Here is a 72,089-nt window from a genome sequence, read left to right as displayed (position 1 = left end):
GCAAGTGGATTCCTATGACTATTTGGGAGTGAGATTTGCAGAGAATGGTCTTTGGACAACCCAACTACGTAGAGCCTGTGCAGCTCTTGATATAATAGGGCGGTCAAAAGTGTTTATATGGGCTATGGCAAGGGAACAATATCACCAGCCCTTGAAATCTATCCATCACAGGCAAACTCTTCAGCTAGTTATGGAGTGGATATATGGGCGCATATTAGTATCGCCCCGTGAGTATGATTGAGAACAAAGTCCTAAAAAATCTGCAGATACTCCAAAATAGTTGTCTTAATGCGTTCATCCACCTAGAGATTGATGTTCTTCTAGTAGGTGATGCAGTTGCACTCAGGCCTGTTTTATTATGGATTGGGCTGTGGGTATCACCTGGTCTTGATGAATTCAGAGATGCAGAATTACATGTCATTAGTCTGGAAGGAGGAAATTCACTAACATGGGTTGTACATGTAAACAATCTTCTTGAGGAATTGGAATTTAGTATTTATTGGTGTACACCGATATGTATTAATCAGACAAATATTGCCATAGTTCCATAGTTAAATGTGCTGCCTTGACACACTCAAGAAGATGGTTGATAGAAGCATGTCATAGATTAAGATCGGGTCCCGAGTAATACCTTTTTTGCCTTTGAAAAGTACCTGGATGTTATTCAACCATCGCCTTATGCGTGAAATTGAGGACTAATGTTCTTAATACGGCAAGTTGCACCAAAAATTTGTGTGACACAAAATCAAGTAAGTATCCAGCTTGTGGTCATGCAATTGAAATGCCTGAGCATTTTATTTTGCTCCTATGTGAAGGACATAGGGACCTGCAGAGCAAGTACCTAAAACCATAATCTAGCTGGCAGTGGCGTTGCCAGGAATCAAATTTAGGAGGGGCACTGAGGGAGCCAAAGACAAAAGTAGGGGGGGCACAGACAAAGTAGGGGGGGCACAGACAACGTAAGGGGAGAACATGGTCACTGCTCGTCTTAGGCAGGGGGGCATAAGGGGGTGCACATGGTTTCACAGAGGGGCGCCGCCCCCCCCAGGCCCACCCTAGCGACGCCATTGCTAGCTGGCATACGTAATGTTGCACATGCATTTTTCTATTGCAGTACCTCAAGCGACTTGAATGCGGTTTATTTTGTTGCTAAATTTGCACATCAGGCCTGGCTCCGCAGAGCACGTTTTATTAACCAAATTAACTTTTAGAGAATTGTGTACACCACAGATTTAATTTGTGGCTTTTTTTAATCAAGATTTTATTATCTAGCAGTTTTTATGTAAAAATAGCTGGCCGGCTATTCTGCACGCTGCAAGGCTGGTTGAAAAGTATGAGTGGAGTTGATGCCAACCCAATCATAGTGGACCAAGTAATCTAGGGTCCTTTAGTTAGAAGAACCAATGAGACGTTGTACTTTTAGTGACGTCTACAGCAGCCATTTTGAAGGAAGGCTTAGATGCCCCACCTGACACTGTTTATCCAATCCCCTCACTTTGTTACCATATACAGATTTAGTACCTATATTAAAGTTACCTTCCTATAACCAACAGAATTGCATGCAACATTTTAAACGTTACACGTCAGTAATGACGAGTTTTTAGTATAAAAGATGTGTATTTTATAAAGTTCGTTGGAGTTGTTGAAGCGAGAAGGAAGATCGAGCGATTGCTGATATTCATTAACTCCCCGTTTTTGTACTTGTCATTAAACGGACTTCCTTTGCCAAACTATTGAGTTGTCATTATTGATCTGATGCTAGAGTATTAATATGCATTCCCATCCATCTCACGGGTGCTGCTACTCATCTTAAAGTGCTATAGTTGGGGTCCTAGTGCACACTTGATAGCAGAGGATGGTTTATCGACTATCGATTAGATAAGACACCCATTGACCATCGACATAAGTAACTCCAGGTCCTCTGCAATAGCTCAAGTCCTTTGCCATCCAGCTGAGTAAAACCAAGAGGCTCCCCGTAGATAGTGGTTAGATTAAAAAGTGTAAAACCTGCAGGCTGAGGTCTGAAGGAACCTGTGCTTTCCCCCACTAACCCCTTCCCACTTCTACGAGCAGCCGACCGGAAGAAAAGCAGGAGAGGCGGTGACGAAGGCGGTGATCCGAGGATCCAGAGAGGAAAACATGCGAACAGTGAGTGAAAAAGACAAAATGTTTTGGCAACAAATTTGTAAGGGAAGGTAACGGAGGGAGGTGGGACAAAAATAACGTTAGAGTAAGAGTAGAATGTATATATATAAGGGGAAGGTAATATTGACTCGAGAGTGACCGAGCAATGCATAGAGGATACCGAGAGGATACCCAAGCATAGAGGATACCAGGAGGATACCTGAGCAGAGAGAGGATACGCCCAAATACCTATGCTTTAATATAGCGGTTAGAAGAAGCTTGCATTCAAAGTCCTGAATAAAATAGGGCGAAATAGGAGACCAAAACGGTTAAAGACGTTTTTGAAAGGAATGGGCTTACACTCCATCACGGGGTAAATCATAGGGGCAGGAGATCTGTGTAGCTGCTGGAGTTTGTCTAGTCTGTCACATCTGTCTTATGTTTTTTTTCTTTTTTTTCTCTCTGATGTCATAAAAAATAAGAACGTTTTGGAGGAATTACCACAAAAATTACGTGATTGTTTAACTAAGATATTGTATAATATGAATTGATGGTTGTTGTGTGTAAAAGTAAAATTCTTTTTTTGTGAACAAAATGGTATTGGAGCTTGCGAGGATTGGTGCTCGCTCATAATGTTGATTTTGTTTAAGTAACGTAAAACGTAACAAAGTGTTGTTTGAGGAGATGAATAATTTTAAGTATGGAAGATATTACACCGTTAATACACTTGTGCAAACAGTTGCCGAAACATGCACCTAAGCTGAAAAAGTACAGTGCAGAATGGGTCAAAGGACCGCCCACAAAGTGTTTATGCCATGGCCCCAGGGTGGATCGCTATCTAAAGCAGTCCTGCAACACATGACGACATATTTGCATGCCACATATCCTGGGAAAAAGTTAGATAAACGCCTAGCTAGTTTAGAGCTTTGGAAGATGTACCAAGAGGAAAAGGAGGAAGAGCCGCCGTTAGATTGGATACTTAACATATGCACAGAGAGGAGTGAAACGCCTTACGCGCCACCCGCCTCGACTGAAACAAAAAGCGAAGCCAGTAAAGACGAAGGATTATACCCGTTGAGGGAACTTAAAACTGCCAAGGGATATAGCAACCCGGCATATGAGTCACCTACGCAAAGTAGTGACGAAAACCCAGACAAAGACAGAGATAGAGATATCACCTCCAAAGTCCCGAGGGACAGGGAGAGGCGTGAGAAAGTAAAAGGAGATCAAGTGCAAGCAAGTACATCTCCAGATATGAATAGAGAGGGAAAAAGATGGAAAGGAGATGAGGACAGAACTGATGAGATGGCATTCACACAGAACGAATGGATGAGAGGTCAGATTTTATTGAAACTCGATGTTAAAGGCATTGAGGATGTGAGACAAAAGGGAGAGCCAGACTATTCACAAAGAAAAGAAAAAGATCAGAAAAAAAGATAGACAGAGACGAGAACAGCTCTATCGCAAAGAGCAAGAAAGGAAACGCAATCATAAGCCAAGAACAGCTAATGATCAGGACGGGCAGGAACAACAGAGAATAGAAGAAGAACAACAACAAAAGATACGGTAAAAGTGAATAAAAAGACAAAGGGATGAGGAAATACGAAGGGCAAATGAACATAGAGATGCAAAGAAACAGGAAGAAGATAGGGTCAGAGAGGAAACGAGGAAATGCAGAGAATTCGATGACGACATAGAACGAAAGCGAAGACAGAGAGCATGCGATCTTGAATATCTGGAAAGAGAGATTAAAAAACCTGATCCAGTAGTAGATTGGGAAGACATAGAAAAATTATTTCCTGAGTATGATTCAGTACCAGGCCCGTCTAGGGCAAATATCGAAGATGATTTTGACACCATACACATCGGAGAGACGATCGATAGAATATATGATGAAATGGGGCTAGAACAAGTACCCCAAGGGAGACGAGAGGACGAGCGTCTTGAGATCATTCAGTTGTATGACACTGAGGACTCCTCCCGAAGTAGTAGAAATAGAGAGCTGTCCCTAGATAGGTTGACACTAAATAGGAACGAGGAAGATGAGAAGAGTTACACGAGTTGGGCACAGACAATATCAGACGCAGAGAGAGAGGAATATGAAGAAAAGGAAGAAGAGAGGAGACGCAAAAAATGCTTCTCCAGAGGAAAAGGGATAAGATGGTCAGACTCTAGGGAGTCTGCACCTAAGGCATCAGAGTCAGCCACACAGTCAGACAGACACGAAGGAGTATCTTATGGCCAGAGGGAGGTGTCTCCACCACCCTATGTGAGCCGACTAAGGATATTGCCAGATAGACAGAGATGCGGGACTATCACCCCTGCAGTGGATAGAAAAATGATGAGAGAGGAAAAGGAGTGCCATGTATTACAATTCCTGTTGCTCGAAAAAGGACGAACGGGGCAAGAGTATGTAACATGGCCACACATGGATCGAGAAAATCTGAAAAATAAGCTTCCAATGTTAACATCGGGAGCTGGACAATGGATATATGAGCTAGAAGAAATGTCGGAGGGAACACATTGGCTACTGGGGATATTAAGGTTCTTTTAATGGCCATAATTGGTGATTGAGCTGACGATGTGTGGACACGTGCACGTTACCCTGGCGTGACTACAGTTAGCACTGCACACGATGGAGCTCCGTTTAACAATTGCAGAGCCGCTGTATGGAAAGCATTATGATTGCTATACTCGGATACATCTGACATGGGAGCTATAATGACCCGCAAACTGCAAGAGTCAAAAGATCCTTTGCTTTACATTCAGAATTTCCAAGATGCATGGGTGATGGAAACGAGGGAATCTTGTGGGAAATCTATACCCGTGTTTTACCACATCTTATGCCAAGGGCTGCCAGATCAGGTACAGAAGCAGCTCAGAAAATTGGTAGGAATCGAGGCCAAACCATGGTCCGAGATACAATTGACCATAGCTCACTATTGCAGACTTCTGCAAGCAAAGAATCGCAAGAAAGAGACTGCACGAAAAGCTGAAGAGGCAAAACTAGTGCAGAAGAAATTGTCAAAATATGCCATTGAAGGGGCAACGATAACTAGCACAGACAGATTGAACATACAGCAGGTCAATAATCAACAGCAAGTTAATCAGGGCCGTAATGGGTTTTACCCCAGAGGGAGAGGCTTTCGAGGAATAGGATGGCAGAGTAATCAGGGAGGTTCCCAAGGTAATCAGGGAGGTTTTCAAAACATACAAAATGGCAATCAGGATATGTCACATGGGCAAATAATCAGACCACCGCCTATATGTTGGACGCGTGGGATGACAGGACATCTAGCGCACACATGCAGAAGTCAAGGCATGGTGCAAACAGACCAATGAATGTGTTTTACAGCAGGGAGGAAATGGAGTTGCACAGAATCACACGGTGCAGCAGCAAGCACCAGGAGCACAGAAAAGCTTGCAACCTCAGAACTTGATAAGTTTTCCTCTAGGACAGTCTCAACAATCGCTGATGCACAGGACAGGCATTGAACTCTGGAATGAGAGCCAACACTGGTGATGGAGGAAGTCCATTCACACAGCATGGGACAAGGTTATATATGGACTAGGACAGCTCACTGGGAAACCTGATGTGTTCTATCCTATTGGTGGCACCAGACCCTCATGAGGAACCAAGGGTAGATGTCTGTATATGGGATAAAGAAGAATTCCTTCTTTGTTGACACAGGTGCGACACGCTAGTGTATACGTGAAGGCAAGTATTCCTTGTCCGGCGATGCCATAAATACTCAGGGCTTCACAGGAGCAACAAGTCGTGTTCCTTTTACAAATGAACTTCCAGTCTCTTTAGGAGAATGTGACATGAATGTGCCACTGCTATATTCTGGACAGACCCCAGTAAATATATTGGGACGAGACCTAATGACAAAGTTAAACATTAAAATCTCAGGGCATAGTATGTTCAACTTCAGGAATGCATTATTTGAATGTATGTATGAATGTATGAATGTATGAATGTATGAATGTATGAGAAATTATTAGAGCATACGCGAGATAAAGAGCTATGAGGGCTGTGCCATTGGAACCAGAAATATTCGCGTATGGCATACACATACTAATGGCAGGGCTACCAGGCCTCGCAGATAAAAACATGAGAACCCCAGATGAATTTTTATTTAGGACAATAATACCTATGCATGAGGAAAAAGGACAAGTATTTCCCTTGGCAATACACACAGCCATAGTGCGAGGGAAAATGGCACTGATCAATGGTTGCGATGATGAAGGCAGACAATGGTGCACAGTAATCGCCATTGAGGAAGGGTACAGATTGACTGACGTCACTGATGACGATCTGTTTGACGAACAAACAGATGTTGAGGAAACAACGGTTGCGGTAAATCTAATTTTTTGGGTGTGGATGATCAAAAGAGAAGTGCCTCAGAGAATGATGCTGGCACAGAACCGTCCTGAATATTTTGATGACGATATGGCCCAGGTGCCTGTCTCAGTGTGGACCAAAGGCCCCTATGACATAGGCTTATTGAAAGGAGTCGGAGAAGTGAGAATTAAATTGAAACCAGGAGCAATTTTGGCAAAAGCATGACAATATCCCATGTCTAGGGAAGCAGAGGAAGGGATTTTCAAAACAATTTCTGCTATGATGGAGCAGGGCATCTTAGTGACATCAGAGTCGTCATGCAACACCGCGGTTTATCCAATTAAAAAATCAAAGGGACTGTCTTGGCGTTTAATCCAGGATTTGAGGCCAATAAATGATATTGTTGAGGCCAAGTTCCCTCTAGTCCCTAACCCATCCACAATCCTATGTAATATACCTGTTGAGGCACAATATTTGACGGGGAATGACTTGGAAAATGCATTTTTCTCAATCCCATTGCACAAAGACTCACAAGATTTGATGTAATTTACATTCAGACAGATGCATCTGAAAGGCCTGAGGTTACCCCAGGGGTTCTGTGAGTCTCCTTCGATTTTTAACAGAGTCCTGCAGATGGACTTAAGCAATATTGCATTAGAGATGCATTAGAGATGTCTTGCAATATGTGGATGACATCTTAATTTGCAGCACGACAGAGGAGAGGTGCAGACACGATTCTGTTCAGCTATTGACTATATTGGCTGAAAAGGAATATAAAGTTGACAAAGAAAAGTTACAATATTGTCAGCAAGAAGTGCTGTACATAGGCCAGCTGATCTTACATGGGGGGAAAAGGGTTACGCATGAAAGGGATGAGGCCATATTGAACACAGCCAAGCCACACACGATAAAAACAGATGCAGAGTTTTCTAGGACTTTGCAATTATGTCAGGGCATGGGTCTTTGACAACAGCTCATACACTAAGCCTTTGTTACAGGCCCTGAAGAAGGCACAGGTGGCAAAAGAAAAAATTTAATGGTCTAAGGCCATGGAAGAAGGCTTTACTGAACTCAAAAGAGCCATTTGTACAGCACCAGTTTTAACAATTCCAATTATGCAGAGGAATTCTACCTTTGGTTTCTCTAGAATGGCAAATAGTGCGTGATCGATGAACAACGTCATGGAGCATCCCATCACAATGAGTGTAGCTTTCTCTATGGCAAACGCTGCGGCAGCTAAACATTGTTCGCAAGGGAAATGGCCTCTCATCACTGGGTCCAAATTCACACAGAGAACCACATTAGGGTACAAGCCGCTGGCATACTACAGTGGGAATTTGGACCCAGTGATGAGAGGCCATTTCCCTTGCGGACAAAGTTTAGCTGCCACAGTGTTCACAATAGAGAAAGCTACAGCCATTGTGATGGGATACTCCATGACGTTGTTCATCGAGCACGCACTATTTGCCATTCTAGAGAAACCAAATGGCACACTGTCATCTCAGAGAGCTTCTGCTTATGAAGTGATCATATCTAATCCATTGATTAAGATAGTTTGATGCAAAATAGTGAACCCAGCTATGTTCATAGCAGAGCCGTCACTGAAGGAGAGCTGATCCATGACTGTGCAAATTATGAGGAATTCTATGATGGGATTACCAGAGTGAAAGAGAATACATTGGCAGAAGGAGAAATTGTCTTTGTTGACAGTTCTTCGAGAAACGATCAAAATGATGGGCAAAGATATATGGGCGCCGCTGTGATGAAGCACACACAAATGGAGAATTTCGAGTACTCATTAGTGCATGATTACCATCTCATTATTCAGCACAGGCTGCAGAATTATTGGCATTGATACTCACACTCAAGAATCACACAGACCAGGAAGTGATGGTGTACAGTAACTCCTCCTATGTGACGTCAACAGTGCACGCAGGCTTAGTGCGCTGGAAAAGGAGTGGCTACCTCCAAGCGGATGGCACGCCAGTGCAGCACGCAGCCCTATTGGATAGGCTCATTAAGGCACTACAGCTCCCAGTGCGCATAGCAGTCATGAATTGCGCCGCCCACACAAAGGGGACAGATTTTATCTCACGAGGAAATCAAGCTGCAGGCACGGAGGCCAAGCGTATGGCGTCCAAGGGCGAAACCATAATGAATGTGGAAACAACTGATGTACATGAAAAAATGATTGTTGCACGAAGTGAACCTGAGGGGTATAGTAACATGGGGCAAACCCAGTTAATGGAACTCCAAGGAGAAGCACCACAGGAGGAAAAGAACCCTTAGAAGTGGTGAGGGTTTTCTTTAAGCCCCTCTGAAAGCTTGTAGTGATATGACAGCACTGGTAAACCGGTGATGCCTATAGCCCTATTGAAGATTGCAATGGAACAGTTGCATTATTCAGCACACATGACAAAACAGAATCTAGCAGCAACGATCGGTGAAGACTGGTTCATACCGAATTTAGCGGAACATGTCGCATTTTTTATGGTGAACTGTATAATTTTCCAACAGTTCACGGCTGGGTATACACTTAGAGTAATTTTTTTTTAACATTTTTTTTATTTCATTTAGTTTTTACAAACTTTTTGAAAACTTTTTTAAAAAAACGAAAGAAGACAGAAAAAGACTTCACAAAAACTCATCACTTTTCATCTGCACCTTACTGCAAATAGTCCAGTTCCTTTTTGTTTTGACACTATTTAAACTTCGAGCATTTCTATTCTATATGGAAACTTGATATATGCACTTGATGCTTGATATGTGTCTTTGAGGTCTTTCTGGCGTCATCAGCTCTCAATTCCATCTTGCAGGGGGACCTCATCCTCCAAGTGTGCTGATGCCGCCCCCAGACGAATTTGGAACTGCTCAAGGAATCTCATCATTGCAATCATCATTGACATGCTTTCACCAATGTGAAGATGCCTCCACCATTCCTCTGAATTATACTTCTGGACTCGATTCCTATCCTTCCCTAAACATTTCTCGCGTTGGTCTTTTAGTTCTGCGCAAAACAAGAGCAGATGCTTTAAATTTTCTTCTTCTTTTGTGCACATCCTACATTTAGAAGAGTAATTAGAGGAGTCATCCCAAGGCCTAATGGGCCTTTTCAGCACTTAAATGTCGATTATGTTGATATGATCCTTGTATGTAATGGGTCCAGATACCTAATTGTGGTGGTGTGTCCATTCTCTAGATGGTTACAAGCAGGTCCATGTATGCACCCAGACTCTACCTGTGCAGCCATATTTTTGGTGAGAGATGTATTTCCCAGGTGGGGCGTATATTATGTCATGAGGTCAGACAATGGACCTCAATTTGTTAATGCAGCATTTGAGCAGATCAGCGTGCTGCTTGGTATAAAGCACAAGTTCTTGTCAGCATATCATCCTCAAGGTAATGGAATGTGTGAGAAGCTCCACGGCTTGTTAAAGGAAAGGATAGCAAAGTTGAAACTTACTCTAAAGAAGGGATGGCTGCACTGCCTTCCACTGGCACTGTATGCACTCAGAAAACAGCCTGGTTCTGACCACCATCTTATACTGCATGAAATAGCAACAGGCAAAAGGATGCACACGCCATTGACACCCCGAGCTAGAGCTAGATGTGATGCCCAGCCAACAGGAGAAATCTTAGGGTCTGAAATGCAAAATTACTTGAACTGCATGACATCTTGTCTTAGTGTAATTTCAGGACAGCTGCAGCGACGACAAAAAGGGTGTGGGGCAGCACAGAACACAGAAGGAGATACTACAACAGACCCAATTCAAAGTCTATGTCTACCACCAGTTTTTCCTGGGGACACGGTCCTGGTGAGAAACCATACAAGAAAGAAGTGGGACGAGCCAAGGTTCAACGGTCCATTCAGAGTGGAGAACGTTACTCCCTCTGCAGTCAAGCTAGAAGGAAGAAGAGCTTGGCTCTTTCTGGGTGACATCAAGCCATACATTGGAGAAGACCCCCTGACTACACCCCAATGTGTAGAGACTACAGACGACAGGGAAGAACCACAGCACGTGCAGACGAGATCCATGACGAGGAAGAAGGACGCATGACCAGCAAAACAAAGATAGGGAACTCTTGTGCAAGTTGTGGCTTAAAATTGGACATTTTCTCTGAGCAAAAAAGGGGATAAGGACATAAAAATACAGACACTCTGTGCATCCTAGTTGCAAGGTGAAGAAGAGAATGGCACTTATAAGCCACAACATACTCTGTTGACTTTGGACTGAGGCATGCTGAAGCCTTTATAAGAAAGGATATGCCAAATTTTAATCGAGGACACACAAACTGGAAGGGAATACAGCATCCAGACTCATTTCAAACAGAAGCATTATTTGGACTCACTTATGGTGTCCCACAACAGCGACAACATCTAAAGACGTTCTGAACTATTTTGACCTAGTCTTGAGATCATATCTGTCACTAGTGGGAAGGCTCACTAGCATCACTGAATTTCTTCAAGACCCTAAAAACAAAAAAGTAATAAGGAGGCTACTCATCGTGATAGCCAAACAGTTCCTCCTGCTTCCGGAGTACAGGGAGGACAAGACAAATGTCCCAAGCAGAGGAAGCAGCAAATAGGCTTGTCAGTGTGCTATTATTTCGCTTAATTGAAGACTGTCCAGATCTTGTTGGGAAACGCACCGACGTCTTGACATTTCTTAGAGATCCTGCAAACACAGAACGTTTGAGCATAATTATGAATGGAATCATAATCCAGGTTGCTCTTGAAGCTCACCGAAATCACAGAATCTGCCCACAGTGCAGCAAGGACAAGACCAATGTCCCTGTCCCCATAAGATAGCAGATTGGCGAGCAATGTCTTCTTTCGCCTAATTGAGGACTTTCCAGAACTTGTGGAGAGGCCTGCTGGTGTTGACGTCCTCACTTTCATCAGAGACCCAGCAAACTCTACACAGATGAGCATGCTCCTGCATGGTGTTGTGATGCAGGTTGAACTTTCTAGTCATCATCAGAATTTCCGGAGGAGACTGTAAGACTTCCCGCCAAGGGACAGATCGAGAAAGTGTTGCCAGAGACTTCATCCTTATTTATACTATCAACGACACAACATGTCTTCAGGAGTAATACAGATAAGAGGAACGGATTGGGAGCTTGTGTATTTTGAACACGTACAGTAAAAAAGAACTTGCTGAACGTATTGCCTTAATTGACATTTTTCGAATACAGAAAAGAGACTATATCCAGAGACAATAGACAATCCATTGTCCAGACAAAGGAGGACAATTGTTCCAGTACCTGCAACCAGCAAACAGAAAGCAGAATCCAGAGATATTGTTGCATAGAATGTATTAAACATTAGTCTTCTTTCCTTAAATGATAGAGATGGGTAACTTAAACAGTAACGTTGTCTTCCCTCAAGAGGAGAGGCGATCATACTGCTCAAGAACCAAGTGCTGCCGCCTAACCTATAGAGGCATAATGTATCTGTGCATTGTATTCATCATTGTTCTATTGTCACTGATAATTTGAACTGCATTTTTTATTGGTGCACAAAGTGTTCCGATTATAGTGCACCCACCTAATGATGTACGTACGACACCCACAAAAGCACCTAGATCCTTTATAGTGATTCCAGCTCCTAGAAGGTCTGACAAAGGAGTGAGTGAACTTGAAATGGATGTAATTAGCAATAATACACAGGCAGTAAAAAGCAAATTGAAAAGCCGGAGACAGGGTCGGCAGAGCAAGCATGAGAAAAGGTTAGTGAAAAATACACACGTACAAACAGTGAGTACACTTGTACCAGGTCTAGTGTCAATAAATGCAGAACCACAGGACAAATAAGGGGAAACGTTTGAGCTGCTTACTATGAGAAGTTCTACTACAAGTGAAGTGAAAGACAAATGGAAAAAGATGAACTTTTAAAGAGACAAAAGGAGTTAGAGAATAAACCAACAGAGAAAGCATTGACAAGAACATATGCTCAGTGAAAGGGACAAGTACAAGTTTTACACTACAGCCATATACTGGACCAATGGCAGAGTGGATATGGACATGTACAACCAAAGGAAAAAGGATGCAAGAGGAGAAGGAAAGTATTGCTAGACTTTTGCCTACTCCATTAGTACAGATGAAGAGGCCTGAAATCCTCCAATGAGAAGAAGCTACATGGATGCTATTAAGGATGTGATGATAGCAAACTACATGAAAACCTTGAGAATAAAGAGAAGCATAAAGGAGATGACAGTGAACTAAACGACTACCTAGACAGCACAACACACTTGGGAAATAACATATGGTACCAACACATGAAAGAAGTTGGACGATGAAATTCAGAGGGGGAATGCTTTGTTTGTGCACTCCTACCTTATGGCTTGGGGAAGTCAAAGATCTTCGTAGCTGTGGAAATTGATGTGCAGACAGCACACTGTCTATCATACGTAGCAATATGCACCACCAGAGGCCAGTTCATGGGAAGTGATGCCTCACTGAAATGGGCAACTGAAGCAACTGATCCAAATGAAGACGATTATGTCCAAGACATAAAGACAAGAAACAATGGAAAAACAAAAGACATTGTGATCAGGTGTGAAAAGCCTAGAGTTAAAGGAGCAGAGATCAGACGTGAATCAAATCACAAACTAAATGTTCAAGGGAAGACACCAGAAGAAGCTCGAAAGTGGAAGAACAGAGGCCAAATGCAAATTTGAGGAACAGTGCTTTCAGTGACGGATGGGAAAAAGGAGTAGTGATCGGCAGAGCATGGATGGTCTTTGGTCACTACGAGCCCACTATCAACATAGTGCGAAATGGATGCAAGCCATTATGGCCAAAACTTGCAAAACTATTGACATGGGTCGAAGACAGGGGAGGACCCTTATAGATAGTGCCATTGGAGAATCTGAAATTCTGCTTCCGGAATAATGGTACAAGAACGATGGGAGAGAATCAGAATTGTGGCCGAGTCTTTGACGCTCCAGGAATGGTACACAGTACTGAAATGATCATGGATGATTTTTGGGAGTGTGGATTCAAAGCGTATATCAGGCTGCCGAGAAAATAGGGAGGTATACGCACAATAGTGAATGTCCATGTTCCAGCACTGGTGATCCCAAAAAGTGATCTGAATATTGACAGTTTCCCGAAAGCAGATGCTCACCTGAGGACAAGGAGATCTGTGGAACTGATGAGCCGAATGAAGCGAGAGAATTACTTTTCTGCCAAATCCATAGAAGCTTTTGATGCTATCCCATATGAACATAGTCTTTTCAGTCAGACTTCTTCCATGTACACAACAATTTTCATGCCAAGAATTCAGGTTGGAGCAAATACTAAATGGTTACAGTTAACCAGATGGGAGTTACTGCAGACCATCAACACGACCATAAAAGGATTTAATGTGATCAGAGAAGAACTGAGGGCAATTCGACTAATGGCTCTACAGAACAGGTATGTCCTTGACATGATCATAGCTATGGATGTAGGAGTTTGTGCAAAAATTGGAGAATCATGTTGCACATTTATACCATCCCACAATGAAGAAAATGGAACGTTGACAGAGGCCATAGGTATGCTGACGAAATTACAGAATCAGATGATTGATGAAGCTGATGAAGTGGACGACGACAGCTGTTTTGGATCACTATTTTCATGGGTTCCACAATGGATGGCAGATGCATTGAAGTTCCTAGCAGCCCTACTAGTGATGATATTGCTTGGATTCTGTGTTATCAAGATAATAATCTCTCAGTGCCAATAAACTGTGAAAAAGGCCATAGGGATGAAGATCATGATTGATATTAAACCAGGATGGAAGCCCAAAGACCTGATTGATGAAGAAATAAGAAACTTTGTGAAAGCTAACATTCATGCACCAGAGGGAACCAAGTTTCGGCATCCAAGGAAACACAATAACTATGTGGGAAGATGGATCTATTGCAGTCCAAATGGACAATGTAAACTTATGACATGGAATAAGGATGAACAGATGAGAACAGCAGCAAGCTTGAAGGGAGTAATAAAAATATGGACACTGTAGGGGAGGACTGGTCCAAAAGACCCCCCTCGCGTACATCCCCTCCCCCGGTGAGGGCCATGGCTCATCAGGCGTCCCCTCCTTACCACCAGGGCCCAGGTGGTGGATGGCTCACCTGCTGGAGATATTGCCCACACATATTGAATTTAGCTAGGCCTCAGAAACCATTTTGTCTAATAAAGATGGTGTGAGCTCGGCGCACTGCAGCGCGACCCCCACCTTTGGAGAGTTTCAATTATCCCTGTGGCCGCAGCTCCCTGGCAGATCCGCTGTGAGCCCGTTCGCACGAACAAGACGGACATGAGCTAGTGTAAGATACCAACACTGTAACATTTCACCTTCCGCAGTGTATCGCTGCTCCCAGCATGACCCGGCCAGCAGAGCCTGGGTAGGAAGAGAACTGTAAAATGGCCCTCAGATAAAAGCAAAAGTTCCCAGATACTAATGACAAAACTACCTGCAATGGAAGCATTTTCTTCACAAACCTCTTTGACTAAAAAACCTGTAAAATGTATAGATATGGCAGAATGCATGTTCATATGGCATTAGCAATGAAGCACCCACACCACGGCAGTTATGTACAAATAGTGAAAGCGTCCCGGGGGATTATTTGTTATGCGTATCATTGAAAAGTTTACACCCCACGGTCCCGCGCCATAACCGAACTAATGCTGCTAGAGAGTGCAGTGAAAGACAAATGCAACCATATTGAGGGCACATGTAAAGGGCGCGCGAGAATGCACCCTTCATGTGTGTATTTCCAAGCCCCTTATGTGCCACTACCGTCACGTACGGTGGCAAGTCGTTTTCTATGCGCTCCACCAACCTCACTGCTACCTCACTTACTGCAAATGTATATGCATATAACAAAATGTTGTAGTTGTTAAAACATAGTGTACAAATAATGTGCTTGGACTGGCTATATTTGAGAGGCATTAGCAAGGTTAAAATGTAAGCTTTGGAATGATTCAATGAGTATTGTATAGTATTCGAATGTTTATGATGCTTTCACCTAAAATCGGCAACACACAAGGAAGATACCTTTGTGAATATATGCAAGGCCATTCCCCCTCCCTCCCTGCAAAGCCTGCCAGACGAGAGAGCAGAGGCCCGCGCCGCGCTGCTCCACCTCCCCCAACTAGGCTGGAGCCGCTTCAAAGATTTGTAGTTCCCTCTGCAGCACCCAAGGCCACGGCCCGCCACCTGCATTATTTACAGCCCAGCAGTAAACCTCCGCCTGAATACACAAATCCAGAGGCGCCCTCTCTTAAACCCCACAACCCACCGGATCACCTTAGGTTAATGGCCCCTGTAAAATTAGGACACCCAATATTATGGCAACATTACAGCAACACATTCATAACGACTTCTAACAAGACAGGAGGACATGTACCGTCTGTCCCATGCCCTGAGACCCAGCCCCACGACCTATGGTACCCGGTCAACAGGACACTGGTAACCATGTACTGATGAATCGCCATCAAACCCCTCTCAAGGTGCATTCCTCCTGTGTTGCATTAACCTGTAGAATAACCTATTGGAAGATTTACTAAAGAAGATAATATTGCAAAAGACTGAATGACTGCGGTGTGCATGTCATAGGGCAGAGAAGTCAGGAAAAGACATTCATCTCTGACACTGGCCAGCCAGGATGAACCCAGCTGACCCGCCAGGCCCAGCCCATCCCACGAGGCTGACCAGTGACGTCCTCCAGCCAAGACCAACCACATCACAGCAGCACCTATAGCTAGTCGTCGCCACCCAATCCCATTGAACTTGTGCCCCCTATAGTGTGTAGGTTTTTATGACGTTTTTTGTAAATATATATGCCTGTCTTTGCTATTGTCAGACAGAGCGCTCTCGGAGTTTGCAGAGTTCTTTGCATGCCCTATTCTGATTGATAAACTCCCATTTACGCTCCCCCGCACTTTGTCCTGGCCTTATTCCCATTCTGGGAGAGTGCATCATTGTCTCTCATTGCGGGGAGGATCGTGCTGGTTGGGGACGCTTGCCTTCAACACCAAAGAGACATTTCTTCAGACCTTCATGTGTGGACCCAGAAGATTAAGTAAAATTGGACCCAGAAGATGAAGTGAAAGTGAATACTGAGGATGCAGAAAAGATGGATACAAAAGAAGAAGTGAAAGTGGTCGATGAATCGCCCAGAGGGGGCAGTGTAGAGGAGGTCCCAAGCACGATTTGCACTCCTACCGCTCATTTTGAAGTACCAGGAACATTCACGACAAAATATGTGATGTATGACGAGCAAATAAACCAGCAGAGAGCCGCAGTGGGGCTCTGCCCAGTACCTATCAGACTGACAGCACCTATTGAAGTACCTGCACATAAGAAACCTTGGACAGTGAGGTACCCATTGAGAAAACCATATCGACAAGTGAGATAGAATGATGGTTGTCAAAATACAATACCTAAAGAATCCAAGAAAGTCCTAAAGGAAGACAAATGGTGACGTCACAAGAACCCGGACTGACTCACATATAGAAGATATGATGACCTGTGAATGATGAAAAGTGACAAAACACCATGGATAAGTGACATCTTGAGTTTAAAGTGAAACAATTGATGTCAAATGTAAGAAACCTATGCCATGAGCGTGTTAAAGATAGTCAGCCAGTTTACATGTGTACATATGCAAGGAACCGCAAGAAGCTAAGAATTCATGAGGCTTGATAAGCTTAGTACTAAGATAGATTGCGGCAAGCACCACCTATACATATCTACCTCGAGAAAAAGAACTTTATATAAGTATACTTCTACTATGCACAAGAGCAAAACCGACCAAAGGTTACTTAAGGCCTCACGAAGAGCGCTCCGCAACAGGAAAATTGAGAATTAAGGACAGAGAGAAACTCAGATGAAGGCAAGTCATGCCAAGAAACCAAGGTCGTACCAGCTGAAATAGGCCAACAGTGGATACAATTAATGAAGAGAAGAACAGAGTATCCTATTCTGAAAGGTCAAGATAAGCCACAGGAGGCAGATGGCTGGCAGATGGCTGGCAAAATTAAATCAAATACACAAATTGCATGGAGAATAAGATGATTTCACAGTGTCAGAATCACGTGACCGAGCAAGCAGAAGGGATGAAACTTTCACACCTACGCATGGAGTTGTGCCACGCCCAGACGTCTTCACTTTTCCAGACCAAGAAGCAATCTTGAGGCCAAAATACAAAGAATTAATTGACACATGACCACTGAAGTGATGAGTAATTGTTGCAATAATTGGAGGGAAACTGGGGGAGCAGATGAGCTTTCTGCACCTCGCCGGCTATTCTGCACGCTGCTAGGCTGGTGGAAAAGTATGAGTGGGGTTGATGCCAACCCAGTCATAGTGGACCAGGTAATCTAGGGTCCTATGGTTAGAAGAACCAATGACACGTTGTACTTTTAGTGATGTCCACAGTAGCCATTTTGAAGGAAGGGCTTAGATGCCCCACCTGACACTGTTTATCCAATCCCCTCACTTCATTACCATTTACAGATATAGTACCTATATTAAAGTTACCTTCATATAACCAATAGAATTGCATGCAACATTTTAAGCGTTACACGTCAGTAATGACGAGTTTTTAGTATAAAAGATGTGTTTTTTATAAAGTTTGTTGGAGTTGTTGAAGCGAGAAGGAAGATCGAGCGATTACTTATATTCATGAACTCCCATTTTTTTATACTTGTCATTAAAGGGACTCCCTTTGCCAAACTATTGAGTTGTCATTATTGATCTGATGCTAGAGTATTGATGTGCATCCCCATCTATCTCACGAGTGCTGCTACTCATCTTAAAGTGCTATTATGCAACCCCCAGCTCTATGGGCTGGTTGGGTTCCTAGTGCACACAATTGTAACAGAAAACTGGTGGAAAATGCAAGAGAGGAAGCCAGAAGGGAACATGATTGCTCAGAGTGAGTGTATCGAACCTCCTAAAACCTCAGCACAATTTCTTCACAGGACCACATAGTGTTCCAAAAGACATCAATGCAAAAGACTATTTTGCCAGACACTGTTTAATTTTATGTAATTATTTATTTATATATTTATTTATTTATTTGATTATTTATTAATACACAGAGGAACAATGCTCTTTTGATCACTTTAGCTCTGGCCGGCCTCCCTTGGCCCTTCGCTCGCACCCACCTGCGAAGCAAGAAACCTTGGTGTCATCTTTGACTCCATTCTCTCCTCTCACATTTCAGACATCTCTAAAAAGTCTATCAGCTTCACCTCCTCAGAGGTACTCTACCTTTTCTTACTTTCCCCCAGAGGCTCACTGTCTGCAGAGCCCTGGTTCTCTCCAGGCTGGACTATTGGAACAGACTCTTCCTCAACCTCCCTTCTTCTACACTGCGCCCTCTGCAACTCACCCAAAACAGAACCGCAAGACTTATCCTTAGCCTCAAGACCAGGGACTGCATCTCTCTGGTGCTAAAATCCCTTCACTGGCTCCCCATGGCTGCAAGGATCAAATTCAAGACCCTTTGCATCATTCACAAGGCTTTCCGGCATCTGGGACCTACCTACATGCAATGCTGCCTATCTAAATACTGTCCCTCACGGGCCCTCCGCTCATCTACCTCCAACCTTCTGCAAGTGAGCCGGTTCTCCAAGCAGAGATTTGGAGGGGGATCCCTATCCTCAGTAGGTGCCTCCCTCTGGAATAGCCTCACTGCCACCCTCTGTCTTGAGCCGGATCCCCTTAAATTCCAGAAACTCCTCAAGACTTTCCTCTTCTCCTCTTCCTTCTCTCTCCCTCTAACCTGCTAACCAATTTCTCTGTTTTTTCCTCTCTCCTTCCTCTTCCTTACAGCATGTTGACTGGCTGCCGGGTGTACCTCAGAGTCTCACTGGCCCCCGGAACACCTCGCTAGTCTTCTCTCACACTTGCCCCAGTGCTCTACACCCCGCCCACACTCAATGCACTTGAGAAATTAACTCAAAAGTGTCTCTCTCTGCACTTACCCCAGTCTCAACCAACCGGGTGCACTCCCTGTTACCGTCTATGCACTTGCACGATCTGTATGCACCGCACCTGAGGATCGTCTCTCTGTTCTCCCTTGTCCTTACCCCGAAATTGCACTGTTAAAACTGCAGAATAGCTGTCAGGCCTATTTGCTGTCTCCCAAACCATTGAATGTATTTTTCAGGCACTTACTCTGCCTGTGCAGACTATTATCGTCTCAGAATTTCACGGGCTCTGAGCGACTGTTTGTGTTTTCCCCATGTTCCCACCAATAGATTTGACGGCAAGTAGTGAACTTCTTACAACGGAATGAGTTCAAGTGACACTCTGACTAGATTGTGGAGGGAGTAAATGGAACAGTTACCGGGGACAATACATGGGTGGACATACATAGATAGGGACAGCCAACATTAGACATTTTTAAGTGCGCTAGGCGGTACAGCCAGCTGTGTTAGGGATGTGGCCATGAAGGATAAAGTGCTAGAGTGGAGGCAGAGGAAGTGAAGGACAGAGGTAGGCTAGAGGCGAGGGAAAAGTGTTAGCAAGAAGGCAGATGAGAGGCAGATTAAGAGAGTAGGTTAATATAAGAATTATTTAAATGACATCACTGCACATACAAAGATATCGAAAAAACTCACCAAAGAGGTGTTATTTTAACCCACCCAAACTACTCCATGTGCCTCATTACGAGTGAGGCGGAATGGGTTAACGGGGTCCGCTAATGGGTGCGGACCCGTTATTCCCATTCCACCTGATTACGAGGTCCCCTCGTGGGACCCGGTAAGGATGCCTGGTAAAACCAGGTGTCGTTACCGGGTCCCGCGAGGGGACCAGGGAGCTAACAACGGGCCGTTCGTAATCGGCCCCTTGTTAGCTACCGCTCCCATTCCCATTGAGCCCTGTGGGGGCTCGAATGGGAATGGGGAAGGTTTGGGCCCGGGTTCCCTGAGGGAGGAATTACTGGGCCCTCCAAACTCGGAATGGCCCGGTAATTCCCCATTCAGGGAACCGGACCCGGTTTGGGAGGCAGCCATGCCGCCAATAGCAGCATGGCTACCGCCAACCCCGTAATGAGGCCCGATTAGTTGTAGTTTAATCCCAAGTAAGTCCATTCAGAGCTAATCAAGAAGATTCATGTTCTTCTTTGATCCTAAAATCAGTCTATAATGTTAATAAGACATGTACTGTAAATCTCCAACCACAAAGAGACATTATTATGGCTAAGAGACTATCTTGGGTTGATCCTGGACCGAAGACCCTTGATGGAGATTGTATAGTGATGATGTGGGGGAGGGTGACATTTTATCCACTTTGCTTTTTCTACAATGCATCGACACCCAATATTTCCTGTATAATCAACCAATAAAATCACGGTTTAGACATGGCTGTTAATCAAAGGAAATCCTCATCATACACACATATGTGCAGAGTATTTGGATTTACAATATGGAACTGGGGGGTGTTTTTTCATCCTTTCAGTACCATACACAATCCATTCCCACTAACAATCGCATGTCAGTTATTTGGTCTTTTACAGTCCCAATGACTAACTGATGAAGGTTCTTTAACCATGAAGGAAAAGAAAAATTAAGTTTCACCTCCAATTATAAGGAAATGTTAACAAAGAGGGTCAAAACCAGTGCTGTGTTGGTAATGCAAAGTCTGATGCAGGAAGCTGCTAATCCAGGTTGTGTTGCATTATTTAGTAGTAGCAGTGCAGGACCAAAAATATTAAGTTGGAATTCATCAGGGTTAAGAAATAAGTTGGAAAAGGTTGATTGGGTCCATTATTTGTCTGAGTTTGATATTATTTTATTTCAAGAAAATTGAGCCACTTATTTAGAGGGCTTTCAGACTTTTCAGGTAAAACAGTAGAAGAGTATCAGAGGTCAAAACTCGAGGAGATATGGCCATGGCTTTAAAGCTTGCTGATGCATTAGACAAAGTAAACTATACCAAGGGCAGTCCAAATATACATGATATTGGCTTTGTGGACGACGATCATACAAATATGAAAATTATGGTCTATAACGTTAACTTTGGAAAAGATTCTAACTATCATTTAAAATGGTTACAAGATTATGTACTGGCCCTGGAATATATTGGAAGAGAAAAAACTATATTTGTGTGTGATTTGAATTTAAGACTGTTTAATTGGTTGGATACTGTGGGGGTTGTTTCTGAAGAGTATCTGTTAATGTTCCCCCAGCTGTGCTTTTGGACTATACAATGAAAAAGGTAGATCATTGGGGCCCTTTCTATTAGACATTGGTCCTAGACCCGTCAACGGCCATTGTCCAGGAGGTTCTCCTGGCCAGTTTACATCTAATAACGGTTATACAAAAAGCATAATAGACTATTTCATATTTACATTGGCACACTGGGATCAAATGAAGAACTTCAAGATAGACAAGAAACGTGATAGCGATCATATTCTATGTGTACTTATGTTAGCTGATAAGAATGAAACACCTAGAAGGGCTTTGAAACTGGTAGCCTCCTTAGAGGTCTCAAGTAATGGTAGACACACTAAATGGTCATCTACGAATTAAGATAACTTCCATTACAGAATTTCTACTAAACAGTGGTCCATTATTTAAGAATGTTTCAATTTATATAATCGGCGGACGGTTAGGTTTACCCTGCACAGAACGCTGATGCAGAAATTTGAAATGGAGCCAAGTAGAGCCATGCCTAATTCAGGACAGGACTGCATCCGCGTAAACCATGGGTTGATGAGAAATAAATAAAAAGAAGTACTTCAAAGGGGCTCATTTTGAAACATATGCTAATTGCATGGCAGGGACCGCCAACATCAGCGCACAGATTCTATTGCGTTCCCTGCATGCAATTTTCAACAGTTGCAAGACAGAGTGCAGAACTAAAGAATAAAACAAGACAAAATTGCCTTCCCTCTTTACTTTTACTCACTGTTTTGCAACAACAAAAAAACACTGCCTGCAAATGATGCTTTGCAGAAGGCATTAACTAATGGATTCCTATGGATGCTGCCTGCTCTAGAGGAGATGCAAAACCGAGGCGGATTCCATACGAGTCCATCAGCCTCGTTTTATTAAATGTGTACATTGTTTTCAGGGGACAACCAAGGTTAGACCTTACAAGCTATGGGGACCCCTGAAGGCAGTTTTACAAATCCACAAGGCGGAGTGCACAAGGAAAGAGCATAAGCAAGGCAAACCCGATTTTACTCTTTCCATCTTCCACTCTGTATTGAGGAAATGTAAGCGCTGCCTGCAAATACCCATAGCATCGTTTATTAAGGGATTCCCATGGAATTCACCTGGTGCAAAACCAAGGCAGATTCCATAAGAATACACTTGTTTTGCACCTGCATGAAAATGTCAAACAGGCGTAAAACTAAACGCAGTGAAGACCGAGAAGGAGTGCAGAACAAAGACCTTTGTGCCCTTTCTCTGTCTTGTCAAATGCTTAGAAGCCAAGGTATAAAAGCATATTACATTGCTTTTACGTACTGATTTATCACTCCAGCGAATTTAAAACGATTCTGTTACATTTACTGCTGGGTATTTGACTGGTTATTGTTGTATTTTATTTGTTTATATTGCAAAATAAAAACGTCATATTTTCGAAAACGAGGGAGCATTCGTTTTGCACCTGCATCAGATGGGCGTAGGAGGTGCAGCGGAAAATCTCATGCAGGTGTAAAATGGGGAGCTCTTCCAAGGTGGACGAAGAAAGTATGGTGCGGATGAAAACTCTGCTGCGTGCCTCTCTTATGCCTTGGAATGCACAAACATGGGCTGGAATGCAAAATGAAGGCATAAAAGCATTCTGCCTGGATTTCACGCTTTCTTTTTACACACTGCCCGTTTTAAAATGGCCTGCGCAATGTCTCACAGGCTCATTTCCTTGATGTGTTTTTTTTTAACTAAACTTTCTGCTCTTAGACAATGGGCCTCACTATAGGGTGGGGCGGCGCTGTAAAAATGCGGTGGTGATAGCGTTACCTTCGCATTACCGCACCGCCCACAACTCTGGAAATACTGTCAAACTAAATGACTGGTTCCAAATGCGTTCACAGTAATTTTATGGGTGATTTAGAGCCCTCAAAAACTCCTATTTTTTATATTAATGTTTTATTGGTTAAAAAGTCAAACATGTATAAGAACAATCAACTTAAAAAAACCTTTAACTTAAAAAAAAACCTTTAAGATTCTTTGTTCCCCAGAGAAAGAAAAAAAATAAAAGGCCATCCATAGCCTGCAACAACAACAGCCATTCCACTAGGAATAAAACCTTTTTCCCTTTACAGCTCCATTCTAAATTCCATCCATAGATACAACAGCATCCCCTCCACCAACTCATAAGATGATACTGTATCAGATTGACATTGAGACAATAGGGATGTGCATCAATCCCAAAACTCTCTTAATCCGCCTCCTCCCTCCCTGTTTCCTGGTTGGAGGTTAACGCAACCTCCAACCTTTTCATTACAGCAATAACCATCCTAAGCTTGTCACCAATTAGCATCCATTTCCACCATTGCCCTTTTGAGAGAGTTGTTTCCATCCATGAGGACTCCTCGAGATATAGCACTCGAATCTTAGTCAGGGCTTCACAGTTCATTATATAAAAAAATCCTCCACACCAAAACAGGCTGATTTTTCGGATATGGTCTTTCAAACCAATAATATTGCTGACTTATAAAACATGTATTTTTCCGCATTCCAGCATGTTTTACAGTAATGCACACTAGTCGTAATGAGGCCCAACGATATATACAATAATGCAGAATTATCTGATATTGCCATTTTGTGAGACCTTTTAAGAGTGCCCTTTTCAGCCTTTTCATTAAAACTAGAAAGTATTGTTATCATTTCCATTCTTAGTTGTTCACACTGCATGTTGGTCCAATGCATATATCATTTCTAATGATGTCTCTGCATTGGGGACTGGGCATAGGCACAGAAATACTTAAACTGAAACCGGGCTTCCCCATCACTTCAAAAATGCAGGCTGAATTGGGCATCATGTCCCAGCGTCTTAGTTTTTGAAACGAGAAACAAGACCACAACTGAGTGACACATGTCACATCCAAATCCTGGGAATGTCTATGGTTTATGGTGTAAACACGTTAATGTTAGTGTGAGGTGTGAGTGTTGTGAACATTGAAATAAGCACCAAGCACATCGTCGATTATGCACTAAGCGATCTAAGCAAACATCCTTTACATTAAAGACATATTTCTTCAAATAAACAAGGTCTGTGGTCGTACTTATGTTCTCAAAGTGCTCTTTTGTTTTATACAAATGAGTTAAGAAGCCTCATTGGGGCTATTTTCCCCTTCCCCCTTCTCATGAGGGTATTTCAAAAGAATATAACAGGATTGTTGACTGTCCATCTTGGAATGATAACCTTCTATCAGAAAATAATGTACATGGTTATTCTAGGCTGTGACAATATACTTTGCTCAGTAAGACAATTGTAACATTCTTGTTATGACTACAATATATGCATGTCGTTTTCATCAGAAATTAACATTGTAATATTTTTAAAAAGAGCCAGTTTACAATGCTATTTAAATAATTTCCTTTTTTAAATAGTGTCTTTTATAAAGAAAAAAACACAATTTTCTCTCCAAAAATGTCCCTCATTCTTGAAATGGCTCTGGCTCCAATGAAAAACAATGATTGATGTGTTTCTTCTGTGATCACCAAGCCAGTATTCTATTGTGTGTGCGGTGTGTGCTGGCTACTGATTGGTTGGTTGTGCTGCTATAACTGTACGTATGTTATATTATGCACAAACACTAAAAATAAACAAGACATTGAAAATAAAGAGAGTGGCAGATGCAGAGGTCTGGCTCTCTGGTCCCTTACAGTGCTGGTCAGAACCACGTTACCCCTTCACGGAGCACAGCTGCATCACCCTCACTTACGCAAGTACAGTTAAAAAACAATGAGGGTCTCTACCTTTTTCAGAACAAAAGTAGAAGAGTGCCGAATCCTTAGTCCCATCAACTCCACAAAAGCCGCCAGATACCTGGGGAATAACATTTGACTACCTCCTTCAATAAATGTGCTTATTTCAATATGGACGATACTCGCACGACGATGATCGCCACCTCACAGCACACCTTAACGTCCTTCGCAGCCTGTTACTGTCCCCAGGGCTGCTCACACCCAATCGCTCAAATCTGCCATAATCACACTGCTCCACAAGAAATCAGACATTGACCCGCCCATCCTCACTAAATAATCACACCGCTCCACAAGAAATCAGACATTGACCCGCCCATCCTCACTAAATAATCACACTGCACTACAAGAAATCAGGCATTGCCTCACTAATTACCAACCTTTTTCTTTCCTCCCATTTGAAGCTAAAATCATTGAAAATCTCGCATACCAAATAAGTACAAAATTATAGGGAGGCCAATAGGCTTTTCCATGATTATCAATCTGGTTTTGGCTGTTGAAGTAGCACTGAATCCACTTTGTTGGACACCAGAGAAGACATCCTCTTACTGCGACTGGCAGTATAGCATGCCAAGGCTCGGACTGGCCTATAGGACAATAAACACAAAATGCTAGTGTGGGCCAGTTTTTTGGGTCAAAGTGGGCCACTTTTTGGCCAATGTGGGCCAGTTTGATTAGCTACTTCACCATGCGGTTAGTAGTTTTGACCACTGTTGCTGAATATATATTCTTTAAAATGCACAATTTACATCACATTTTATATAGAAACTCCCCCTTGGGTACTATTCAAACAGTGTCACAAAAGGAATGGATAGCCATATGCAACTTTGGGCCACTTTTACATTGGTGCCCGAGACCATTTTATGGCTCAGTCCGAACCTGAGCACGCCAACAGTTAAACTGACCTAAACAGGCCTAAAGAGGAATGGCGGCAATTGAGTGTTTGCCCAGACAATGAATTGAGAGAATGAGAATGTTGGCCTCAATTCCCTGTACCTTGGCTAGAGATTGTTTATGGGTGTGGGCTGAAAGGTTTGAGGCCTTCTAAGAAGACAACATCCAAATAGGTAAACTATGGCACCTGCTCTGATTAACTCCTCTGAGACTAAAGCTCTTCTCCTATGGATGAACATTCAGATTGATCTATATCAATGGACAGACCTCTGCTCTTATATCCATCATGCTGTGAAGCACCTTGGATGATTTGTCTAAAAGAACAATGTCATCAGAGTGACAGATAAAGCAGATCAGCAGCTACTTCTCCTGCAGATGGTACATTAAGGTGCCACCAATGCATTTTGACAGGAATTGTTATATAAGTGAAATAAATGTGTGCCTAAGAAACCCCTGTTGCCTGCACTGCACATAACAACTAAAATGTACTCCATACACACTTCACACCCATGTCCAACACTGACACAGGCCACAGTATCTTGACAAAGTAACCAGAATTTTCAGTAAATGTCCTGTGATCTTCATGGCCCTCAGGGTCTCCTATAATCTCAGCCGATGGACCGCATCAAAGGCAGAGGAGAAATCCATGAAAGTCATGTATATGTGTATATAGGAGATTTATAGAAGAAATAATGTGTTGCTGCTTGCAGATAAATATTTGCTACCTGCTCCATTGTGCCAACACCTTCCCTCAGTCCCCCTGGTTGTTAGCTAAAACAGCATTGTCATTCACTCAAGTAGCCAGCCTTAAATGGAGCAGGCTCTCTTAAACCTTTGCTATTGTGTCTAGGTGTGATATTGGGCAATAGGCTTTGCGTAAAGTCCTAGCCCCCTTGTTATAAATTGAGATAATTCGTTCCATGCACCAGCTCGGGTGATTACATCCCGGTTCCCAGATGATGTTAAACAAATGCATACTCATTGATGCCCAGAACTTTGTTGTACTCTGCCAAATCTGCCACATATCCCAAACCTTTCCTACTATTATAAAATAATTGATTATGGAAGTGATCCTGCTCTTTGTAAAAGAGGCTTTGCTGGTGCTGTCAGAATGAGTCCTCCCAGTGACAACACAGATGCCCCCCTTTCATGTCGCAATAGTAGTAGTGAAATCCCGGAGACCCCAAGCAAGATTTAGGTCAGCATCAAACAAGTATGCTTGTGGATCGACGACCAATTTAACTTTGACATCTTCTCCTGTTAGCATGCAGTCAAACCAGGCCTGGTTTGAAAGATGACTGGATAAAAGCAGTGTTAATGTTATAAATCTGGATGTCAGTTCATTTTTGCACAGTCAAAGGGCCTCATTACAACTCAGGCGGTAAGGGTTTTACGGCGGCGTAAACAGCGCCGACCCTTACCGCCTGAGTACGAGGTCCCTTAGCGCCATGGATGTTTTAACACCTGCTTTTAGCAGGTGTTAAAATCCATGGCGCTAAGGGACCATGGAGTTAATTACGCCACCGTAATTTACGGTGGCGTAATTAACGCCTTCCCCACTCCCATTATGCCCTATGGGGCAAAATGGGAATGGGGAAGGGTAAATGGGAAAATGGGGATTTACCGCCCCGCCAAGGTTGGAATGGGGCGGTAAATCCGCCAACCACCATGGCGTAAACGTAGTTTACGCCATGGTGTTAAAGTCACGGCCCAGGCGGTAACTTACCACCTGGGTCGTAATGAGGCCCAAAATGTTGGATTAACGCCTCATTATCCCTACCCTGACGAGGATTTCCCTCCCTATAAAAATAAACTAAAGGAAACACTCTAACAAAAGGTTTCTGTCCCTCACACTTATACATATAACAAACTTAACAAGGCAACATAAGCAGTTCCAATATAACAGAAATAACAGTTATGTTCACAACCTGGAAACTGTTTCTCCTTATGACTTGAGTGCGTCCTACCCCAGATTCTAGCAGGATCTTATTCAACAGTGCCAAAAGGATAAGGAAATCCTGTCTCACAACAAAGTTCCAATAAAGTTCTTTTTGTTCCAACTTGAAGTCCACCAATAGTTCACAATCTTCAACCAGTTTTTCCTCTTTCCACTTGTGGTAAGGAGTTCAATACAACTTCTTCTCATGAAACAAGAATACTTCCATAGTTCATTAGGATTTGCAAAAATATGTTTGTCAGGATCATTCTACAATAGTTCACAAAATAGTGGTTCCGTCACTTCTTTTTCAACACTTTGCACCACACCACAATATACTTCAATGACTTCCACCTGGTTCACTCACCTGCCAGATCTACCACTACAAGATCCTTTGCCCTTCTACTCTCCTGCCAGGACACATGAAACTATTAACTTCTACAAGTACTTCTGTGGTAAAGGGTTGATTCCAACAATTTAGCAAGGTCTTTTGTTTCACAACATCCAGTGTAACTACTTCTTTTGAGAAGGCAAGAAAAACAATGGTGCTGTTTGTTACATACTTGTGATTGCTGCATGTAATGTGGGTTATGCTCCACTCCTCCTGAATATCTTCTGTCAGAAGGACAGCCTTCCTGCCAGTCTTGTTTCCCCACTTCTGCATTAACCAAATGCTGACAATGGTTTTCTCTCACTCTTTCACTTCTGTGGCTTTGGCAATGTGGGTGTAAGGCAGTTCCTCTTATAGCCTCTTTTACACACTGGCAATAGGATTTACAAACACTTGGATTTTTAATTGCCGTCTCTTGGCTTTGGCAATGTTGGTTCTTTTTAACTTGCCTTGATATTATTCTCTTTTAGCGTTGGCAATAGTCGTTTGTATTGGTTTCCCGTAATATTGCCCTCTCTTGTTGCCGACAAATATTCTGACCCACATAAATACAATCATACTTTTCTGGTCTGCTTGTCAAATTCTTATTCTGTTACCTTCTCCTCTTTGAGTCAGTTTGGTTTTCAAAAGGATTATTATTCTGCTTTACATCAGTTCAGTATTCAAACTAACGTTGGTTTTATCACTTCACTCTCTTTATATTAGTTCTGTACTTAATGCACCCAGACTTGGCCAGTGGGCGATCACGGTGCACTCTGGTGTTACAATACACTAGTCATCTCACTGGTTCCGGCGTGCGCGCCCGTTCGTCCCACTGCCTCTTGGTCTTCTGTGTCAGTCGGAAAAGGAGCTCTCCTCACTCAAAAGGCTCTCCTCTGCTTGCCTGCCACCAGAGCCCGACTTACCATGGGGGAAGCTTTTAAACGTCACTCTTCCTGCTGGGCGACCTCTGCAATTAACACCTTAGAAAGAAGAGGCCCTCTCAGGACTGGCATCCGTTCGACACACAACAGCGGTGCCAGTGTCGCTGCTCTCCTGCAGCTTCTATTTCCACTGCAACGTGGAGGTACCACCACTACTCCACCTACTGCTACTGCTCTTTATGGCCTTCCCCTAAGGGAACTTTTATGCCTCCCAGTCTCCCTCAGGTGTGGGTTATTAACATTATTAGGCTACAACTTGCAGACTTGCGGCTCTGCAGCCCTCTTCTTCATCCCAGTACTCGGGGCATTTTGGGACTTGAAGTTCCCAATGTTCAAATCATCTTTCCTAATGGAAATATCATTGCCAAATTCATTTCTCTCCTTAATTATATTCCCTAAAGAAGTATTATAAGGATTCAATGAAGAGTTTGGTTTTACAGAGGAATTAGGGCTTCAGAATCTAAATAGTTAATATGTAAAGACTCATCTTTAATATTCCCCTAGAGGGTCATAGGAGCTTTCACCTCTATGGATGTCAGTGACTTTAAAAGGAAGTTTCTTACTCCCAATGCATACCTGGTTATGATTGTTTTCACACACATTAAGATAGTTAGCTTTAGGAAATAAAAGCTCTCCCTGACAGCTGTGAGAAACCAAATGGTGTCTCACTTACTAGTCCCTGAGGATCTCTCTCCCAGGTGGCCAGGGCACGGCCATCGCCTTTGGATCCAGACTCTGGGGCTGGATCAGTGCAGGAGGATCACCTGGGTGAGGGGTTCTCGCAAGTGTGGGTGAGGCAGCCGATGGTGAGAGGCGGTATTACCCCCTTTCCCACACACATGACCCTTCCTATTTTATAGGATTCTCCAATGTCCCAACTCCGCCCTCCCTTTTCACACAAACACTGGGCAGAGGAAGAGGGCGACTGAGAGTAAAGAGGCTAACCCCTACATATCTCACTGGACATGTCCCGCTAATCAGGGCAGGCAAAGTGAGGCCCCTGACTTTAAGTGCATACATCTGATACCAATTAGCTCTCCCCACACGGATAAAAGGCGTAACACAGAGACACAATCTGAGCAAGGTGGAACATACGAGTAAGAGCAAAACTTCTGGGGCTAAGGCAAACCTACTGGAGCAGAGCAACGGGCAGAGGGATGAGAAAAAAGGGTCGAGGACCGCAGGAGTTCTCTGCAGGAGGTTGTTGCCTGAAAAAGGACACAAAAGACACGTGGAGAAGGTCAAATCCCAGACAAGAAGACAACATTGTGTTTCAAGGACACTAGCGGTCCTCCCGGGTGAACAGCAGAGTTGGGGATGCGAGGCCAAGCTTGTGGTAGTGACCTTGACTCACAAATTCAAACTCCACAGCCGGGAAAGGAATGCACACAGCTGTTGACAAGAAAGGCTGGTAGAGGCAGGAAGGAAGGCAGGCCTGTGGTGAACTTTAGCTGTGAAACCAGCGATACTGAGTAGGAGAGTGGTTCAGCGAAAGGAACTATGAGTAGCGAAGTGAGCAAAATTAACCCCGGGAGAAGGGGGAAAGTGAAAGGTGAATGTTGAACTGTTTGTGCTTTTGACATTGAACGAATTAAAGGGAAAGTCGAAGTGGTCCTGTGGAGGTTTATAGTAAAAGCCACGCACATTTGAAAGTCTTCAACATTTAAGAAAAGGTCTGAGCCCGGCTGAGCGAGACCGAAAATATGACATAAGGAAAAGGTCAGAGCCTGACTGAGGGAGACTGAGAGTGTGACAAGTTGGGGGAAGGGAACCCCTAAATGATGTGAATTAAGCTTGGGGAAGGGAACCCTGCAAGTGCTGTGTTTAAAGGGTCCGAGCCCGACTGAAAGAGACCTACGTGAACCTTTTCGTTGAACTTTTACTTTATAAGGTCCGAGCACGACTGAGGGAGACCAGCGTGAAGCTTTTGGTGAACTGTGCTTTGAACACTAGAAAGAGAGACTTAAACGTGGAAGGCCAGGCACGCCTCGATCCATGTTTCAAACTGCCTTTGTTTTGAGAACCTGTGCCAGAGTGTGTCATCCTGTCTAGAGAGACCGCCTTATTCTGTGTTGTCTAATGTGGGGAGGAGAGCCACATTTATTCCTTATTTTCAAACACTGATTTTCCTTTGCATACATATCTTGCGTCAGACACTTTTTGTACAAGAGATAGGGCAGCCATTCAGTGTTGTTAGTGTAGGCCCTTTTGATTTGATGGACGCAACTAGGACTGATTTATTTATTATTTGATGGGTGACACTACTCCCATCCTAGCTATAGGGCAACCTAGGAGTTCTTCCAAACCCGAAACTTCAATAAAGGTTATAAAAATTGTACCTTTTGTGTCAGTGTCATACTTGTGATACCATGCCTCCCCTACACAGCAAGCCATTACATATTCCATTATCACCAATATTTCTTTCTTTGAAGAAGACAAATACTGCATCTCACCCAACAGAGTCCTCCTGTTCCCCTGAGGCCCTTCTCCTCCCAGGTGATTCTCTGGCTAATACCACCCCCAGGGTCAGGATCAGGAAGCGGCTGCCTTCCCCTGGCCCCCTGGGAGAAGACGTTAGTTAAGGTCTTTGTGAGGACTCAGTAGGATTCATCACAACAGCAAATTAATATTATTATTTTGTAACACGCTTAATACCATAGACTAGTCTCTAAGCATTGACCGTTATTCAAATCTGTGTTGCTCTGTGTTGTCTCATTTCCATGACAAATGCATTTCACTTGAGCTATCCACCTGGTCCTTATCCAAGAACTGGTTAAGTCCTGCAGTTTTCAGGGCTAATGTGTGTAGGCCATCAATGATTAGTTCTTTAATTGCAAATTTTGAGGGAACAGAAACCCACACACATAATCCACATGAGTTAAGCTCACTGTACTCTTCACAGCTGGTTTAAAATAAGAAGCAAACCCATCAAGAACGTGACAAAAAAGTTACCAAGTCTCCTGTAAACAACATTGTAGTTTGGAATAAATGCCATTGCTATGTCTTGAGCATCAAGTTTCAAGTCCAATCCCCTTATATTCCAGCTCAGCGAATGGCAGTGGGCGTGTGGATTGGACAATTGGGAGAACCCAGATTCTGAATTCATATCACAAGGTCTACCGTTGGTGGAGAGGGAGGCGGGTTAGCTTCCACCATCTGAAACACGCTCCTCCTCAAATCATTACACATCCTAAGTTGAGGCCAGAAATATTGGCAATCAGAGCAGCTAGCAGCAAACTCTTCACCTCCACTAGCCGTCCCAGCCTTGCAGTATCCAGGACTCTTTCTGTATCCATAATGTTTGACAATTGAAGCCTGTTATCTGGAGTGGGCATAGCACACCTGGGGATCAAATTGCCTTCATATTTGAAAGAGCTCTACTCACAATTTGTATTTATATATTTGTATTTATTTATTTGTATAGCGCACCTAGCACTCAGGCGTCTGGGCGCATTACTTCGGTTACATTAGTGCAAAGTAGCAATGGCAGGGTACATTAAACACAGGAATGATACAAAAGCATTATATACAGTCAGGAGTAGGGAACATATAGTCAAGTTACATTGGCGAAATACGGTAATTGCTGAGGTGCTACAGTGGCATTATATACAGTTAGGAGGAAGATGCACGTATACGACATATGTTAAATGCCAGGTTAGCTAGTTTCCTGGGAAGAAAGCCAGTTTTTAGCTTTAGTTTTGAATAGGGCGAATGATTGTTCTGCTCTTAGGTTTGTGGGTATGGAGTTCCATAGTTTGGAGACAGGCAAAATACTGCCTCCCAATTTCTGGAGGTTGTACCTGGGTTCTGAGAGACAGTGAAGTTGCGCTGATCTCGTAGGTCGGTTGGAATGTCTTTTGGTGAATTTGCAGATCAAGTAATTGGGTGCTGAGTTGGATAAGCACTTATGAGTGAGGGTCAGGATTTTGAGCGAGATTCTGTTTGTGATTGACAGCCAGCAGGAGTTACGTCTGGTTTCAGAAATATGATGAGATCTCGGTATGTTGAAGGCCACTCTGAGGGCACTGTTTTGAAGGACCTGTAGCTTGTTTAAGTTACACTTGCTAGTGCCTAGGTAGAGCACATTACAATAATCCAATTTGGATAATATGAGCACCCTAGCTAGTGTGGAGCAGCTTGCTGGTGAGAGGAAGGGTCTGCAAGAGTCTATTACTTTACAAGTGTACGCTGTAGCTGAGGGTGTGGCGTTCACTTGTTTCGTCAAGGTTAAGGTTGAGTCAAGATAGACGCCAAGTGTCTTGACGTTTTTGGAGACTGGGATGTTAATGATGTCTATGGTGAATGAGTTAAAGGTTATGTCTAGTTTGTTTAGATTGGCTTGGGAGCCGGTCAGTAGCAATTCAGTCTTCTCATCATTGCGGCAGAGGCCATGTGCAGCCATCCATGTAGCCATCCATGCCTGAATGATGAGGTACATTTTGTTCAGTAGTTTCGAGTCATTATCATGGTTGCCAGAGATCGGGATAAGGACTTGGGTGTCATCTGCATAGTTAGTGTAGGTGACACCCAGGCGATCCAGATCATCAAACAGTGGCTTGGTAAATATATTATAGAGTGTCAGTGACACACAAGACCCTTACTTTGCACATTACTGGTGCTGGGTCGGCCGATGCTGTAGGAGAAAAGACTCTCATCGTTCTTTTGTCTAGAAATGATTGTATTCAGGCTGTGGCTTTCTCAGAGAAGTGGGCTGAGGAGGTGAGGTGGTTACATAAGACTTTGTGGCTGACGAGGTCGAATGCGGCCGATAATCTAGCAGTATGAGGAGTGTTATGTTGCCTTTGTCCTTTTGGTCATCGATCTGCGTTTTAAGGTCTATTAATGTGGTTTCCGTATCATGTGAAAGCAAGCGTCCCCAAACAGCACGATCCTCCCCGCAATGAGAGACAATGAGGGACTCTCCCAAAATGGGAATAAGGCCAAGACAGAGTGCGGGTGAGCGTAAATGGGAGTTTATCAATCAGAATTGGGCATGCAAAGAACTCTGCAAAACTCCGAGAGCGCTCTGCCTGACAATAGCAAAGACAGGCGTATATATTTACAAAAAACGTCATCAAAACCTACATACTATAGGGGGCACAAGTTCATTGGGATTGGGTGGCGACGACTAACTATAGGTGCTGCTGCGACGTGGTTGGTCTTGGCTGGAGGACGTCACTGGTCACCCTCGTGGGTTGGGCTGGGCCTGGCAGGTCGGCTTGAGTTCATCCGGGCGGTGTTGGTGTGCCGAGGCGGCCTGTGGCAGAGATGAATGCCTTTTCTAACTTACTTGCCCTCTGCCATGCACACCGCAGTCATTCAGTCATTTACAGTGCTATTCTCTTTAGTAAATCTTTCAATAGGTTATTTTTATAGGTTAATGCAACACAGGAGGAATGCACCTTGTGAGGGGTCTGGAGATAATATATCGAGGCCTGGTTATTCGTGATCTGTTGACCGGGACCATAGGTCGAGGGGCTAAGCTTCGGGGACTGAGGCGGGTGGTACAGGTCTTTCTGTCTTGTTAGAAGTGGTTATGGATGTTTCGCTGTGTGTTGTCAAAGTGTTGGGTGTCCTGATTGTACAGGGCCATAAGTCTGAGACAGTCCGGTGGGTTGTGGGGTTTACGAGGGGGCGCTTGAGTTTAAACTAAGGTTTACTGCTGTGCTGTAAATAATGCAGGTGGCTGGCCGCGGCCTTGGGTGCTGCAGTGGGGCTACAAGTCTTTGAAGCGGCTCCAGTCGGGTCGGGGGAGGCGTGATAACGCAGAGCGGGGCTCTGTTCTCATGTCTTGGCAGCTTTCTGAGGGAGGGAGGGGGATACATCGAGACCTTGTACGCTTTCACAAAGGTATCTCCCTCGTGTGTTGCCGAATATAGGTAAAGACATCGCAAACATTTGAATACTTTCTATAATACTTATTTAAAATCACTTCAAAACATGCATTTAACCTTTGCTGGATGCGTCTCGATTATACCCAGTCTGTGCACCATATTGGTACATTATATTCTAGCAGCTACAGTGTTTTAGTTACATGCATATACATTCGCAGTAAATGAGGTAGTGGTTAGATCAGTGGAGTACATAGAAAACGACCCGCCACTGTACGTGACGGTGGTGGCATATGAGGGGCTCAGACATTCACACATGATAAGTGCACTCTCGCGCATTCTTTACATGAGTTCATAGTATAGTTGCATCCGCTTTCTCGTGTACTCTAGCAGCATTAGCTTTAGTTATGGCGCGAAACCATGTGAGGTAGGCTGCCCAGTGATACACGCAACAAACAGATCCCTGGAGCGTTCCTTTATCATTAGCATCCACCTGCAATGGTGCGAGCTCGCCATTGCTTATATCATGGGAGCATACTCTCTCATTTTAATACATTCTACAGGCGTTTATATTTTGTGGAAGAAAGCATACTTCGCAAGAGGTCTTGACATTAATATATACATATATATAAAAACTCTCTGCCCTCAGATGACCATTTTACCGTTCTTCTCATTGTTCAGGCCTGCTGGCCGGGTCATGCTGATAGTGATGGTACACTGCGGGAGGTGAACTGTTACAATGTTAGCGTATTGCGCTAGCTCATGTCCGTCTTGTTCGTGGGAACGTGCTCGCAGCGGATCTGCCAGGGTGCTGCGGCAACAGGGATGTTCTCCGAGGGTGGGGGCCGCGCTACAGTGCGCTGAGCTCACACCATCTTTACCGGGCAAAGAATGGTTTCTGGGCCTAGCTAAATTTGTGTTGTAATCAATACATGTGGGCATTCGATACGTGTGGGCAATGTCTCCAGTGGGTGAGCCCTCCACCACCTGGGCCCGGGTGGCATGAGGGAACGCCCAATGGGCCATAGCCCTCACCTGGGGAAGAAACGCAGGCGAGAGGGGTCTCCTGGACCAGTCCTCCCCTACATTTCCCCCCTTTCGTTACTTAAGTAACGAATTCTTTAACTCCTCTATCCTCCTACACTCTGCTTCGTCCATCACCGCCTCATCCCATGCAGGAGTTCCTTTGATAGGCATCCATGCTCTGCACACCCCCCTTAAACTCTCACCTCTCCTGGCGTATTCATCTGGAGTACACGTAAGATATATGCACCCACCATCTCCTTCCAAATCTACCCATACTTCCTCGTACCATTCTAGTATGCGGGGCTCTTTGATGGTGGTGTGCCAAAGCTTATCTACAATATCCTTGTTGTGGTACATGGGCACCAGTTGGTACCTGGGTGTGTTGTCTACCCCTGTTTGTACTTGTGCTTCTTGCATCGTTTTTATTGTACCGTGTGAGTTGCCCATTGTCACCATCATCATTGCACCATTTGGTACTGCGTTAGCACAGACTCGAAGACCCACCTGGCATAGGCAGAAAATCAAAAGGAGGAACACCACAGCTGGCATCAAAAATTTCATCGTTGTTCCAAGCCATGAGGGGACCCAGGAGAAGAGGTTATCGAACCATGTACTATCTTCTGCTCCGCCTTCCATCTTCATTTTTTCTCCTAGGTTGTGGACTGCTTCGATCACATGGGACAGGGAGCCGTTCTCTGCATCTTCAGAAGGTACGGAAGTGCAGCAGGCACTTCCTATTTTTCGGCAAACACCGCCGTCCATCGCCGTCAACAGGTCCAGGACATACCTGTTTTGCATGGTCATCAGTCGCAAGGCTCTTAGTTCGACCTTTATTATGTTAAAAACCTTCTTCAGTGTCGTTCGCCAGCTGAATTAATTCCCAGCCGGTTATCTGGAGCCATTTTGCATTAGCCCTTGCTTGGACACTTGATACGAGCGAGGCAAAAAATGTTTCTGCTGAGCTGAATAATCGATATTTGTCTGGGATCTGGGCCAATAGTTCTGATGATGCCTTTGATATATAGTTCGATGCTCGTCTGTTGCGGGTCAGCACCTCTCCCTTGCTTCCAGAAGACAGGACATACATTTGTGGTTCTGCAGTTGGTTGGGCCATACTCTGTTGTGTGCGTTCCTGTGTCCTTTTGCTTCCATCGATGTGGCTTTCTGGTATAGGTATGCCTGGTTGCCACATACCCAATACGTGTCCATAAGGGCCGCAGTCCCTTTTCTTAGGTCTGGGATAGTGAGGGTTTTGTTGCACTTCTTGTTCGTCCCCATGGACGTTCTCCCCTCTCCTTTGAAACATAGTTCATAGTCTATTTCATTCTGCAACTTGAAAGGCTTTTCGATGGGCGTAACCCAGGTTAGTTTTGAAATGTGTTCTCTCCATACGGGTGTGCATGTTTCTTTTATCCATTGCAATTTCTCCGGTGCCACACCCCTCAGTGCTTCAGCTTTACACATTACTTCTTCGTTCTTCCACTTGTTATCAGAAAAAAGTGTCCCTTCGATTGCAAAAAATGGTTCTTTCAGACATACAACCCCTGACGGTTTTGGGTAGCACGTTTTCTCGTTCTGCAGCATTTGAAAAGTCACTTCATGTGCCTGGAAGGTGTTCTTAATTCTGCACAACGTGAGATGAAGGAGACATTGGGCATCTATAATCGGCAACTCTTTGGGTAACAGTACTTTGGGTGTACCTGATGCGTGAGGGATGAGGGAGCAAACATAACAACTCTCGTTTGTTGTTTGTTTAGCTGTGGCACTCATGTCTGCATACCACTTATTTGTTTGATGGGGGTGTCGTGGGTCTTCCATCTTATCTAGACCTAGCCCATAGTACTCATCATACTTCCTCCTCCCTGCTTCCCTCTTCCGTCTATTGTTCTTATTTCTCATATTCTTCCCGATTCCCTGGGCAAGGGGCAACCTAGACCCCCCTTTCTCATTCCCGCCCCCCTTCACCCAGTCATCATATAATATTTCATGTGCTTCTCTCATTCTTTGATTCTCTATGGCCGTGGGGGCAGGTTGGCTGGTGGGGGTATTATACAACCAGGATATGGCAGAGGGATTTCGGTCGTTTAAACTGTGAGCATTGTAATTAGACATCTCAGGTGGGGACAGTGTGTTGTTTTGTCTTTTACCCTTTGGCCCTCCATCGTGTGAGATGACAACATTGGATGACGTAGTATAGTAGCCCCACACAAGTTTAGTTCAGTCCCATATCAAAAAATCACCTTCCCTTGCAGTTGCATTGACACTTGCAGTTGTATTGGTCCCAGTAGTTGTGTTGCTCCCTCCCCCCTCGTTCATCTCGATAGAGATTAACGCTATGAACCAATATGTAACCAGACCAAATAATAATGTAAAAAACAATATAATGCACGCAGATAGTCCACATTCATACGAATATATACATTTCACAGTTAACCATTCTCTAATTCTAGTAAATCTATCCGTTGCAGGCCGCCCGTTAGATGCCATGGAAGCTCCTGTTTTAAGATATAAAAGTGCATTGAGTGCATACATGTAAACATTTTGTTGGCACCATCAGTGCCAATATACATGTGACGGGGAATGGAAGCGGGTGGGGATACGGGGAGGGGTATTCACAGACAAGGGTGTATACAAGCTTATAGTTTGGCATTCCATTATATATATATATATATATATATATATTCACACTCAACAAGATGAAAGTTAAAACAAAATTTTCCTCTCTCTCTCTTTTTTTTTTTTTTTTTTTTGCATCTTTATCAGTTGTGCATTTCTTCAAATTCAGTACCAGCACATACACGCAAGTTCATATTCAGTCATTCTGCTCAGTTGCAGCGTTTGCTGTTGTCTGTGCCTCCCCGTCTACCTCCTCTTGTACGTTGTTATATGCTTTCCGTACATCGGTCAAGTGCACCCAGTACCTCAACCCTTTGACCTTTACCGCCGTAGGCGTGCAAAATATTACTTCATATGGGCCATGGAATCGTGGTGCATTCCACCGACGCACAAAACTTCTGACATATATCCAGTCGCCTGGCATTAGCTGTAGTTGTTGCCCTGGCTCCGTGACAGCGCCTGTTACATTTCCCTCTTCTCTAGTGAAGGGTGGGGACAATTGCTTTGCTATCACGCGCGCTGCCCTTGTCAGTTTCTTTAAATAGTCTGTGAACTCATCTCCCAATATCGCGGTGCTTCTGTGAGCGTCTGAGTGTTCGCGCAGTGGTGAATGTGCTGTGTTCATCCATCTCCCAGTCACGATCTCGTGCGGGGACAAATGGTGGTCTTTGCTTGGCTGGTTTCGTAACTCAAATAGCGCAAGCGGTAGGCAGTAAATCCAATTCTTTTTTAATGAGAAGCATAGTTTTGATAACCTGCCCTTCAACAGTCCGTTCATCTTTTCCACTACGCCATTACTTTGAGGATGATAAATTGAGCATAATTTATGTTTTATTCCCAACAATGTAGTCACTTCCTTAAAAAGCTCATTCACAAAATGAGTGCCATTGTCTGAGCGGACCACGTCACAAATTCCCCAGCGCGGGAATACTTCCCTTACTAGGAACTTGGCGGCGCTCTTGGCATCAGGTCGCGCGCAGGGTCCTGCTTCCACCCACCTTGAAAATGGGCACACGACCACAATCATGTACCGTGCACCATTACACCTTTCCCCCATGTCTGCGTAATCTATATGTAGTTCCTTGAATGGGCCAATGGGTTTAGGGATTGTTCCCCGGAGAGTGCGTAATGTCATCCCTGAATTGTATATTTGGCATGTTGTACATTCCATTGCCAATCGAGACACATGCTCCTGGAGACAGGGCACGAACCATTCTTCCTGTATTTCTGCTGCGATGTGTTGTTTGGTGTTATGTGCGGGGAAGTGTAGCTGTTGAAATGCAATCTCTAGTAGCTGAATTGGCATTACCACCTTCCCCGAATTATTTTGCCTCCACAGCAGGTCTGTTCCTGACTTGCTGCACCCTCGCTTTGTCCACAATATTTTTTCCTCTGCACTGGCTCCTTCCTGCAATTCTATTATTTGTGGTATGGGCATGATATTATATCCCTCTGGGGGCTCTTCGTTTGTTTTGTCCTTAAGCATGTATTCACCTGTGTCATTTTTCTGAAAATAGGAAGCCTCCTTGGCGGCAGTGTCAGCTGCCGCGTTCCCTAAAGACACAACATCTGTGTTGGACGTATGTGCTTGGCACTTTACTATTGCTACTGCAGTGGGGTTTTGCAGGGCCTCAATTAACTCTTTTAACAATTCTGCATGCTGTACGGGTGTTCCATCTGCCCTCCTAAAGCCCCTCCGACCCCATCTTGCTAGGCCTCCATGTACTGTCGTTGTCATGTAAGCTGAGTCTGTGTATATCGTCACTGCACAACCCTTTGCTGCATGTAGTGCTTCTATGAGCGCAATCAGTTCTGCTGCCTGCGCGGAGTAATGTGATGGGAGACGGTATTGTACCAGTGTTTCATACTCACCGTCTTCTAACCTCACCACTGCCATGCCAACGTGTTTTTCTCCCGTGTCCGCGTCAATTGATGCGGACCCATCCACAAAGTACACTTCCCCTTCGCTTAGAGCGTTCTCACACACCACTGTCTCCTCCCCGCTTCCTCCTGTGTAGGTTGCGCAATCGTGGTTCTGCATGTCTTCGAGCGTGCACGCTTCTGTAATGAATGTGGCGGGGTTCACTGTCTTGCATCTCACTATATGGATGTTGGCACTGGACAGTATAATCTCGTAGGCGGTCGCCCGCTGTGTGGTCAGTGTGCTTTTTGATCTCTCGAGTATTGCAAATAATGAATGTTCCACAAACAATGTCACTGGGCAGCCCATTACTATTGTGGCACTTTTCTCAATCGCGAACGCGGCTGCAGCGAGTGATTGCTCGCACGCGAAATGGCCCTGCATCACGGCATCTAAAGTGCCACTATAGTAAGCCAATGGCTTGTGTCCTAAGGATGTTTTTTGTGTCAGGACTGCTGTCATCAGTGTTTCCTTGCAGTGTGAGAATAGGTAAAACTCGCGTCCATAATCAGGGTTTGCTAGTACTGGGGCGCTTGAAATCAACTCTTTTAGTGTTTGGAAGGAGGAACTCATCTCTTCCGTCCATTCCATCTTCCTGTTCTCCTGTTGGGCCACCTTTAATGCTTGTAATAAGGGCCTGGTGTATGCCGCATAATCTAATATCCATGCTCGGCAGTAATTTCACATTCCCAAAAATTTCTGCATGTCTTTTACTGTTGTGGGTTCTTGTACTGATCTTATGGCTTCTACCCTGTCTGGTATTATTCTTTTCCCATCTCTTGAAATCAGCTGTCCTAGGTACAGGACCTCTGTCAGACAGTATTGTAGCTTTCCCTTGTCCACTTTGTACCCCTTGTTGGCCAGCAAAGTCAATAATGTTATGGAATCTGTTCTGCATGTCTCTTCGTTTCGTGCGCAGACTAGTAAATCGTCTACGTACTGAATAATGGTGCTCTCAACTGATAGGTTTCCTAGGTCTTCATGTAATACGCGATTGAAGATGCTTGGGCTCTCGCAGTAACCCTGTGGTAATCTGCAATGCTCATACCTTTTACCCCCCAGTGTGAAGGCGGTAAGGTATCTACTCTCTTCAGCCAGGGGTATAGAGAAAAATGCGTTTTTCAAATCCACTACTGTGAAATGTGATGCCTCTTTCGGGATGCTGCATAGTATTGATGCGGGGTTCGGGACTAGAGGGAACTCCTTCTGAATTACATCATTGAGGGGGCGTAAGTCCTGTATCATCCTCCAAGACCCCCCTTTTGCTTTTTTGATCGGATAAATACAAGTGTTACATGGGGAGTTAGAAGGCACTATTATCCCCTGTGCTAGTAGGGCATTTATTGTCTCTTGTATCCCTTCTTCAGCTTCACGAGACAGAGGATACTGTTTAACTCGTGGTAAAATTGCTCCTTGCTTTAGCTTTATTACCACAGGCTGTACTCCATGCAACAGTCCCACATCATGGGGGCCTGTTGTCCATAAGTTGTTTGGTACGAGCCTCATGTCGTCATCAAAAAACGACGGTGGTGCTCCTACCACTGTCATCAATTGGATGGGAGTCTCCCTTGCTTGTATTAAAATATCACAGGGCATCGCTATTTCCATCACTATTTCACCATCCCCTTCTGAGTCTGAAAAGAGATCCTCATCTGTTACCTCTCGCAGGGCGATGTTGGCGTTTGTGCATAGCACTGTGCGCCACTCACACCCTTCCTCGTCCACTCCGATCACAGCTATTCTTTTTGCTGACACTTGCACAGCGTGCAAATCTAACGATACCACTGATCCTGGTGCTGTGTTGGGGCATACTATGGGGCGGAAGAGGAACTCCGCCGGGATCCTCCAGTCCATCCTTCTCAGCTCGGGAATTATGAGGGCCAGACTCTTCAGCCCTTTGATAAACATTTCCTCATTTTGTGGCAGTCCTCGTATTTCCTGCGTGGTTGTGTAGGCTTGCACTACTAACATTGCACGCAAGGGGCATATCCCGGGTGTGGAACACACTATCCCTCTCTCGGTAAATGATATGGTCATATTGAGTTTACTCAGGAGATCCCTCCCTAGCAAGTTAATTGGGGAATGTTCGTAATACAATAAGGGTGCCTTCACAGTCTTACCCCCCACTGTTACATCCAAAGCTTCTGTGTAAGGAACTTCAACTACAGCCCCAGAGAACCCCTGCGTCTCTAACTTCCTGTTAGATAACGGGAATCGGCCCTCCCTGATACATGATTTCTCCGCTCCCGAATCAACCATGAATATAAACTGCTTGTCTCCTATCTGCGCCCCTACCAATGGTTCCTCTGCTGCATTGTAGGTGGTGGATAGAACTGGACACGCAAGTGTTCTCTGTGGGCTGTCCTATGCGGGGTATCTCGTCGCCCCTCCCTCATTAAAGACATTCCCGGAAACTACCGACATGCCGCTGTAAGGTGCTGGCGCGGGGGCCCCGTTTGCTGTTGTCGCGAAAGGGTTACCTGGCGTGTATTGCATACTGTCATTGTTTTGGGGGTGGTTCTGTGTCCTATACTGGTGTCCTTGTTGCTGGCCCGTGGTAACCAGGCCGGGGTTTCTTAGTTGCTGCTGTCCCATTGGGAGACCATATGGGCTTCCCGGGTGTGGATGACCATAACTCTCCTCCTCCTGGAACCCATTGTTTTGTCTACTTCTGCACTCCCTGGAGTAATGTCCCCATCGTCCACAGTTCCAGCAACTCCCTTGGGGGCCCCTGGGACCCTGCCATCCATTTCCTCCCATTCCCCCATACCCCTGTCCGCCTCCTCTCCGGCCCCTGTACCCACCTCGTCCCCCTCGAGGGGTCCACTCTTGCCACTGCGGACTTCCACCTTGCTCCTGCTCAGTCCACTGCCGCTGTGCTGGTCCTGCCCAATTAGTTGCCACCCTTCCTTGGAGTGCTATCAGCCCCTCCTCCTCCTCATCTCCCTCTCTACTGTGTGGGAGCGCGGCTACTGCTGCTGCAACCTTCACTAACTTTGACTGTACTAACTTCGCCTCGTCTGCCAATCTTTTCTGCGCCACCTCCTTCTCCCTCTCCTTGATTCTTTTACAATGGTGTACTATTATGCTCTGAATTTCTGGCCATCCCTTTGCTTCAATACCTGCTATCTTGTCAAGCGCCTTCTGCACTTCCTTTGGGAGCCCTCTCTTTATAATAAAATAAAATAAAGATGTCGATTGATACCAGGGCGTGCCCGTTTCTGCTCTCCACATCTCTTGGACCCGAAAAATATAATCCATAGCCTCTTCCCCGTCATTCATTGTACACTGCATCACTGACTGCAAGTCCGGTGTGTCTGGGAATGTTTCGCGTAAGGCATCCCACACCCTGGCACGCACCGTGTTAAAGGATGCCCCATCATGGCGGTCACAGTCTAACGTTACTCCCGGGAAACCGGCCTTAACCCATACCCTTTCAGCCTGATCACCTACTGCTGATACGAGTAGACTTTTTACATCTCCTATGGCTAAGGGTACCCCGGCAGTATGTTTCTCAAAGGCATATATCCACTTACTTGCCCCTCCTGACAACGGGGGCAATAGCTTTAATAAATTGGCTTTATCCATCTGTGCCCATGGGATATAGTTAGGCCTCCCTCCTCCCCTGTGTATCAACGGGAGCTGTAGCCTTCCTTTTGTCGTTCCGTCCGGACCCGTTTGAGCTGTTGATGTCCCCAGTGATGCCATTTTTCCCACTCTGTTCCTTAGTCGCCCCGTCCACTCATCATCCAGGGTTCTCAGTGAACACGTACCTTCCTCCCCCTCGCTTCCCCCTCCTATCGCCATACTCAACCTGTCGCTTTCTTCTACCTCGTTCCTTATATCACACAACAACTCCTCTCTAATTCCCCCCCGCCTTTCTTCGCCTGCAACATCTCCCTCTCCGGGCCCTACTTCTATTATTCGCGTTGGTTCTTCCTCAATTCTGAACAAAATCTCGCCCTTTTTCCACCCCTCTTCGGGCTTTCTATTTTCACCTAGCGCTCTGGACATACGCCCTGATCTGGTTGCATCTAGTGCCGTTCGTTCGCATATGTCTTTTATCCTCGAGAGTTCATCCTTTGCTATTGTCAGTCTTGATTCTAAATCATCTGTGAGCTTCTCTATATCTACCCTTTGTGCGCCTGCCTGGGCTCGCTCCCTCGTGCTTTCGTATGGCGGAGGTGCCGTGGGCCGGAGGGGTGTAGTATCTTTCGGGGGAGGTGCGTAAGTGGGATCACTCTACCCCTCTGCGGGCACAGGCTTCTTTATTATCGGGTACAAACTTATTACCTCTACTGGTGGCGCTACACTTGAGCCTTCTTTGACATCTCTTTGTATTAGCAGTGGATTGTCTGTGGTGGACGGGAGATCAGGATTTAGTGCTGGTGTCTTAGGCGGTGGTATCTCTTCAAATAACCTCCAAAGATCTAATATTTCCCTCCTATTTTGCAGCTGCTTTCCTTTGTATTTTAGATAAATGCATGTGGCCACTGTATCCAGGACACTTTTATCAAACGACCCTCCCTCGGGCCAAATCTGAGGTAACCCCTCCCCCTTTAGCTCGGTCACCCATTGGTCGTGATATTTTTTAATCCGCTCCACGTATCCCGGGAGATTCTTACAAATATGTGATAAGGGTGTTTCAGCCCCCATCTCTGTGCCCTCCTAGTGCTGATGTGCCTAGTGTGTGTGCAACTACAATGTAAATGTAGTATCAATATTATTCTTTATATTTTACTTCACATTCAATGTTGGGTCCCTTTGGGCTCTCCCCCTCCCTGACTGCACAATACAAAACTGGCCGTGCACAATGTCTATTATGTTCTTTTTGAGGGGCACATACAAGAGCAACCCATCCTTTGGTTTGACAATGTCAGACTGGAAATCAAAAAGGTACTCACTCACTCCACTATATTGACGTTATCTGAAGAGAGGGAAAAAATTTTTTATCCGACCACACTTATCATGACCATTTAACTATTATGCACTTATAATCGCTCACACATTCACAACGTCAAAATCTCTTCTAGCACATACGAGGTGCACACACCTCTTGGCACCATTCACCATTCAAGCTGCCCTCCCTTTCCTACCTAGCCGGCTGTCCCTGATCGCCTTATTTGAATATCTAGATGCGCATATATATATAGATATTAACCTCTTTTCCCCTCCTTCTAATAGGACTCTGTTTCTCTTACTGTCTCCCCAAGTCTGTGCTAATCACAGTTCTTTATTCTCCCCCCTACCCTTAAGAAAAGAAAAAAAAGTATAGCGGTCACTAATGTACTCTCAGTGTCCCCTTTTGCTGAACACTTTTATTTTATACTCCACTTCTTCATATATTCCCAGTACTAGTCAAGATAGCACTATGCGGCGCCGCCTTCCACCCCCTTTCGGAGCTAGGTTCCAGTCACTTTTATCTCTTATTCACCTCTTAATCCTAATGGCCATATGCAAAGAAAAAGCAAGGAAAATTTAAGATGATCTTTAGTAGATCTGCGTACCCCCTCTTCGTTTCCTGTCCTACACTTCACTCCCCGCTCCCTTTAAGATCGCTCGCACTCAGTACTCACGTGCCCGTCTTGAACCGATACTCTCCGAAACTGGGTCCGTCCAGGCAGTGTCGCCGTCAGCTCAACAGTCAGCCCCGGCTCCGGCGAGCGGTACTCAAAGGGGATTTTTCAACCGGGATCCCGTACCCCCTCTCTATTGAGTGCGCACTTCTTAGTGTACCGGTCGCCGTTGGTGGGCAGCCTCCCGGAGCCGGCTCACCGTGCGTATCCCTTTTCGACCGGAAATTCTCGTGCCAAACGGGGACGGTTATAAGGAGTTAGGAAGAAATAAAAATCACGCTATCGGGGTCACCACTGAAAGCAAGCGTCCCCAAACAGCACGATCCTCCCCGCAATGAGAGACAATGAGGGACTCTCCCAAAATGGGAATAAGGCCAAGACAGAGTGCGGGTGAGCGTAAATGGGAGTTTATCAATCAGAATTGGGCATGCAAAGAACTCTGCAAACTCCGAGAGCGCTCTGCCTGACAATAGCAAAGACAGGCGTATATATTTACAAAAAACGTCATCAAAACCTACATACTATAGGGGGCACAAGTTCATTGGGATTGGGTGGCGACGACTAACTATAGGTGCTGCTGCGACGTGGTTGGTCTTGGCTGGAGGATGTCACTGGTCACCCTCGTGGGTTGGGCTGGGCCTGGCAGGTCGGCTTGAGTTCATCCGGGCGGTGTTGGTGTGCCGAGGCGGCCTGTGGCAGAGATGAATGCCTTTTCTAACTTACTTTCCCTCTGCCATGCACACCGCAGTCATTCAGTCATTTACAGTGCTATTCTCTTTAGTAAATCTTTCAATAGGTTATTTTTATAGGTTAATGCAACACAGGAGGAATGCACCTTGTGAGGGGTCTGGAGATAATATATCGAGGCCTGGTTATTCGTGATCTGTTGACCGGGACCATAGGTCGAGGGGCTAAGCTTCGGGGACTGGGGCGGGTGGTACAGGTCTTTCTGTCTTGTTAGAAGTGGTTATGGATGTTTCGCTGTGTGTTGTCAAAGTGTTGGGTGTCCTGATTGTACAGGGCCATAAGTCTGAGACAGTCCGGTGGGTTGTAGGGTTTACGAGGGGGCGCTTGAGTTTAAACTAAGGTTTACTGCTGTGCTGTAAATAATGCAGGTGGCTGGCCGCGGCCTTGGGTGCTGCAGTGGGGCTACAAGTCTTTGAAGCGGCTCCAGTCGGGTCGGGGGAGGCGTGATAACCCAGAGCGGGGCTCTGTTCTCATGTCTTGGCAGCCTTCTGAGGGAGGGAGGGGGATACATCGAGACCTTGTACGCTTTCACAAAGGTATCTCCCTCGTGTGTTGCCGAATATAGGTAAAGACATCGCAAACATTTGAATACTTTCTATAATACTTATTTAAAATCACTTCAAAACATGCATTTAACCTTTGCTGGATGCGTCTCGATTATACCCAGTCTGACCACCATATTGGTACATTATATTCTAGCAGCTACAGTGTTTTAGTTACATGCATATACATTTGCAGTAAATGAGGTAGTGGTTAGATCAGTGGAGTACATAGAAAACGACCCGCCACTGTACGTGACAGTGGTGGCATATGAGGGGCTCAGACATTCACACATGATAAGTGCACTCTCGCGCATTCTTTACATGAGTTCATAGTATAGTTGCATCCGCTTTCTCGTGTACTCTAGCAGCATTAGCTTTAGTTATGGCGCGAAACCATGTGAGGTAGGCTGCCCAGTGATACACGCAACGAACAGATCCCTGGAGCGTTCCTTTATCATTAGCATCCACCTGCAATGGTGCGAGCTCGCCATTGCTTATATCATGGGAGCATACTCCCTCATTTTAATACATTCTACAGGCGTTTATATTTTGTGGAAGAAAGCATACTTCGCAAGAGGTCTTGACATTAATATATACATATATATAAAGACTGTCTGCCCTCAGATGACCATTTTACCGTTCTTCTCATTGTTCAGGCCTGCTGGCCGGGTCATGCTGATAGTGATGGTACACTGTGGGAGGTGAACTGTTACAATGTTAGCGTATTGCGCTAGCTCATGTCCGTCTTGTTCGTGGGAACGTGCTCGCAGCGGATCTGCCAGGGTGCTGCGGCAACAGGGATGTTCTCCGAGGGTGGGGGCCGCGCTACAGTGCGCTGAGCTCACACCATCTTTACCGGGCAAAGAATGGTTTCTGGGCCTAGCTAAATTTGTGTTGTAATCAATACATGTGGGCATTCGATACGTGTGGGCAATGTCTCCAGTGGGTGAGCCCTCCACCACCTGGGCCCGGGTGGCATGAGGGAACGCCCAATCGGCCATAGCCCTCACCTGGGGAAGAAACGCAGGCGAGAGGGGTCTCCTGGACCAGTCCTCCCCTACACATGTCTAGGTCTGAACCCAGATTGTCGAAGGCCTAGGAGATTATTTGTTTAGAGGTGAGCCTGTATTTGAAGATAGGCTGCCCTGTCCAGAATTTTCAGCAGGAATGGCACTGTGGTGATAGGCATGCAATTGGTGGGAATGTCAGGGTCTAGTTTGGGCTTTTTCAAGAGTGGGAGGACCCAGGCATCTTTCGGGTTAGTAGGGACCATGCTGGTCTCAGAGGAGGAGTTTATGAAGGACGTGATGGCAGGTGCAAGTTCTTTCGCTGCCTCTTTCATGATAGTCACAGGGCATATGTCACCCGGACATCGAGATGGTTTCAGGCCGAGGATTATGTTTTCCACTTCTGTAATGGATAGAGGGGAGAATATGAAAGGGATGCAAGGTTTCCCTTCTGAGATCTGAGACTTAGGAAGACCTGTGTTGGAGCTGATGTTATGTTTTTTCTTTTCTATTTTAGCCTGTAGAAGCAATATTTTATCAAGCAAGGCTGCTTGTAATTTAGAGCACCACGTCTTGCCTTTAGTGCAAGTATCAATAGGAGGGATAGGTGACACCAGCTCTCTAAGGATCTTGAATAATTCTTTCGAGCCAGATTTAGCATTAGTAATTCTGTTGTTGAAGGTTTCACTTTTTGTTTGTAGAATGGCTAACTTATATCCCTTTGCAGCTTTTAGGAAGGTGTCTCTGTTAGAGGTTGAGGGATGATTTTTCCAATCAGATTCAGCCTTTATTTTGTTATCGCGTAAGATTTTGAGGCTAGGGGTGAACCAGTTGTTAAGGTGCGCTTGAGGCTTTTTTTTCCGTGGTTTTTAAAGGAGCAAGAGTCAATGGCTAGGTGGAGCGTCTGGTTGTAGAGGTGGATGGGTCTGTTTCGGTATTCGAGTGATTTGGAATTGGCTGTAGGAGTGGAAGTAGGTTTTGTAATGTTTTTGTTATTTCTTGTTAGTGCTGGATGGAGCCAATGCTTTGGCTGTGTTGGGTTGTGTGCAAGTTTGTATGGTGAACATTATAGAGTGCTGGTCTGTCCAACCGCAAGGTGTATTGGAGATGATGTTGGTTTTGCAATTAAGGTCGGCAATCCAATCGAGGATTCTACCTTTGTTATTTTTAGGTTTGGTGATACAGTGGGAGAATCCTAGTACTGAGATTGAGTTGGCTAGGGTTGTGGCTGTGATATCATTGGGGTCGAGGAAGCCAAGGCTGAGGTCGCTTAATAGCAGGATTTAAGAGCTAGGCTTAGTGTCAGTAGCACGGCTTAAAGCTTCACTTACTTGCTAAAGAAGGAGGTCCCCTGCCCTCTCCCCCATCTCCTCTACTTCACCCCATCACTCTCTCCAACGACACCTAATAATGAGCCTCATTACAAGTTTGGCATTTTTCCAGGGGTATATTCGCTGGAATACCGCCAAACAGAATTACTGTTACTGCCACTTGGTCTAACATAATTATTGGTGGATTACAAGTGGTGGTATGGCGGTGTTAGTCCCAATTTATGGAGTCCATACGACTCCATGGGGATTTTGGTGGAATTACCGCCAGTGATAATTCTGCCGATTTTGCCAATTTTTGGTGGTAAGGCAGCGGAATTACCTCCAGCATTTTGCTCGAGGTTTTTCCTTCACCTCACTGCCAAAGTTATAGTACAGCAGTGCGGTAATACAGCGGTAATGCATTAGTAACAGAGTTGCCACTGCATTACTGCTATTATTTCCTGCACCGCCATACTTGTAATGAGGCCCATGTAAGTTTGGATTGTACTCCTCTTTAAAATGAAGCACTTGACCCCTTAGGTTAATGATAACTTTTAAGTAACCTGTTTTCTTCTAAGATTATTGTTCCATTTGTTTTGTTTTGTTCCTGCTGTATATTCCATTTTTGTGCACACTCATAAACTGGCTGACCATTTGTTCTCATCTTTCTGCTAATTTACAGGCACCATTTGTGTGAATGCCACCACCATCTGTAATGAAACTGACACCTGTGTTCTTCAAATAAATTTAAAAAAAATAGTGACGACGAGGTACTCTGATTTTTTTCCCTCAAGCAGTAACGTTAGCCACGTGATCTCTTTCCTTTTCAGTGTTTTCTGTGAGCTCTAAATCCTAACATGTGCACTAAACATCAAGCACTGATGAAGCGTTGCCTTCACAGAAGTAACAGCCAAAGCAAACAGCTTACGCCTCCCCAATTAACTGGTTTCAGGCTGAGGACCAAGAAAGATAATAACCAAAGTGGCTACAAAGGGATCAAATCTAAGGCTCTTGGCTGAAAGACTGCTTCGTAATGATGATTTAGAAGTTATATATTACATTACAATTTTTTTTTTAAACATCTCGGAAAGCCTTGTGGCCTTCACAGCCCGCTTACTTACCTACTGCAGGCCAGGGGTGCACCAGAAAGATTACAAATGGGGCACGTAGGAGTGAATACGTTGGGTGTGGTTGTTGATCAGTGTACAGGATGCAGGGCCTCGCTTCCCCCGCCACTCAATTGCGCCTTCACTCTCCATGGGGAAACCGAAGTAAGACTGAGGGACAGTATGGGTCAAATGACTTGCGACCACACCCCATCAGCGTATTATCACACCATGCTCAAGATGGACCCCCGCACACTGCTCTCCTGAAGGGGGACCCGCTCCGAGCTTGCTGTTAGGGAGAATTCTCCAGAATGGCTAATTTCCCTTACCTTTGAGTCCCTCAGCAGCTTTGCTGGATTTCTAGGGTTTAATCTTTTTACCTGGTAAGAGTGTGAAGCCTTTTCTTCCCACTCTTACATGTGTTTTGCTGTGCGTTGTACATTTTTTGCTCATGGACTATGGAGTCTCACCCACCCCATCATCTTTTTACTGTGTGTCACACAGCACCTTTAGTGCAGTGACAAAGGATTGTCTTTTCAGACGTCTCACTTTAAACTCATGGGACTGACTACTGTCTCCCAGAACATGTAAAGTTGCCATTGACTTTACTAGTCTTTTTAAATTTACAGATCCAGTACAACCTCCAATAGATCTTCCAATAGAGTACTGGAGGGGTTAATAGTTATCCCCTGTTGTCTGATTCTCATGGAACATTAGTATGTTCCCCTTTCTCTTAGATTTGGCTGGTGGCAGTGGTATCTATCATTTTTATTCTACTGCGAGCTATGAAAATAGCCTCGGTACCGTTAGGTGGTAGCCTCAAACTCAAACCCGGTAATCCACTTTTTATTTAACTTGGTTCCGGTAGTCTTTCTAGTGTTTTACTCTGCGCGCCAAACCAGGTTTGGTTCCTTTGTTCGCCGTCCTTTGGCGGGCTACTGCACCAAAGCCCTCCTTAGGCGCCTGAGTGTCTGAGTGGGCAGGATGTGAGGGAGGGGTTTGAGGCCACCTGCACAGGGTCTCCTTGGAGACCCAAGTCGCACTCTTGCTTGATTGGCTAGGTGGCTACCCTGCCAGGATAGCCACCCCGCTGTGTGATTGACAGCCAGGCTGTGTGAATAGGGGTTTTGGTGCATACAAAAGCCAGTCTCTGGGACTGGAAGGCAGAGTCGCCACTGGAACGAGAGAACCAACGAGAAGCTGAAGGAAGACGACTGCTGCAACTACTGGACACCCGGTGAAGCCCTGCTGCAGGTCTGAATCGCCTGAAACTTCGAGGACAGAGGAGATCTGCAAGGAATCTTCTCCCCTTGAGCTTGGTGGGAACAACCAGCTCACCAAACGCCAGACACCGGTCCTCATCCTGGTCGAATTTGCTGTGCATCACTGCAGTAGATCGGATAGCCAGTGGGAAGAGAACCAGTTTGGGTTTTAAGGAGCACACCTTTTTTTTCGATGTTTAGTTCCACTGCTGGCTTCATCCCTGGGCAGTGCAGGACCCTCCAGATGTCCTCCTTCTTGTCACCACAACTGAAGCTTCAGGAACTGTGAGCCTGCAGGAACTGCCAGGAACAACTGCCTCAGCTACAGCATTCTTCTTCTTTAAAGGTACTGTGCAAACTCAGTCGTTCTTTCCATCCGACCGCGGTGAAAGTGCTTGAAATCTTTCACCTCTCCGAAGGCTTGTCCTTCTCTTCTCCTTTGAATAACTTTTCCTCCCACCAACTTCGTTTGAACTCTTGGCAAAGACTTACCCGCAAACTACTTTGAACTGTGTGATCCTCTGCAAAGACTCTGAACCATTAACATTGGCCCAGACCTATTGACTTGAATCCTAGTTGTAGTAGTCTTTTGTAGATTGCCCTGCTTATAACTCCTTGGTGTTACTGATTTTGAATATCCTTGTCTTTTCTTCCTTTTAAATTGCTGGAGTGCCATTTTGCTCACACTTCATTTTGAACTTAACTTGTCCAGAATTGATTGGGGGTTGTTGTAGTATATTAAGACCGTGATTTTCTGCTGCTTTAGGATAGTGAACGGTTTTATAACTGATGGTGTAAATAGATGTATATTCTTTTACTCAGAAACCTTGAATCAGTGTTTATTTGAATCATAGTAATTGTTGACCTTTGTGTAAACTCTTGTACTGCTCACTTTACTCTTGAGATAAGTCTGGCTGCTCAGGCATCGCTACCACTTTACTGTGTTGTGCAGGCTTGTACCAAAGGTGAAATGGTACTTACACTTGTGGTCTTAATTGTGTGTAATGTTCACAAAGGGTACTTCTTATGATTCTGTCTAACACTTGCCACCTTATTTATTGATGTGTTTACTTCTTATATTTATAAAAGTCCACCCTGACCCACAATTAAACAAACATTGGCAATGCCAACAGTTTGGGCTTTTGTGTGCATCCGAAAGCAGTGCAGGCGAAATGCCTAATATTTCATGCACATCGTTAATCAACCACAAAATAAAGGGCTACAATCTTTGTGTCATCTCCAACATACGGTACTCACACAATCCAAAGAGATGCAACAAAATGCACTAAAACGGAAGCCCCGCAACTTCAAGTAATCAATTCTGGGCTCTGCTTGGCTGCAAGATAAGTGAGCAACCAAAAGAGTGGTTGCCGTTGCGCCTGCAAGAAAAACATAGGTTTCAGCTCTGCACTACTAAAAAGAAATAAAAAATATCCCGTAACGGGATTGTCCTAATTCTGGTCAATCACAGATGGATAAATCCGGATTCCACCTCAATGGGATTCAAACATGCGACCTAAATATTGCATTCTGTGCTCAGTCAGCAGCATTTGTGAACCCTGCCCATCTATCCTAGCTAGCAAAGCTAATGCTTCCCTCACCTCTAACCTGCCTCTGTCCCTCACTTCCTGTCTCCACTGTAGCACTTCAGCCATCATGGTCACATCCTAAGTGCAGCTGGCCGTACTGTCTACCTGCACTTAAAAATGTCCAATGTTGGTTGTCCTTAATCTATATATGCCCACTTATCGGGGTGCAGCCTTGGAGCAGCAGTGAAGGTGCAGAGATAGTGTGGGGCATACTTGTCCTGGTGTTAAGTAGGTTAGGAATGAGCCTAAAATGCTGGCAAGCCTCTAGATTGGCCAGCAATGCCTGCTGACAGGAACAAAAGCAACCCTGAGATCCTGCCAAGGAGAAAAGAAGATGCATGTAGCACCTGCTTTAAGATGTCCCTTCCAGGAAAGCACTACACCAGAGACCACTGCTGCACAAACACTCCAATAAGATTGGGGGGTGCCATTGGGAGATGTGCAAGTATCAGTGTAGTTTGTTAGTGCAGGTAACTGGCATAAAGCCTAGCTTCATCACAGAATGGCCAAGTAACCAAGTAATTTTGCTCACACTTCATTTTGAACTTAACTTGTCCAGAATTGATTGGGGGTTGTTGTAGTATATTAAGACCGTGATTTTCTGCTGCTTTAGGATAGTGAACGGTTTTATAACTGATGGTGTAAATAGATGTATATTCTTTTACTCAGAAACCTTGAATCAGTGTTTATTTGAATCATAGTAATTGTTGACCTTTGTGTAAACTCTTGTACTGCTCACTTTACTCTTGAGATAAGTCTGGCTGCTCAGGCATCGCTACCACTTTACTGTGTTGTGCAGGCTTGTACCAAAGGTGAAATGGTACTTACACTTGTGGTCTTAATTGTGTGTAGTGTTCCCAAAGGGTACTTCTTATGATTCTGTCTAACACTTGCCACCTTATTTATTGATGTGTTTACTTCTTATATTTATAAAAGTCCACCCTGACCCACAATTAAACAAACATTGGCAATGCCAACAGTTTGGGCTTTTGTGTGCATCCGAAAGCAGTGCAGGCGAAATGCCTAATACTTCATGCACATCGTTAATCAACCACAAAATAAAGGGCTACAATCTTTGTGTCATCTCCAACATACGGTACTCACACAATCCAAAGAGATGCAACAAAATGCACTAAAACGGAAGCCCCGCAACTTCAAGTAATCAATTCTGGGCTCTGCTTGGCTGCAAGATAAGTGAGCAACCAAAAGAGCGGTTGCCGTTGCGCCTGCAAGAAAAACATAGGTTTCAGCTCTGCACTACTAAAAAGAAATAAAAAATATCCCGTAACGGGATTGTCCTAATTCTGGTCAATCACAGATGGATAAATCTGGATTCCACCTCAATGGGATTCAAACATGCGACCTAAATATTGCATTCTGTGCTCAGTCAGCAGCATTTGTGAACCCTGCCCATCTATCCTAGCTAGCAAAGCTAATGCTTCCCTCACCTCTAACCTGCCTCTGTCCCTCACTTCCTGTCTCCACTGTAGCACTTCAGCCATCATGGTCACATCCTAAGTGCAGCTGGCCGTACTGTCTACCTGCACTTAAAAATGTCCAATGTTGGTTGTCCTTAATCTATATATGCCCACTTATCGGGGTGCAGCCTTGGAGCAGCAGTCAAGGTGCAGAGATAGTGTGGGGCATTCTTGTCCTGGTGTTAAGTAGGTTAGGAATGAGCCTAAAATGCTGGCAAGCCTCTAGATTGGCCAGCAATGCCTGCTGACAGGAACAAAAGCAACCCTGAGATCCTGCCAAGGAGAAAAGAAGATGCATGTAGCACCTGCTTTAAGATGTCCCTTCCAGGAAAGCACTACACCAGAGACCACTGCTGCACAAACACTCCAATAAGATTGGGGGGTGCCATTGGGAGATGTGCAAGTATCAGTGTAGTTTGTTAGTGCAGGTAACTGGCATAAAGCCTAGCTTCATCACAGAATGGCCAAGTAACCACCTTTGGTTGACCCGGAAGTACTTTTGGGGAGATGAGCCCGCACACTGTTTGGCATTCTGTTCTACTGTCCCGCGGAGGGTATTGGAGGAGAATTCAAGTCTCCCGTGTCTTCAGGTGAAGACACAACAAGAGTTCAACCTCAATTCTTCATCGGGTTCTCAAAGTCACCTGGGGGGGGGAGGACACCTTGCTCTTTGGGTGGCGAGGGGAAGATGAACATTTAAGCTCTACTATGTTTCAATCAAGGAGGTGGCTAATCAAAGATACACAAAATCAAGTGTAACTTGCGAACATGTGCCAGGGGCTGCCTGCCCTACCTACAATACTCACCAGCCACACATTGCATCTCTGTTATGTGGTCACTGCACAATCCGCCTAAGCCAACAGATTCGCTTGCTGAGAAAAGGGGAGCTACTCAGCAAGGTCAAAATTGCCCTAAACCAACAGAAATGCATGCTTACCATTTATCAAGCAGGTGGAATGTTTAAATGGTAGTTCCCAAGCGGGAAGAAGGCACTTCTACAAGCATTTAATGTATTCTGGAAGCATTGACATTGATTTTCCCATTCACATATTTTTTTTCAGATCAGGCCCATAATGCTTACTAACATATAGCATTGCCACACAGTTTTGTTTTTGTGTGTCTTTATGGCTTTACTGAAAAGCTCCATAACGCATAGAAGATTCGTTTAGGACGACATCATTTTGCATTCATATATTTGTATTCTTCCGTTCCAAATAGGGAAAACAAAGTTACTGTCATACTGTTTTTGGATCACATAAGTATTTATATATTTGTCATTTCAGTTCACAATGTGATTTTTGTACAAAATCCCGCAAACAGAGGACAGTGCTCAAAATTCATGAGCACTGTCCTCTATGTGTTCACTGGAATTTGCTTGCACTTTGGATTTCTAGCTCCCCGCTGCCGGCATGCACCACATTGCATGCAGCTGGGAGCTAGAAATCCGAAGTGCGAGCAAAATCATGTGAACACATAGAGGACATTGCTCACGTGAGCACTGTCCTCTATGTGTTCATGGGATTTTGCTCGCACTTCACATTCCTAGCACCCCGCTGTCGGAAACGTGGCGCATGCTGGCAGCGGGGAGCTAGAAATCCTGAATGCAAGCAAAATACCACAAACACACAGAGGACAGTACTCACGCTGGAGATGATCTCAGGGCTACAGACTCTGAGATCTTCCCTGATGTGAGCACTGTAGAGTTGTATGTCTTATTGCAAGTTTCTTATTTGAACACTTTACAGTAGGTTTAAAAGTGTCGGGGAAGGAAAACAACAGAAAGGGAATGCATTGAAGGACAAAAAGAGGTGGGGTGAGCCAGACAATTTATGTGTGAAGCTGGGCACAGCAAGTCAGATTGCAGGAACAGGGGATACAAGCATCTTCATGACCCTTCTCAGCTAACAGAGGCGATAATTGAGCCAGTAAGTGTTCGGGCACTACATGACATGTATCACAACATTTCCAATTTTGTGTTGTAAGACATTGATACATATTAAAACTGATTTAAAAAGTACAAACAACAGCCCTAGCTATATAAAAAAAAAACAAGGAAATGAAATGCAGAAAGGACAGAAATAATTACTGCTGTCGGTAGTATTGTAAAAAGATTATATTCACATGATTCAGTGTAGCATTTTATTTGGAAGATGCATGGTATCTTTCCTATTCAAAGATTGCCGCTAGTTTCGGCTTGTTTCCAGAGAGCTTCCTTAGAGACAGTCATCCAAGATGGCTGCCTCCAAAGAAGAGCTCAAGGAGCTCAAACAGTTCCGAGATGGGTAGGAATGGGTGGTATTAGCTATCGGGATTAGCATGGCTAGGGGCAGGGTAGGGGCAGGGAATGGGAGGGATTCAATAACCTAACAACTGTGTATACCTCAACAAATGTCATCTCTATTGGAAAAGCATTACAGACCCTCATTCAAAGCCCATATTTGAAGCTCTTATGTTAAAGCTCTTATTTTAATGACAATAGGTATGGCTTTAAGGTAGCGCATTCAGTGCCACCTAATAGCCCAAACTAAATAGGGATATAAAACAACTTGATATTAAAAATGAAACTGTTTTCTCTCACTTTAAAGCAAAATATAATACACTACACAGATCTAGAGACAGAAAAGAATGGGATGAAAGGAAAATAATGAAAATGACAATGTAAATGCATTTGGGTATTTTTTTGGGTATGGTTTCTTGGTAGTGGGGTCCTGACAATCCCAGAGGGTGTCGGAGCCGCCGTGAATTCGATACAGTAGCCTCATATCACAGTCCGATTGACCGAGGTATCTTTGAAATCACAGAGCCATACTTGCAAAAACCACTAAATGCGGCTCCCAACAGGCCTGTGTCAGGACTTCTGCTTCTGAGAAGGGGATGGTAGTTTGTTCCTTGGCATCCATATAAGCCTGTCCTTTTCCTCCATGTGGGCTGCATAACCTGAAGGCTGATGTTTCCCACCGGAGAACTGAGACTTCTCTTTCGTATCTGTCTTTTTCCTGAGTTTTGCAGCATGCTTGTCCGCAAGAAAGACCTTGTGGCCTTTCTCCTCCGCCAAAGTATGGCCCTCAAACGGGATCTTCATGACCACCGTTGTGGACGGTTGTCTGTGTGGCAATCTTTAATATGCAGATTGTGACAGCCTGCCACAATGGATCCCATGGCCATGGAGGAAGCCTTTACCCCATCAAAGGCCAAATCAGACAGAAATTCAACTTGGCTCTTGACCAACTAAAGGAGTGGTGCAAGATCTGCCACCTCTTGTGAAGTCCTCAAAACAAAGTCCTCCAAGCACTGCGAGTGAGGGGATGATCTGGAGGGGCAAACCCCATATAATGTGCCAACTGGATCAAAACAGAGGCTACATATTCTGTGTTCAGGTATCTCTCCCTCTGATCACCTTACCTAGAACCAAGGGAATCTGAGGACAACGACGAGGAAGAAGGAGAGGAGGAAGGCTCTGGAGTTGGAGGAACAGCTCTCTGTTTCTTCCTTGCTTTACCACTCTTCTCCTGTGTGGCTTTCTTAAACATCTGAAGCAACCTTTTATAAGAGAACCCAGCCCTCTTCTTCCTGGGTCTTTCTGGTGATGTGGAACTGTGGGAGCAGGTATCCACATGCCGCCATTTCTCTGTGTGTTTCCCCATGGTTATATACTCTGGATTACCAAAGATTCAGCCTAATTGAATAGAACTCCAGGAGGCATGCCAACAGGCGAGCAGAAAATGGTCTGGTGCCATTGGAACCGGCCGGCATAAGCAGTTGGGCCATCGCTATGGCAACAGCATAAACATAGCCTGTTAATGTTAGCAAGGTGATTCACAGTCTTCCCGGAGCCCTCCCCCAGCTCGGTACCCACGCCCCATTGCAATCGGGGCCCAGTCGCCTCCAAGGATGTACCTCTGCTCTGCGTGGTTCCCTCTAACGGGAGACCCTCTGAGTTGCCCATCTAGAACACAACGTGACCCAACATCTACGTCCAGAGTCAAGGGGCCAAGCCTGGAGCTCGCCAGAGGCACAGCCCCCAGGATCCCCCTAATTGGGATCCCATTGCTCTGCACAATTCCGGGATAATGAACCTGGAGAAGACCCACAGAGCTTAGCCGTCTGGAGTGCGGCCAGGAGCCCTCCAGCTACACCAGAAGAGGAAGAAGCGGATCCTGTGAAGCGTAAATTTGTGCCTGAGGAAGGATTTTGTTTTTAACTGGGGTTGGTCGGATTGGAGTTATATCCCCAAAAGAGGGTGGGACACAAGGGGCCAGGGGTGAAGGAGAAAAATAAATAGAATAAAGATTTCCTGGGGAAGTGGGAAACCTCATATATATGTAATGAAATGAGGAAGAGAAACGTGGAGGTCTATAAGTTCTAAGCAAATAGTTCTGCTCCACAGAAGGTGTAGGCTGAGATAAGAGAGCGGCAAAACGTCGGTATGTCGAGATCTCCACTACCTCATAGTCCAGTATCTGTTGGAAATTAAGCTCCTGTGCCTCGCCCACTAAGAAACCTATAGCAACGGAAACAGTATCCGAATTCTCTTTTCTCAAGATACATCGCTTCCCGGCTGATGAGGGTGGTGCACACACTTGGCAACCCCTATATTCAACCTACAGTGTTATAGGGGGGAAACATAGCCCTTCAAGGTGCTAACCTATGCCACCACCTTCTCCTTAGTTTAGAGGTCACTGAAAAGCAGTTTTGGTAATGCTCTTGTGACATGCATGCTGGCCGTATATCTCAGGCTAGCCCTTAATGCAGGAGCTACCCTCCTAATGAACTTTCACGAACTGTTGGCGTATTTATTTGGTCATCCTAAAAACCTGACTACATTTGAAAATGTGCATGTTCAACAAAAACAGCCCTACAACATACCAACACAAGTTATCCATGGCTATTTGGAACAGAGTACGATATATTTTACGTTCATTCTGGTGAATGAATAAACCTATACCCACGCCCCTTCACTGAAAAACGCCAAATGCACTCTTGAATAGGCTTTAAGTTTAGGTGGTTTTATATGTTAACAAGGGAAGGGCAACATTTGATCTGGCAATCTATATATTGATGGTTCCTCGCGACACAAAACATTAGCAATATGGCATTATCACTATTGTTCTCAAAGTGCTATAAATACATTTTAGATTCATACACACACTAAATATCCTACTGAAATATCTTGTACATTATTATTCATACAATTGCACCCCTACTGGTGGCTGCCTCTATGGAATATAAAAGATGGCTATGTCCAACAATAAAGTTTGTTCTTACTGCATCTTCTCATCCTTGTGCCCCTCCTCGCTGGTTGTTGTTCCGATTCAGGTTGAGTATACTGTGTCCTCTTACGGGTGGTCTTTTTTCAATGGTTTTTCTTACTGTTGGGTCATTGGGTAAAATGGTCAAGCCAAACCAAGATGTGTTTTTCAGGCTGTCTGTGGTGGCTGAAGGATGGCTGCAGGCTAGCCTTGGTGATGTCACAATGCTCACAGGAGTGATAAGAAGATGTTTCTGATTGGTAGATTCCCTCTCCAGTAAGAGAAACTCTAATGTCAGCATCATATTGCAAGGATAAGTCTCAGCCATGAAGAAAAATATAGTAATGCCTCCTCCCCAATCCGGTTTGGTCCAATGGAGGAGATACTTAATTTAAAAGTTAGCAGCGATCATGTTAGTGAAGCTGCCATTGTATGTTATTTAAATCCTCTCACCCTGAAAGGTGTAGGAAGAACTCTGTAGGACCTTTCAGAGTGGACATGGACATCTCAGCTCCTCGCATTGAAAAGAATGCTGGGGGTGTGTAGTCAATTCTGAATTTGATATAATGGTGGTGCATACTAAGACTGTGGGTATTCCTGGTAACGAATGAACGAATATGCTGGGAGTATGGAACTCGAAAAGAAGCAGAGTATCCTTTGGCCCATGGACACAATTTCCAAGAATGACCTGACCATGAAGTCAGCATTGTCTTTTCAGATAACTACTGGATAAAACATATCAAACATACAAAGTGTTCACCGGCTGGAGGCGGTGTTGATGTTTTATATTGGGAGAAAGCCTCCATCAGTCCCACACTTCGGTTTAACTGTATTAACGTTTGTGTTGTTTTCTCAAAAAACTGATTTTTTAAAATAAATAATGTGATTTACCTTTGGTAGTAAGTACAATTAACTACATGCATGCATTCATATTGTGAATAAACCTTGCTTTTATTTGACAGGTCTAAGCTCAAAAGCGTACTTGGCCCGATGCCTCAGAAGCTGCCGCCACACAGATATTTATAATCTCACAGGTGGCACAAGAATCACTCCTAATTTCAGAAGCAGTTCAAGAGTTTGTATTGAAAATTCAATGGGCCCTAGGGCAGTCTCTCTCTCTCTCTCCTCCAAGAATCTCCCCCCAACCAAGACATCCCTGGCCCCAGCCCTTGCCGTTCTCTCTCTAAAGTCTCTCATGGACTTCCTAACTTTACCTATTCTAACCAGTTGTTAGTGATCTATAGGGAATGAAGAATTGTGCCTTACAGACACCCTGTTAGGTCTATCAAGCTCACTCTCTTCTCTCCCTCTTCCGTCCTCCTGATACTCTTCCCCTTTCACTCCACCCCTCCCCCTCTTCCTCCTACCGCCTGCCCCTCAGACGACCCTCACTTGTCGACACCTTTTGATGTTACTGCCCACGCTCTGATTTTAATACTCCTTTCTTCACACTCCTTCTCCCTCTGCACAGCACTCCCTCCTCCACATCACCCCTCCCTCCTTCACACCATTACTCCCTCTTCCACAATACTACACCCTCCTCTCCTTTCACTCAATATCATTCACTTCACAGTCACTCCTTACAGTAACTCTCCTAGACTCACTTGCCATACTAGCATCCACACTCACAATGCAGTTCCAGTTTCACTCACCAGCCAAAACCTCTCCTCTCATCACCGCTCTCCTTCCTCCCTCCTGCGTGTCTCTTGTTCTGCCACCTTCTCCTCCAACCTCATCCGGATAACCCACCCTTCCTGCTTCCTGTAGGCTCCTCATATCTGCCTCCATCTCTGGGCATTGGTTCCCTGTGCCTGGCCAATCTGGCCATGTCTTCCCCATGTGTTGCAACCACCAAACATTTCAGGTAGCAGGCAAATCCCAACCCACTTCCTCAGTGCAGGTCCGCCGTGGGACAACAATGGCAGCCTAGGCAGAACATTGTTTCCATGTCAGGAGGACCATTTCCGCATGACTCCAGTCTAAGTTCCATGTTAGTGGCTTGCGTTTCCCTTAAAAATAGTTCCTACCGGTCTAGTGCGCCGGTTGAACGCTGCAGGTGCTTGCTACTATCCCTGGGCAGCATCTCTGGCATATGCGTAGGACCGCTGCTGTAGTCTCTCTCTGCTGGCTTTCATGACTTGCCCTCTGTATGTGAAAGACTGGTGATTGGACTGCTGACAGTCAGGTTTTTGCTCGCATGCAGTTGCTGAAGGGGTCTGGAGGACTGGTTTTCTCTTGCCTCCTTCCAATGGCGTTCAGGTGATGGTATGTTTCTGAAACAAATGGAAGAACAATGGAATGTATCTCGTATAGGAGGCATGGCAAGAGTTACAGGCGGACTGCTTTGGAACAGACTGACACACTGTGGGGGACAGGAATTGAGGCCCTTTCAAATGCTCTCACTAGATTTATCTGTGCTAGGCCTCCCACCCCTGGATGAGGTGGGTTCCCAACCCCTCTCGACAAGGCCAGCTTACTTGCCTTGTCGCAATAAATGCATGTGATATTACTTACTTCAACTGTATCTTCCAAAACCCAATAATCCAACATTGACTTTTTCCAACTTTATAACTATTTAGTCGTTGTATCACGTTCTCAAGTTCTCCATACGCCCAAGGCCCAACCGGTTCGCTTTATCAACTGCTACATACATAAAAGATCCTTACCCAAGCCACCCTCATTACACATTTGCTAATGGCAGCACAAATGACTCTAGCCCAGGGGTGGAAAACAGTGGATGGGCCGGTAATTGCTTGGTGGTGGGTAAAGATCTGGGGAGTATTGGCTATGGAGGTGTGTGCGTTGAGAGCTGGGAAATATCAAAAGTTTTGTCGGTATGGCAACCTTTTCAGGAATATGTGAAAAATAGGGAAACCCACTTTTATAAACCAATGCTACTTAAGAATGTGAACGTGGCTTGACTCTGCAAGAAAGAATTAGCGGGAAAGAGGCGAAACATTGATCTGAAAAAGGAATTCCAGACCTTGAAACACAGAACAATTATACTGACATCATACATGTTGGGGTTAGGGAAGGGGGGTTATGAGATGGTAACGTGTTAATGTTGTATGTTGTTAACAATGATATACAAAACCATATGATCACTAAAGCCTTATGATGTGAAACCAAGGGGGCTAAATGTACAAGCTGTGGAAGCAATAGCAGCAGAACAGTACTAGTTTTAATGTGATTATGAAAGAATAAATAAAAAAAATATTTTTTAAAAGATCCTTACCCAGCCTGTCCTCCCTTATCGATTTGGTCCCCGCCTTGGTCTCCTTCTCTTAACATCTTTTTTCCAGGGCTAGCCTGACTGTCCCTGTACAGTGCTAACCATTTCTTCCCTAGCTGCCGCAAACTAAGGTAACTATTAACAATAATTTTTAAAAAACTAAAATAATACAGGCCATGAATTACATAAAAATCATGCAATGCCCGAACATCCCTCTACACCATAAATGTACTGCTTCTTTCTCCTTGCCACAAGAGCTCCTAATTCATTTGATGACTCCATGAAATAAAATGCACATCACAAAACTCTACAACCCCTGTTGTTAATGTATGACTTTGCGCATCTGTTGAAACCACCTATCCCCGCTCAATCTGAGAATATTGTATGTTCTTTCGTGCACACTGACTGCAGGTGTAACAGGCAGAGCAACACTGAAGCCATGATTAGAACGTGATTGGTTGGCAGAAACCAAGAAACCCAAAAGGCTGTGCGGTTGGCCTTTGCTTGTGACCTAGGTACGCTCAGTGATACACAACGTCACACATAAAGGCGAGGCACTCGGGTCTGAGAACTGGAATAAGGGCCAGGTGAGTGCTGGTCACCAGACCGTGGTTCATGTATGATGGAGTGATCCGTTGCATGTGAAGATTATGTGAAATGGGTAGGCCAAACGGAATTGTACAGGCATCCTATGGTGCTGCTAAGCCATGCCTCTGGAGGTTTTAAGATGTTCTTTTAGGAAGCTTATTATGTATTTAACGGTTGTATGCGTGGTTCTGTTTCTATCAAAGCCCGTAAAAACCCTGAGAAATCTTTGCTCTGGCCCACATTTTCGGCAAGCGGGTGCTCTGGTTGTTTCTCTGGCCTTTACATCTGTACAGACACGAAACCTATGTTGCTTCTACTTTGGTGATCATCTCGCATTAATTGGTGAGTAGGAATAGTTGCTGCTGTTGTTCCTCCGATTCATCATGCTGAGCTGAGACCCTAATGGGAGTAGCAGGGCACCGCCTTGATCACTTGTACACACAAGACGCATAGGTAGGAGGCCTGATAGAAAGAAGGGAGGTTGGTGTCTCTTCTTGGGTTGCACAAAAAACATTTAATTTCATTTGTGTGCAGCAGAGCAGACCCAATAAAGGGAATTATTTTGGAAAAATATGAACACGGAGCGAATAATAGAAAAACAATAGATTGATCTAAACTTTAGGGGGTCGGTTACCAGAGAATGGAACTCAAGGCAGTGCCAGTTCAAAGAAGGTAGCAGAAGGTGGGTGCCGAAATAACAGAATTATTCTGAAGATACATTCTAAATAATTATTCTGAAATAAATTCTGGAGTGGCAACCTCTATGCCAGTATGACTAGTGTATGAGATATAGGTTTTAACATTTTAGGGCGAAAATGCACTATACGAAACCCCATTGTAGGGTGAATGACCATCTGTATTTGGACTCCTCCTATGAGCTGCAAGAATGACACTGTGTTCCCTAGAAAGGAAACATTGGCAATGGGCAGTCAAAAGAATGCAGTTGCCCAGAAAGGGGTATCCCATCAAATTTTATATCTACTAATTATCAACTGAGTACCTGAAAAATATATTGGAAAATGGATCTGCAAAACCCTGGAGGATAAGCACACATGATTCCCAGGGGAAGGCACCTTCGATTTAGCCAAGCTTCCAAGTTTCAGATGAGTGCTCGCAAAAAATAACATTAAAGTGGCTCTAGAAAATGTTTCGGGATTTGTTTGAGGAAACGACAAAGCGAGTTGGAGAGAAGAGAATGAGAGGTGTAAAAGATACAAATGATAAATTGGGAGTGAAATGCAAAAATTAAAACACAGAGAAAGGGAGCAGGGTCAGGTCCGCCTACTGCAATGCCTTCTATCACTACATCATATCTACAACAAGCATCGCGAGCAAGTCGTAAGAGGGGGACAAGAAAGAGGATGGTGGTATGAAGATGTTAGGGCTTTCCAATACAAATGGAATGCCGCAGAAGCTTCAGCCTCACCAGTGTCACAATCTCAAGTCACTGCTCAGCACACACCGCCCCAAGCACCAAAAGTCTCGGTGTGCAAGCACACAGCAGCCCCATCTGGTTACTCCCTGGTCAAGCAGGTGGGTGCTTCTGCTTCCCCTACCTACCCTTATATACCTTCGTAGGTGCGGAGTATTGTACAGCTGGCAGTCAATTGCCGGTCCCTTTGCGGCAGCCACCCGGATTGCCACAGATGGTGCCGGAAATGTGGTAACAGTGCATGCCCACGTGTACTCCATAGAATGTAAGTCATTTTTCTTTAAAACGTTCGAATATTAGAGAGGACTTAAACTAAATGTAATGATCAATTGAATGCTATGTTCTAGTGATATTACCCCTACTGGACCGGCACACGGCAGTTAGTAAAAGTTACTCACCTTAGTGACTAACCTACACCTAGGGCAGAGTCCCCCTTTTTTCCATTGTTATGGGGTATTCCGTCCACCAGGACGGGACAGGAGCACTTCTTTGCAACACAAACAATGTTTTTCCTTTTTTTATTAAGCGAGGGCCAGTGCGAGCCTGGCTTTAGCCCCGCCTTCCTAAGCCCCACACCGAGCATCACCCTTCAGTCCTTTTCGATTGCCAAGGTCGGTAGACATTTTAGCAACTAAAGGAAACTTTTTAGAGCGGACAGCATCGTATGGAGGAAAGGGGACTCTGGACTAGGAGTAGATTATTCACTATGGTGAGTCATTTTTATTTACTCCTACATCCCGTCCCCTTTCCTACATGCTTGGGAGATTTCCAAGCACTGGAGAGCATACTGGGTGGATGGATAAAAAGACACCTTACTTAAATTCTGAGACGTAAGGAGGTTTCTGAGGACCGCTTGACCAAACTAAGCATCTCCTCTAGAGCTTAGATCAAGGAAATAATGCCTACAGAAGGCCGATGGGGAGGTCCACAGGCAGCCTTACTATGACCTCCCAGGGGACATATTTTTGAGAAGCCACTGAGGCAGCCTTCCCTCACACCAGATGAGAGTGGAGACCTTTGTGTGTGCGAAGGCCCTGAACTGAGTGAGCGTCTATGATGCAGGAAACAATCCAACAAGAAATGGTAGCTTTGGACACCGTTTCTGGAGTTCCCATATGTTAATAAGATGTTGGAGTACATCCTAATTCTCTTTGTCATATCCAGGTAGAACCTAAGAGCCCTTCTAACATTAAAGTTGTTTAACAATCTTGAGGAGAAAAGAAAGATACATGCAAAGAACTACTTTATCCTTGTGAAAAGACATAAAACTGTTCCTCGATGCAAAGCACTTGTAATTCTCTAATTCTCCTTGCTGAGGTGATGGCAACCAGTAAGGCAACCTTCCAGAACAGGAGTTTCAGATCAATGGGCACCATGGGCTCAAGTGGCCTACGACAAAGCGCATTTGACCACATTAAGATCCCATTTGGCTTATGGAGATCTAACAACCAGGGACAGATGAAGCAACCAGTCAAAATGACGCTTTCACACCGGGTTTGAAAGGGTGAAGATGCAAGAGTCAGAATTCAAATAGGCGCGAATGGCAGACAGATATGTTCTGCAGGAATATATATGCATCCCTGTGGATGTCAGTTCTGATATGAAAGAAATAATATTATCAATTGTAGACAAATAGGGTTGATGTCCTTGTCCAAACATCAATGGCAGAAGCAGAGCCATTTGTTCCTATACTGAGCATGCATAGATAGTTTGCGTACTGGTTGTATGGCGCAAAGATCATCTTCGGAAAAGTCCATGTGCGCTAGCGACCTGATCTCAGGAACCAGGCTGCTAAGTACATAGTGTCATGATCCACAGAACACGCCCCTTTTGGACTTCCTGGTCCCTATCACAATGGGGCTTGCACTCCTTGGTACTCCCAACATGGCCGTCTAACGTGGTACGCCTTCCACCAGCCTCCACGTCGGACGTAGAACATTCTACAAATAGACCATGCCCCGCGGCCCCGCGCGTCTCAACGCTATCGCTGGTAGTGGCTAGACGTGTGCTCCATAGTTCGCTGAACTATTCTCCTGTTCCTGGTTCCCAGACCTTCTAAATCCCATCTCCCTTCCTCCCTCTTCTCTCTACCTTGCTTCCCGGATTTCGTGTGCCGTCTTCGTGTACACCGTCCTCGTTTCCTGGACTTTCCGGTGCCTCCGAGTATCCCGGAACACTGAACGCACGCTGGGGCCAGAAGAGGCTTGCGCGGGCTTACACAAAACCCGATCCGTGCGCAAGAAGACTCCTCCCAAGAAATCCTGCAAAGATCGATCTCATGTGAGAAAGGGGGAAATCCGTGACAGTTTGAGACGCCAAACGACCGAAGTTGAATTTAACATGGAAGCAGCCGTTCCGGATCTCATGCGTGGCATGCAAGAATTAACGACCGAGGTGGAGAATTTAAAGGCGGAAAACACTGCATTGAAACAATTAGTTTAGTCTCGTGATTCTGCCACAAAGGAAAGCGTACTACTGGGCGGCATTGTAGACAAATATGATGGGTCTGCAAAAACCCTTTGTGGATTCCTTGATTCCTGTTTAGTCCACTTAACCTTTAAGCCCTACTACTTTTCAACTCCCAGGGCTAAGGTGGGCTTTATAATCTCACACCTCTCCGGAAATGCACTAACCTGGGCTACACCTTTGGTCAATTCTGGAGATGCCCTCCTGGATGATTACGACAGATTTATATAGGCCCTTAAAACCATGTTTGACCGCCCAGAACAGGTCTATAGCGCCCAGGAACGTCTACTTGATTTTCAGCAAGGATCCCAGGACATGCTTACGTATGTAACTCGATTCAAACAATTGGCTAAGGAAGCGGATTGGTCTTCAGAAGCAAGTTTTACTCTTTTCCGAAGGGGCTTAAATGAGGAGATCAAGGACGAATTAGCCAGAGTGGCTCCCCCAAGTTCATTCTAGGCCCTTATGGATCTTGCCATGCAGATAGAGTTTCGTATCCAGGAAAGGAAGGCAGAGAAGAATAAGTCCAAGATACCTTTCCAGAAGGTGTCCTTTTAGACCTCATAGGGGCTTTCCGTGGACCCATATCCCCGCAAGAGAGAATGAGAAGGTTCCATACGGGGTTATGTATGTATTGTGCTTCGGATAAACACCTAGTTAGAGGGTGCCCTCTAGCCCCTCCACGGCATTCGGGAAACGCCAGCTCACGATCGTAGATGGAGCAAGACTTCAGGAGAGACATGTTTGCTCCACATCTATTCCATCCTTGAACTCTCCTGGACAGAACAACCTAGTGATTCTACAGGCCTTCCTATCGCCATCCAAGAATGAGACCTACCCCATTTTGGCCTTGGTGGATTGTGGGGCTATGGGAATATTCATTGATCAATATTGGGTCTTTAGCCACCGCATTCCATACGAAACACAAAGCATCATGCAACCTGTGGAGGCGATCTATGGAAGACCTCTCACTTCAGGACCTATAACCTTGCAGACCAAAGAGATCCAACTCTCGATAAACCATCACCGAAAGGTGATCAAATGTGACATCATTAAGTCGGCTCATTACCACATGGTACTGGGCATGCCCTGGTTACAGAAACACAATCCATATATCAACTGGGCAGCAGGATCCTTGTTTCTTGGTTCTGAGTTTTGCATATCTCACTGTCTATTCCTGGATTCCTCCTTGACATCCTCCGAAAACATGCCAATAGACCAGCAAGGCCCACTCATGGTTTCTAATATCATACAGGTTCCTAAGGCCTATCAGGAATACGCTGATGTGTTTTCAACTGCTATAGTCCAGGCCCTAGCCCCTCACAGACCTGAAGACTGCGCTATAGATACAGAACCTTCAGCAGTGATCCCTTTTGGAAGGATGTTCATTCTATCCGAACCGGAAAAAAGGGCCCTTTGAGAATACTTGGATACTAACCTTGAAAATGGCACATAAGACCATCTAAATCCACAGCTGGAGCGTCGTTGTTTTTTGTTCCCAAGAAAGACACTAAAGAGCTTAGACCTTGTCTTGATTATCGTGGATTAAATCAATGCACCCTCAAGGACCTCTACCCCTTACCCTTAATCTCTGATATCCTGGAAGTGGTGAGAGGAGCTGTAATCTTCACGAAATTGGATCTCAGGGGTGCCTACAATCTGATCCGTATTAGGGAAGGAGACGAATGGAAAACAGCCTTTAGAACACCCTTTGGTCACTTTGAATACTTGGCCATACCCTTCGGACTTGCTAATGCCCCTGCGGTCTTCCAACGTTTCATGGATAGGGTGTTTTCTGACATGCTGTTCCTCTTCGTCATTGTTTACCTGGACAATATCTTGATTTACTCCAAGGACCTTCTAAAGCATGAAGAGCATGTAAAGGCAGTCTTACAACGGCTACGTGAACACAAACTCCTAGCTAAACCCGAGAAATGCCTTTTTCATGTCACTTCTGTTCATTACCTAGGATTTGTCCTTAGTCCAGAAGGAATTGGAATGGACCATTCAAAGGTAAAAGCCATACTATCTTGGCCGGTTCCCACTTCTGTGAAACAGATTCAATCCTTCCTGGGGCTTGCCAATTTCTACCAGAAGTTCATAGCGTCCTTTTCTGAGATAGTTCAACCGATCATTGCTCTCTTGAAGAAAGATACTCCCTTTCTCTGGACCTCAGCTCAAGACAAGGCATTCCAACGATTGAAAACAGAGTTTACTCAAGCCCCCATCCTAGCTCAACCCGATATTAATCAACCATTCCTAGTGGAGACGGATGCCTCTAACTATGCCATAGGAGCAGTGCTAAAGCAGGAATTCAGGGAAAAATTGGAGCACCCCATTGCTTACCTTTCACAAACCCTAACTCCCAGCGAGACTCATTATTCCGTCTTGGAAAAGGAGCTGTTAGCCATCCGCCAAGCCTTCACAGAATGGCAACATCTACTTCTTGGAGCTAAACATCCTGTCCAGGTCCGTACGGACCATCGAAATCTCCAAGTTCTACAATCTTTGGAGTGTAGGAACAGTCGTCAAGCCCGTTGGGCCTTCTTCTTTGCCCAGTACCAGTTCCACATCCATCATGTCCCTGGATCACAGAACATAATTGCTGACGCCTTATCTCGACATCCTGATTACGAAACTCTTGAAGATCGGGCCTACCCAAAGATGTTTCCCCACACAATTTTTGTAGCCCAAGCAGTCAGTCTCCTGGAAGATATTCGAATGCAAACCCAGTCCTCTGAGATCTGGAAAGAATTCACGGGGAAAAATCGGTGAAGTCTTGGAACTAGAGATGGGAAACTGTTCAAGCACAATGCCCTGGTCATTCCCACACAGAGACTGCAACTACGGATCATTAACCTCTGTCATGACACTCTTCACTCCGGGCACCGTGGCGTCACCAACACCCTCCGTCTAATACAAAGACAATTTTGGTGGCGTAAAATGAAAATTGACGTTCAACGGTACATTCAAGCCTGTGCAGTCGGCAATCAAAACAAGCATGATAACAAGAAACCAGCAAGTCTCCTATTTCAACCTATGTTACCTTCTAGTCCCTGGGAATTCATCGCTACGGACTTTATCATGGAATTACCACCATCTCGGGGCTATACGACTATCATGGTCACCATTGATTTATTCACCCACATGGCCCATTTTACACCCTTATACAAGTTGCCCTCGTCCTCAGAACTCGCTGGCATTTTCCTGGAACATATATTTCGCCTTCATGGACTCCCTTCCAAGATCATATCAGACCGAGGACCTCAATACATCTCATAATTCTGGAAACATCTATGTCGCAATCTAGGAATCCAACGTGCCCTCTCATCAGGTTACCACCCACAGACTAACGGAGCTACGGAATGTGTGAACCAGACCCTGGAACAATACCTTCGTTGTTTCGCCACCAAGGTACAGGACGACTGGTTGCTCCTTATACCCGTGGCTGAATTCGCCTACAACAATTCTGATTACTCGGCAGTCAAGACCAGCCCCTTTTATTGCAGCCAAGGATTCCACCCGTCAGTTCTACCTTCCATTCTCCCACATC

Source organism: Ambystoma mexicanum, chromosome 9 (assembly GCF_040938575.1).
Source record: "Ambystoma mexicanum isolate Mex_15411 chromosome 9, UKY_AmexF1_1, whole genome shotgun sequence".
NCBI lineage: Eukaryota > Metazoa > Chordata > Amphibia > Caudata > Ambystomatidae > Ambystoma > Ambystoma mexicanum.
The sequence above is the reverse complement of the archived record's forward strand: the minus strand, read 5'-3'. Positions refer to the sequence as shown.